At 35.5% G+C, this 72,089-nt stretch overlaps 4 protein-coding genes and 1 pseudogene across 4 annotated transcripts in view; 1 reads left to right on the plus strand and 4 right to left on the minus strand.

Annotated features, from left to right (window-relative positions):
* LOC143611801 (protein JINGUBANG-like) overlaps positions 1–1,023 on the plus strand; it is a 2,030-nt gene extending 1,007 nt beyond the window's left edge. The window contains exon 2 of the mRNA XM_077085939.1: positions 364–1,023. Within this exon, the coding sequence (XP_076942054.1) occupies positions 364–990 (627 nt within the window). The 3' untranslated portion in view covers positions 991–1,023. The remainder of the gene's footprint in view (positions 1–363) is intronic.
* Positions 1,024–25,675: 24,652 nt separating this feature from the next.
* LOC143611805 (chloroplast envelope quinone oxidoreductase homolog) lies at positions 25,676–29,076 on the minus strand. The gene is made up of 4 exons (XM_077085946.1): positions 28,964–29,076; positions 27,953–28,094; positions 26,650–26,732; positions 25,676–26,464 (listed from the first exon to the last, which is right to left on the minus strand). Exons 1-4 carry the CDS (start codon positions 29,027–29,029, stop codon positions 25,769–25,771), a joined length of 987 nt encoding a protein of 328 aa, XP_076942061.1. The 5' UTR covers positions 29,030–29,076; the 3' UTR covers positions 25,676–25,768.
* A 2,335-nt stretch (positions 29,077–31,411) lies between these two features.
* Positions 31,412–41,003, minus strand: LOC143611804 (chloroplast envelope quinone oxidoreductase homolog). The gene is made up of 5 exons (XM_077085945.1): positions 40,859–41,003; positions 40,026–40,167; positions 39,667–39,749; positions 38,877–39,590; positions 31,412–31,453 (listed from the first exon to the last, which is right to left on the minus strand). The coding sequence occupies exons 1-4, from the start codon at positions 40,922–40,924 to the stop codon at positions 38,895–38,897; spliced, it is 987 nt and encodes a 328-aa protein (XP_076942060.1). The 5' UTR covers positions 40,925–41,003; the 3' UTR covers positions 31,412–31,453; positions 38,877–38,894.
* Positions 31,517–35,505, minus strand: LOC143611806 (chloroplast envelope quinone oxidoreductase homolog; annotated as a pseudogene).
* Positions 41,004–52,746: 11,743 nt separating the features above from the next.
* Positions 52,747–55,192, minus strand: LOC143611800 (UV-B-induced protein At3g17800, chloroplastic-like). The gene is made up of 2 exons (XM_077085938.1): positions 54,867–55,192; positions 52,747–53,571 (listed from the first exon to the last, which is right to left on the minus strand). Exons 1-2 carry the CDS (start codon positions 55,190–55,192, stop codon positions 52,815–52,817), a joined length of 1,083 nt encoding a protein of 360 aa, XP_076942053.1. The 3' UTR covers positions 52,747–52,814.
* Positions 55,193–72,089: the final 16,897 nt, after the last annotated feature.

Genomic DNA, 72,089 nt, shown 5'->3' on the forward strand with positions numbered 1-72,089 from the left:
CGTTTATTAATTTCATAAAATTACATTATATCAGTTTTTCTGTTTCAGTTAAATTACAGTCGTCCAAATTGAACAAAAATTGTTCTTTTTTTTAACTTAAAAAAAGTGGTTGTGACGCAACTTGTTGTCCACTTACCTGCCACTTCATTGTAAATCGTTTGGTTTTTTTTTTATATTATGTAAGTAAACTTAAAACTAAATTGTGAGTTTTTTTACTGGGTTTGGTTACGTTGGTTATTCCGGTTAGGATTTGGTTAATTCAATTTTGTGCACACCTTTAAATTAAGCATATATACAATGTAAACCTAATTATAGTAAAAATAATTACAATAAACTCTAATTATGTTACTATATTATGTCCAGGTATGGAGGAGTTCTGATTTCAAGTGCTTAGAATCGGTTTCAAACGCACACGACGACGCCATTAACGCAATCATATTATCCGATGAAGGTTTCGTTTACACCAGCTCAGCAGACAGGAAAATCAAAGTGTGGAGATTCAATCAACAAGACCGAAAACATAATTTAATCAATTCACTAACACACCATAAATCCGCAGTAAATGCTTTGGCTTATGACAATAATCTTTCCGTGTTAATCTCTGGCGCCTGTTCGGGTGTGATGATAGCTTGTGAGAGGAACTTCTTCGATGACGGAGACGGCGGACATATGATGGTTTTTGCGGCGCTTTTGGGGCATAGAAAGGCGATTTTGTGTGTGAAAATTGTTAATGAGTTGGTATGTAGTGGTTCAGCTGATAAAACAGTGAGATTGTGGCGGAGATTCGCGGGGAAAAGTTATTCATGTGTTGGTGTTTTGGAGGGTCACGGTGGTCCGGTGAAGTGTTTGGCCGTGGCCGCAGAAAGCGACGATGACGGTGATGGTGATGGTGACGGTGAGGGGAGAAAGTATATGGTGTATAGTGGTAGTTTGGATGGTGATATTAAAGCATGGAAAGTATGGGTTCCTTTAGCAAATGTTGATGGTTGATTTTATTAATGTAGTTTCCATAATTAGTGTTTATAGTTACATATCATAGAATTGGATAAAATTCGGTTCTGGTATTGTATAATAGTTTGATTCGAGTAATATACAAGACTAGTTTATATGGGACTTCTTGATATTGCTTATTTTTGTTCTTAATTGAAGAAACACTAACCGGACCCCGGGCAGATTACTGGTAACCTGGGGGTTGGAGAGATGTTTCCCACGAGGGGTTAGACCCTTGGAAGATGGTTCTTCTGATAACCTGCAAAACAGACACCGTGAGCTCGTCACTGAGAAGGGGGGGTTCCTCCTTGTGACCACCCTCCGGCGTGAGAATCAGACTAGATTGCTCTTTAAATATAAAAGTATATTAAGAGATTGCTAGAGCAGATATCAGGTATAATATGATGATAATGTAGTAAGATATGTTGTGTTTAGATGATCATACCATTTGGGGTATTTATAGCCGGATGTAGGTTTCCAAGGAGGTATGGCCGGCTGCAACAGTGTTCCTGTTCATCAACAGTAGCCTACGCACGTGCCCTGCTGGTAGTTGGTGGGTAGGCAGCGGCTGATAGCGACCAGGCCTGCTGTATACTATTCCCTTTCCACCAACTGCCGGCTACGCACGTGGTATGACAGTAGTTGGTGAGTAGGCAGCGGCTTAATAGTGATACAGTACAGGAGCATGCTGCTCGCCATACTGTATCAGTGAGCTGTCGTATCCCTGATCAGATCTTTCGCCCATACCTCGTCAGGTACAGTAAAAGGTCCTTCAGTATACAGACTGGCTTATTTGGGCGGGAGTATTCCCCCTCCCGCCTCTGTGCGGGATTGCTCCCGGCTTTGCTCATTCCTTCAGGTGACACTGAATGATCGAGAGCTAAGTACCTAGTGCGTGTAGCCATGCTGCGCGGGTGGCCTTCCCTCATGGCTTGTATCCGAGGCTGCGGGAACAGGCGGAGTCCTTCACCATGGGAGGCATTTCCTGCGGGACCAGCTTGCATACTGCGCGTAAGGACGTCACGTCTCTGAGCATGGTTGGTCCTGCGGATCCAGTTGGTCTCTGCGCAGACGTCCCTGTTTAAGGTGAGTCTTGCGGGTCCAACTGGGCTCTGCTGGGACCTACCTCTTCAAGTCCCCCCAGTCCAATGTTCTTCTCATGCGTGTTTAATAAAGTGAGGTGAACTTTTGGACTTAAGCAAAGGGTTTTGAAAAGGGTTTTGTAAGGTTTTCCATGGGAAGTCCTTGTCACTTGCAGAAATGCCCGAGTTTCCTGCTTGGTCTTTGGGTATGATGCGGGTAGGTCTGTAACCTCCTCGCAAGTCAGGAGCATTGAGTCCTAGTTGTGTGGATTCTCCATGAGGTTTTGGTAGTTTTGAACATAGTGATCAATTATGTTAAAACCACCAATTCCATCCTGGAGCTTCAAACAACGTAGTTCTCAACGTTCCCGCTATGCGGGGATGTTATTTCCGTTTCCGCAAGCATTGCCCAGAAGATCCTTCCTGGTTTCAATTCCCAGCGGAGCGCTAGGTATGTAAAGGGTTTTGCCTTAACACTGTACCAGCGCTCGTCTTACGGTTACTTTACTTCCAAGGTATTCCTAGCGTCAATTCCCTGCAGGTGCTAGGTATGTGAAGGGTTTTGCCTTTACACTGTACCCGCACCTGTCTTATAGTTACTTGGTTGCCGAGGAATATTTGGCTTCAATTCCCTGCGGGTGCTAGGTATGTGAAGGGTTTTGCCTTTACACTGTACCCGCATCCGTCTAACGGTTACTTGTTCGCCAAGGTTTACTTGGCTTCAATTCCCTGCGGGTGCTAGGTATGTGAAGGATTTTGCCTTTACATTGTATCCGCATCCGTCTAACGGTTACTTGTTCGCCAAGGTTTACTTGGCTTCAATTTCCTGCGGGTGCTAGGTATGTGAAGGGTTTTGCCTTTACACTGTACCCGCATCCGTCTAACGGTTACTTGTTTGCCAAGGGGTAAGGGGTATTTTCCCGCTTACTTTTTAATATTTTTAAATTTTGAATTTTGAAATTCGAAGAGTTGGTGGAAAGATAAGAACAGTCCAAACCTCTGAAACGTCGTGCGACGGTTTCTTCTGACTGTGTCAGGACGTGCAGGAAGTTATGGTGACGTGACAGAACATGGTCATTCCAGACGCTTTTCCTGGCGCTGTGGGCACGATTTTTCGGGCGCGTGGCCGCGAAATTACTGGCACGCGTCCTGTCAACAGCTGTTGCCAGCCTGCTTTTTGCCACGTGTCATAGTTTCATTGCACCTTCGATTTCTCTCTCCTCCGCATTAAATTCACCGCATTAATTGCGATTAGTATATAAAGGGGGAGAGGCCCCTTTGTAATCCACACTTTCACCTCTCTTCTTCTTCTTCTTAGTGATTTCCGGCAAATACTCCCCTTTTTCAGGCAAGCATTTTCCCGAAATCACTCTTCTTTCTGCAAAAATGTCTTCTCATGATGCTGAAGCTGTAGCCGACGATAGGAGTACTGCTGGCGAGTGCCAGTGTGCTCTACCTCTCGATCAGTACCAGTACATAGTCAGGAAGTTCATGCTCGAGTCTCTCGAGCCTGAGTTTCCTGAATCCCACCAGACTGTGTACGATGCCCCCAGTGGCAAGATCGGGGTATATGCTGCATTCTTTGTTTATGGGAACCTTAGGTTTCCATTGACAAAGTTTATGTATCGTGTCCTGGAGAGGCACGGTGTGCACCTGACCGAGGTGCATCCGATGGCGATTGCCAAGGTCCGGCACTTCGAGTGGGTGTGCCGGATTCTGGGTATTGAGCCCTATGTGGACCGCCTGATGACCTTCTATACTTGGAGGTGCGTCCAGGGGTGGTACACCCTGACAACCCGTATTAAGGGTTTGAAGATCTGCGTGACCGAGCGCAGTCTCCGATCGTGGAAGCGGGAGTTCTTCTACATCTCTGCCCGCGCCATCCCCATTGCTATGAAGTTCAAGAAGGGTCAAGCGCTTCCGAGCCTCCATGCTTCCAGTTACCAGGAGGCGGAATGGTTCGCGAAGATATCCCGGGTCCAATCTCCGGTTTACCGGTTTGCGGAGTCCGGGATGGTGCTGCTGGGGATGAGCCGGGTATGGAAGGATGCGTCCCGGTTTCCTATCCTTCTCGAATACGGTTTGAACTCTATTCCTTATGGTATGTCTTGTCTTTCTTGCTGATATTAGTTTATTTTCTAACTGTTTCTTTTCTTTCAGAGGGGAATAATTTGGAGTCGCTCCTGTTCCCGCGGGAGGCTGACAGTCCCGTGCGGGTGGGCACTCGTGCTCTGGACGACAATGAGTTGCCCATCCTGGAGCAAACGGCGGATAGGTTTGTGGAGGTCTATCCGCCGGGCCAAGAGATCCTGAGCCACCGGCGGCCAGGTAAGGAGATATTCTATCCTGAACCCCTCAATGCTGTACCCGTTGCTGGAAATCCTTACATCCTGTCTTCTTCTGAGGAATCCGCAGATGGTCCTCCCCTTGTGTGGAAGAAGAAGGCTGCTGCCGGCGTGAAGGGGAAGGAGAAGGCCTCCACAGCTGATCCAGTGGTTCTCTCTGACTCGGAGTCAGATAGTGAAGAGGTGGCGGGGAAGCCCGGTGGTGAGAAGAGCACTGCTCCGGAGGCTACGACCGTTACCTCCGGAGAACCAATGAAGACGACGGTGACCGGTACCAAAAGGCCGGCTCCATCGGGTTCCTCCCCGCCCGTCCGTACGTTCAGGGTCAAGAAAACCCGTAAGTATAATCATAATGTCTGCAGATTTATCACTATAAATTTAACACTCTTTGTGCAGGCGTGGGTGTTGACGCATTCCGGGGTGAACCGCAGGGGAATACCTCCCCGCCAATGACGGTAGGCTCGGTCAGCCTTCCTGAGGCGTCGACCCAGGCGCCTGCGTCTGCATCCGCTGGTCCAGTTGCTCATTCCTTTGAGCCAGCTGTTCCGGTAGTGATGACGTCACCGCCGGCCGTGAGTGCGATTTTTACAGCATCCTTCACGGAACCGGCGGTTACTGCTGCTTTTAAGGAGGCGGCGACCGCGGCGGAGACAACGACGGCGACCACGGCGGCTGCCACCATGCCCGCGCCACCGGCACCGATGGCCGGACCATCAGGTACGCGCAGGGCTTCACGCCGATCTTTGCCACCTTCCCGTCTGCCTGACCTGTTGGATGGATTTCCTTTAGGTTCAGGTGATGGGTTTGGCGGCTATCGGCCTGTCATTGACCCTACAGGTGCGTAGGGTTCCTTTCTTTTTCCCTTATGTTTTTCATCATCTTTTCCTTACTGCTTTTGTTTCTTTTGCAGTGTCGGATTCCAATGAAGTGTATGTTCCTCGATGGAACATACGCCGAGGAACAACCCTTCGCACACCCGTGGAGTGCGTGGACTGGGCTCGCCACGCTGCTCCTCCGGGCGCGTTGGGGGAAGCCATGGTTAGCTACCAGGAGGGTAGGCTAACTAATGAGCTTCGGGTTCTCCAGGCCCGGATGCAGCCGCGCGTCGAGCTGCTTTGTCGTGAAAACGACAAGTTGAAAGCAGCTCACGCCAAGGACATATCTGAGGCGCGTGCTCTTCGGGAGGAGAACCAACAGCTGGCGGCAGCTGCCGCCGACAAGGAGAAGGCCTTCAAGGCCCTCGAGGTTGAAGTTCAGGCGCGACTCGAGGCCCGCTCCAAGGCTGCCCAAGCTGTGAATGAACAGCTTCGGCTGGCCAGGGAGACTGCGCGAAACGCAACCGAGAGGGCTGCCAAGGCTGAAGCCGTTGCTGAGCCTTTGCGTGTGGAGAATGAGGAGCTCAAGGCCAAATTAGAGGCTCTCAAACGCGCTCATGATGCCTTGGCAATGGAAGATGCCAAGAAACTCCAGGAAATCCTGGACCAAAGGGGGGTGCTTGACCAGACCCAGCGGAAGCTTAAGGGCGTCGAAGAGGCTGCCGCTAAGGAAGTTTTACTTGCCAACCTTAACAAGAGCGAAGCCGAACGCGCCCATACCGAAGCTCAAGCTGCCCTCCGATGGCTTCTTCGAGAAGCGTTGCCTCAGGTATGTTTAGATTTATCTTCACGCATTTCTTTTGTAAGAAAAGGTTCTAATACTTGTGTTTTCTTTGTAGGTTGTGTGTCGGGTCTTTTCAGAGACCTCTTACGATGATGCTATGACCGCAGCCCTCAACGCTTCTCATGATGATGGGGAAAAGGCCGGCTTCATGCTTGGTCTAGGGTTTGTTGAGAAAGGCGTCCCGCCTTCCAACTTCCCTTTGTTCAATGTGGATACTGAAGCCATTTATGACCAAGCATTGAACCAATACGCCGCCTTCCCGCATCCAGTGGTGGAGAAGGTGGACGAAGTAGCTGCTGCTGATGATGGGTTAGCTGTCCTCAAAGCGTTCCTCGAACCACCCCGTTCTTCTGACGGAGCGGGTCCAAGTGGAAGCGGCCCTGAGGCTTGATCCTGAAGATCCCTTCCCATTGCTAAGACTTGTATAGTTTTTTATTTTTTCTTTTAGGCGGGTAGTTACCCGGCCATTCTTGTAATATATTCTTGAAATATTAATCTTTTTGCGTATAAGATTGTTATTTCCTTCTTTGGGTTCCTTGCTTTATAAACTTATGACTTGCATACTTAGTTTAAATTAGCAATTTTCCAAGTGTTTAGAATAAGAACCTTTGAACGTGGTTGATAGTGGGTTAAAGTTTCGCTTCCTCCTTCGTGATTGTGCGGGTAGAACCGTCACTTGCACTTGGTAGGATGGCTAAACTTTAACTTTTATCTAACCTGCGTGTAGGTTTTTCTTACTTTTTGAGGATAAGTTAACCTTTGAACGTGGTTGATAATAGGTGTGAAGTTTTGCTTGCTCTTTCGTGATTGTGCGGGTAGAACCGTCACTTGCACTTAGTAGGATGGCAAAACTTTACCCTTATCTGACCTGCGTGTAGGTTTTTCTTGCCTTTTGAGGATAAGTTAACCTTTGAACGTGGTTGATAATAGGTGTGAAGTTTTGCTTCCTCTTTCGTGATTGTGCGGGTAGAACCGTCACTTGCACTTAGTAGGATGGCAAAACTTTACCCATACCTGACCTGCGTGTAGGTTTTTCTTACCTTTTGAGGATAAGTTAACCTTTGAACGTGGTTGATAATAGGTGTGAAGTTTTGCTTCCTCTTTCGTGATTGTGCGGGTAGAACCGTCACTTGCACTTAGTAGGATGGCAAAACTTTACCCATACCTGACCTGCGTGTAGGTTTTTCTTACCTTTTTAAGAATTTTGTTTTGAACCGTTCGACGCGCGGTTGTCGATAGGTTAGTGTTCATTTTCCTTTCATGATTCATGCGGATAGACCGGCACTTTCATTTAATGGAATAATTGAACTCTTCTCCTTCAACTGACCTGCGTGAAGGTTTGCCACGTTATTGGGTTCGTGCGGGTAAGACCGCCTTCCCACGCAACGACTTCACGTAATTATGCGGTGAAAACCGGCATATTAGTGTCCAGAAAAGTATTAAATGTAAAATCATCAGCTTCGATATTCTTAAGAGAATCATTTCCATTAGAAGTGGCTCTTGGCCTTTTCTTTACAAATTGGAATTGATTTACATGCAAACTGTGTAAATGAGCTCCCTTCCTTGTTGGGATGGGAGTGCCATCGAGCCGATACGCACCTGGTTCGGGATCTCGTTCTTTACGCAGCATGTAGTCTCGATTTTGAAGCTGGAATTGATTCGTGTTTTCCCCAGCTGGGGTTCTATACGCACCCGCCTGCTCAGCCTTTATTACGCCACGAGGTGCGCGAGCGTCCCATCTCTGACAAATGCTTCGACCATATCTTTTACATCTATGCATTCTTCAGTGTTGTGGCCCTTTGTCTTGTGAAAGTCACAGTATTTGCTCCGATCTGCATCGTGACGATGTCGGATTATTGGCGGTTTTGGCCATGGGAGCCCTTCAGTGGCGAATATCTCAGTGACGCTTTTGGTGAGTGGCGTCCATCTGGAGTTCCGGTGCGACTGTACATTATCCCTTCCGCCCAACCGATTTTGCAAGCCGGATGAGGTGTCAAAGTTTACCCTTGACTGCCAGATGCCTAGCTTTCGTTTTTTATTTAATCGGGCGGTGAGGACGTTGTCTTCTCTCGTCCTCTGGGTGTAGAGGTTTGTGCTCTGTGGGAGATCTCTACCCAGTTGTTTCTCTGTTTCCGCATAGCGTTTTGCTGCTGTCATGATGCCATCCCATGTGGATGGCATGCCATCTTTACCCGTTAGGGTGCGGATGAGCTCTGGGTCATGTGCGCCCTGGATGAAGGCAGCGCGAACAAGATCTTCACTGATATTGCCCAAACTTAGCTTCTTTGAGTTGAAGCGAGTGATGAAGTTTGGCAGAGATTCGTCTTCCTCTCGTATGCATTTGAGGATTGTCCATTGCTCCTCGGTATACTTCCGTTGCTGGCTGAAGTGTTGGCTAAACTTTTGTTGGAAGTCTGCCCAGTCGTAGATGTGGTTGACCGGTAGACGATCGAACCATGCTCTAGCAGCCCCAACCAGCGTCATTTGGAACATGTAACACCACGTGGGTTCCGTCCAATTGCTGACGGTTGCCCCTGCTATGAACCTGTTCAAATGATCGTCTGGATCAGATATACCGTCATATGTGCCTATGTTGGGCATTTGTTTGGCACTCTTTGGGGCGATTGCTTCAGCAATGTCCCTTGCAAATTTGGACGTTCCTGCATTTGCAACGTTTGGTCTGAACGTTTTAGAGAAGTCTCGTGGACTTCCACCTGTGCTTTTTGGTTTGAAGGCTTGTCCAAAATGCCTTTTCGGTTGGGATTCCGTTTCCTTATGCTTCCCTTTTGCCCTATGGCGAGGGTTCGCGTCGGAGTCGGATTCCTCCGAGTCATCCTCCCAGTATTCGAATTCGTCGGCCTGTTGCACGGAACGCAAGCGTTCGTCCAACTCAGCCTGGAATTCCTTTTGTCGTGCCTCCGCCCATGCCTTAACTTCATCGAGAGTTTGGCGGGGGAGTCTTCGTTTCTCAATCTGGGTATCAGTGGATCCCAGTAGGCGATCATTTACTGCACTTGCCCCTGCTTTGGTAAGTGGGGTAGTGTTCGTAAAATTTACTTCACTTGCCCCGGCTTCGGTAGCCGGGGTAGTGTTCGTAAAAACTGTGTTGCCGGTATTCCCCCTAGTAGCAGGGGTTATGGTTACCGGAATTTCTCTAACCATCTTTGTAGATGTTTGAAAAAACTGGAGAAAAATAAAGTTCTAGCTTTATGCACGGATGGCGCCAATGAAGAAACACTAACCGGACCCCGGGCAGATTACTGGTAACCTGGGGGTTGGAGAGATGTTTCCCACGAGGGGTTAGACCCTTGGAATATGGTTCTTCTGATAACCTGCAAAACAGACACCGTGAGCTCGTCACTAAGAAGGGGGGGGGTTCCTCCTTGTGACCACCCTCCGGCGTGAGAATCAGACTAGATTGCTCTTTAAATATAAAAGTATATTAAGAGATTGCTAGAGCAGATATCAGGTATAATATGATGATAATGTAGTAAGATATGTTGTGTTTAGATGATCATACCATTTGGGGTATTTATAGCCGGATGTAGGTTTCCAAGGAGGTATGGCCGGCTGCAACAGTGTTCCTGTTCATCAACAGTAGCCTACGCACGTGCCCTGCTGGTAGTTGGTGGGTAGGCAGCGGCTGATAGCGACCAGGCCTGCTGTATACTATTCCCTTTCCACCAACTGCCGGCTACGCACGTGGTATGACAGTAGTTGGTGAGTAGGCAGCGGCTTAATAGTGATACAGTACAGGAGCATGCTGCTCGCCATACTGTATCAGTGAGCTGTCGTATCCCTGATCAGATCTTTCGCCCATACCTCGTCAGGTACAGTAAAAGGTCCTTCAGTATACAGACTGGCTTATTTGGGCGGGAGTATTCCCCCTCCCGCCTCTGTGCGGGATTGCTCCCGGCTTTGCTCATTCCTTCAGGTGACACTGAATGATCGAGAGCTAAGTACCTAGTGCGTGTAGCCATGCTGCGCGGGTGGCCTTCCCTCATGGCTTGTATCCGAGGCTGCGGGAACAGGCGGAGTCCTTCACCATGGGAGGCATTTCCTGCGGGACCAGCTTGCATACTGCGCGTAAGGACGTCACGTCTCTGAGCATGGTTGGTCCTGCGGATCCAGTTGGTCTCTGCGCAGACGTCCCTGTTTAAGGTGAGTCTTGCGGGTCCAACTGGGCTCTGCTGGGACCCTCTTCTTCATATAAGTTTAGATTAAGTTTAGATTTGTTTTCCTTAAGAAACCATTATTTTTGGTTTGTAAACTTTCGGTCACAAGCTTCCAAATATCTTCTCTTTTTAGACCTAGACTTTTTGACGATGAAACCAAGGAAATTTTATATATTCACTTCTTTGAAACTAAGTCATGTTTTTTAACTTTTATAAGTAGAAAGTATGAGACTAATTTAAAGAATGTAATTCATTTGGCCATTTGAGTGGGGAAGAAAGGAGTGAGCCAGAAAGGGTATTTATGTAATTTGATTTTCTCTTATAACTACAAGTTTACAAATCGAACATTTTATTTTCTTAATAAATAGTAAAGGGTCTTTGGTTTGTTAAGGCGTTTGATAAAGATTTTCAGACTATGAAGGTCAACTGTCATAGTTTTTAAAACAAAGATATAATTTAGGAGTAGAACGTAGAAAGTGTGTGAAATTAAAATCTTTTTAATTAATTTTGAATTATTACATTTCATTAATAAAAAAATTGAAGTTAACTCAGTGACAGACCCAAGAGTTTTTTTCACAGGGGACGAAATTTTTAAAGGGTTAAATGTGAGGCTAAATATATATAGATTATAAAGATTTTGGATCTGGTTCGGATTGGGTCGGGTCGGGTCGGGTCATATAATCAAATAACTTTTTATTAACAATTTAACCTTATTACAGTTGAAATTCATGCTCATTGTTTTTTTTATTGGTGGTATTTAACAAATCTAATAAATGTGGACGTCTTATCTATTTTTTTTGTTCTTTTCATCAAATATCATTCAGAAAGACATTCTAAACAATTTTAACATTTTAAGAAATCGATAACCTAACAAAGTAATAAGTAAAAAGCAATAAGTCTAGTAGAATAAAAGGTGGTGTTTAAATTTTAAAAAAAAGTATTATGTTAATTCTAACTTTATCATTAAAAATATTTCACATTAATTAAATAATATTCAAGCTTTAATATTAACAAAAACGTTGTCAGAATTAGGGGTGCAAACAAACCGAACCGAGCCCGAGCTTGACTAGGCTCGAACTCGAGCTCTATTTTCAAACCTCGAGCTCGACTCGTGAGTAGATTTTCAAGCTTGAGCTCGGCTCGTTTACTATATATCAATTATTTTTTATATAATTATAATTATTTTTATATATTTTTTTCTATTATAATTTTATGTATAAAATAATATATATTATTTAGTTATTTTTAATTATTTTTTCATAACATTATATATATTAATTAATAATTATTAAATATATATTTTAAAAAATTATATAAATGGCAAGCTCATTTAGGCTCGTGAGCCGGCTCGATCTCGATAAATGAAACTCAGGCTCGTTTATTAAACGAGCTTACTTTTAGGCTCAAGCTCGGGCTCGATTAAGCTCGGCTCGATCGAGCTTTTTTAACGAGTCGATCTCGAATAGCTCGCGAGCAGCTCGGCTCGTTTGCACCCCTAGTCAGAATCTAATGTTTTATGCTTTGAAATAAGACTTTTTCACAACTATGCTTTATTACGAAATTACCCCGAGGGCCCTAGTCGTAAAATGTCAAAACCTAAGTCATCTTCTCCAAACACAATTTATCGGTCGAAAAGAATACAGGTAATTTCTGAGCACTATTTTCACTGTTTTTTCTCTGGCCATCTCTCTTCTTTTTTCAGCAATTCACAGGGTTCATGTCAAAATTTTACAGGGGTCGGTCGGAATTTTATTTTATATATAGCGCTAATTTTTTTTTTCACATGGGCCGACCGACTCCTATAGCCGAAGCGTAGGCCCACCTCTGAGTTCACTAACTGATTTTATACCATGCGAATTGCGTGATTAATAACATATATTGTAAGATAAATGATTTAATTGAAAATTTAACAAGTTATCATAGAAATAAAATTTTATTGATCAAATTGTGTGATTGGTTTCTTTTTTAAGAGATTTGATACGTTTCATGTACCTTTTGGCATGGCGTATTTACATACTAAACATTTACATCTTTTATCTGGGTAAAAACCTGAAAATTCTTTCAAAAGACAAGAATCTCTACTAACTGAGTTAATTTCGCATTGACTATACTTTAAGTATCGTGTCATGTCTTTAGAGAACTGCAAGTATAGCAAATTCTGCCCAATCTGTTCATTAAATAGTCTAGCAAACTCCATAATGCAAGTTATGTGGATCTAAAAGGCTCCATCAAGTGTTACTTCTTCACATGTGTCAAAACCATCTCAATCGATCTTCTCACCCTAATCGTATAAGATACACCAGTCACCTCCAATCTTTCCAATAAACCTCACTTTTAATTTGTGTCTAACCTTGTGTGCACACACATTTACCACTACATCCTAATCTCTCTTACATTTAGCTTACACGTATGTGTCTTTTTAATGGTCCAACAACCTTATATGTACAACCCTTTAAATTTCTCTAATTTAGTTAGGGACCTTTTATCGCATGGCACCTTGGAGGCTACTCTCTACCTACACCGACCTGCATGGACTACTGAAGAGGTAGGTCCCAGCAGAGCCCAGTTGGACCCGCAAGACTCACCTTGAACAGGGACGTCTGCGCAACGACCAACTGCTTCCGCAGGACCCACCATGCTTAGAGAAGACCTTACGCGCAGTACGCCAGCTGTACCCGCAGGGAAAGCATCCCAATGGTGAAGTACCCCGCTTGTTCCCGCAGTTGCGGATACAAGCCATCAGAGAAGGCTACCCGCACTGAAGCAAGGCTACACGCACAAGGCATTAACTCTTGCTACTTCAGTAGTCACCTGAAGAAATGAGCAAGGCGGGAATACTCCCGCCCAAATGAGCCAGTCCGTATGCTTCTGGAAGATCTTTTGTACTATACCTACCAAGGTATGGGCAAAACAGACGATCTGACCAGAGCAGCCCATGAACCAATCACAGGGTGACAGCTCACCGACAACAGTACGAGGAGGAGCACCCTCTAGTACTGTTTCACTATTAGCCGCTGCCTACTCACCAACCCTTACTATGGGACGTGCGCAGCCTACAGTTGGTGGAACAGTGCATAGCCGGCAGTAAAGGAACAGTATACAGCCGACCTTGTCACTGTCGGCCGCAGCCTATCCACCAACCAGCATGGCTTGTGCGTAGCCCACTGTTGGTAGAACAGGAATACTATTCAGCCGGCTGTACCTTCTAGGAAACCTACCTTCGGCTATAAATACTCCAACACCTTGGAATGGTAAGGACATCATCTGATATCTCATTATCTTATCTTCTCTAGCAATCTCTTAATATACACTTATATTCAGAGCAATCTAGTCTGATTCTCACGCCGGAGGGTGGTCACAAGGAGGAACCCCCCCTTCTCAGTGACGAGCTTACGGTGTTTGTTTTGCAGGTCACCTGAAGAACAACCTTCTTTGCTGGACCTCATCCTCGTGGGAAACATTACTTAACCCCCAGATTATCCGTAATCTGCCCCGGGTCACTTAGTGTTTCTTCAACTACATTATTATCCATGTTAGCATGTCCCTACCGTTTTTATACAAACGATTCTAAATAACTGAACTTGATTGGCTATGGAACAACATGGGCTTTGATGCGATCTGGATGTCTCCATTTTTGTCACATGCATCAATAAATTCATAGTAAATATACTCCATGTTAAGCGACCAATCATTAACCATTGCCCCCTTAAGTTGCTCGTCATTCCTCTAGCTTCACATTTAAGCTTTGTTTCCTTTTAGCGATCAACGTGTGTCTTCATCCTAAAGATGCATCACGTAATTGCCTCTTTGACAAGTCATCCATGATTTCATGCTTATTGTAAGAAAAAAAAACAAAAAATATTTATCAGAGATCCTTGGCTAAGGTCTACTTCCACAAGAAAGAAGTCCCCACAGGCGCATGAACGTAACGTTTGTTTCAGTCCAAGCATACATACAACCATTTAAACGTATATATTTTCAAATGATTCTTTTGACGTACGAACGTTTATTTCAGACTCTGTATATAATTAACGGTGCAAACAAAGCAATTAATTTTCTATAATATAAAAATAATTTCTAAAATTAATTATAACGTCAATTTGTTTTTACCTCTGTTCAATTTGGTTTGACTAATCCTAGTAGTCAATTAGTAGGTGGTCATTTCGGGGGGGGGGGGGGGGTAGAGCACTTATATGAGTTACAATTCTTTTATAATGGTTATTTAGATCACTAACTCACCTGATCATCTTCATTTCACTCTTAGAAAAGAACACATCATATGTAAGAAAACCTTATTGCCAAACCTAAAACCCTTTATATTTTTCTGTCACAAGTAAGACTTGAACCCAAAATCTCTTATTTTTTAAATTAAAATCTTTATGCACTACTTGAGCCAGAGGTTACTGGAAATTATACTAGTTAAATTGAAATGAAGACACATCATATGTAAGAAAACCTCATTGCTAAATCTAAAACCCTTTATATTTTTCTATCGCAAGCAAGACTTGAATCCAAAATTTTTTATTTCTAAATTGGAATCTTTATGCACTGCTTGAGCCAGAGGTTATTGGCAATTATACCAGTTACATCACAATCTTTTCTATCGACTTTTTTATTATTAAGGGTGAAATTAACTATTGATATTATTGACACGTAACCCTTTTGGATGAATTTCTTATTGTTTGGCGATTCATAAAGATCCTCAAAAACAAATAATATATTTAATAGCATTTATCATATCTTTATACAAAATGTACATAAATTAATGGCATTATTTTATGAACTACATTGAGTGGAACAGGTATAAGTAGGCAAAAAGCCATTTTAAATAATGATATTGTAAATTTGAAAAAGACTTGTCTAATTTTAAAAACAAACAAATTGATGATGCCCTAAAAGGTAGCATAGAAATTTTGTGAACATAATGCAATGTTTAATTGTAAATTTAAATATTTAATAGCTAATGAAAACGTTATAACAACTACAATAATTATTATCTTGGTTCATGTTGTTTGTCCATTTAACATTTTTAGCCTAGAAACATATCTTTTGACATTTCAACCTTGGCGTTTTGAGTTTTTTAGTCCTTTTGGCTCCTAACTGGCTAAGACTAACTCTGTTAAATTTTTTATTTGTGGTTACGTTTAGGGGTATTTAAGTCAAGTTACACATAACCATTTAGTAGTTTGGAGGTCTTGTTTGTCATTTTGTTTTAAATGATATAAAAAAAATAATAACAAAACTAAATTTCTATGAAGTTGTTAAAATACAATTAATTATAGAAAATAGTGTTTTTTAAGATGTATCGTAATTCTAAAGAAAAATACGTAACATTTTATTACAAACACCCATACATCTAAACACAAGGAAGAAAATATGCAAGTCTTCAACTAACACTCACACCGGTATAACCTTTCAATTTAATATTAGTTGAGGTGTTATTCTTCCGACATGATTTGTTAGTAATACTGGTCTGCTACAACAAATGTCACGTCTCGGCGATGCATTTGGAAATCAATGAAAGTTTTGTCCTTGTAGAAATGAGTGTTAAAAAACACCTAAGCATATATCAAAAAAGTAAAAATATATCATATCAGTCCGGCTTGGTTTTGAACAAATTTTACGTCGAAATAGAGGCCAACACAACTTTGAATTAAATTATACTAAACATAGATAAAAATATGCATGTCGCCTCACGTCAAAACGGGGACTAGCTCAGATTTAAACGAACTTTTTACCGAAACAAAGATAAAAATAAGTAGGGGCATTTACACATATCCCCTCCTTAACTTCCCTTATTACATTTTTCCCAATGCTAAATCTTAAATTACATATTTCCCCTCCTAAACCACATATATTAGAGCATTCTCATCCAACCCCTCATATTATGTGAGGGGTGTTTTTATAATTTAGAGAGTGATTCAGGGTGTTGTGAGTGAAGAGTTTTTATATTTTAGAAAAAGTAGTGATTTTTCTGTATATTTGAAAAGTTACTGTTCATCCCATATAATTTTTTAATATATTTTGAAAGTGGTTGTGAGTGAAGGAAAGAGAAAAGGTAATGATAAAAGGTATAAAAAGTATTATTTAATTGAAATGAAGAGAAAAAATAAAGTGAGTTTTAGTGTAATTTTTTGTTTAGAGATAAGAAGTGGGATGAGAATGCTCTTACATATCTCCCAATTTCATTTAAATTAACTAACTAAATGACCATTTTACCCTTAATGAATTAATTTACATATATCCCCTTCTTCATACTAATAATTACATATATCCCCAATTTAAACCCAAACCGAGTTGGTTTTAAGATGAACATATCGAAACTAATAAATTCAATTGGGATCAATTTTTTTAATCACTGGCAAATATAAAAACAAATTACATGGTTTATAGGTTCAACATTTCTAACATGAGAAATCAACAAATTATATCACATAATATTGTATAAAGGGATTTTTACACGTATCTCCTCCCTGAATTATATCAAATAATTACATAGTAGTTATTTATAAAATGAATTGATATGGTTATATAATATATAAAATTTCAACTGCTTTCTATATGTAGGTTACGAAATAAATTTATTTAAATTGATTTTATTAACTACAACAAAAAAAACATTTAAAAAAAGTACCAAAGTCAAAATGTCAAATTGCGTAAAGTTCACTTGAGCTCAAATGAATATAGGAGCATTTACATATAGTTGTAAAAGGGTAAAATGATAATTGAAGACTAGAAGAAGAAATATGTAATTTAAGGTTTACCATTGCGAAAATATGCAATAAAGGAAGCTAGCGAGGGGATTATATGTAAAAATCCTAAATAAGCACACCGTAAAAATATATTTAAAGTTAATTGTAAGTATCAAAACAATTATAAGAATTTGTATTTTACTTTGCTTGTTAGTCTAAAAGTTACAATTATGATTTATTTTTTTTTAAAGAAAAGTGTGTTATTATTTATTTAACGATATTCTGATTGCAATACTAAAAATGTATTTTATGTTATTATAGTTTTTATATCATTTTAAGTAAATGACGTGTATGTCCCCTAAACTGTTAAATGATGTTACTAATTCACACAAATAGTTATTACGTGTAAAATGACATAAATACTACTAGACTTGACAGAAAATATCAACAAAGTTAGTGTCAGGGGCTAAAATAGTTAGAAAGTTCAAATGTTAGGGGTTGAATTGTCAAAATATTACATTTTTAAATTGAAAGGGTTAATTTAGCCAAATCACAGTAGCCAAAATAGTATTTTGTTAAAATTTTAGTGAATGAAAGTATTTATTTGGTTATCATTTTTATCTTTTCAATTTATTTCAATAACACGTTATATAATCTCAATAATAATTCAACTTATGCCGAAACGCAGAAGAAAGAAAGTGGATTTGACGAAGGTTAAAGTCATAGCTACTTCTGACCTAATTCATTTATTATTATCATTATTTGTTTAAGATACCTACGGGCCTCAAATCCTTAAAAGATATAAACAGTTAGAAGAGTGGAAATTTACCCATTTTCGACTTAAAATTTGAGCCCCTCACCTCCCTTGTTTATAATTTTTTGAAAAATACATAAAAAAGGGCAAATTGAAAATAATCCCAACTTTTGTGTATTGGCCGGTAATAATCTTAACTTTAAAAATTATTATCAGTGGTCCAAACTTTCAACTATTTTAGTCTCAAAGGTCCTCTGCTAAAAAACATTTAATGTCGTTATGTTTTTTTCCGAGTTTCACATCGATGTTTCAGGGCTTTTGATCGAAAGAACGATACGAGTCGACCAATTTAAAACTTATCTTGAAACGGTGATCCAAGCGACGAAACAATGTTTCAATTCGGGTGTTTGAATTTTCAATTAACAAAAATCAAGTCATTTGAATCACCATTTTGAGATAAGTTTTACATCAATCGAGTTGTATCGTTCTTCCGATCAAAAGCCCTAAAACATCAGTTTGAAACTCAGAAAAAAAAACTTAACGGCGTTAAGTGTTTTTTAACGGATGTCCACTGAGACAAAAATAGTTGAAAGTTGGGACCGCTGGTAGTGATTTGTAAAACCGGAGGATTATTATCGACCAATACACAAAAGTTGGAATCGTTTATTTCTAATTTTCCTAAAAAAAAAAAAGCATCTTACCACTCAGGGTTGTATAACTTGCTTTCCCGATTGGGTTTATCTTAGGCAATCGTAATTAGGGATTCGGTAATCAAGGAGATCTTTAGGTGACATTAATACCTTGAAAGTGTTTGGTATGGTAATTTAATTTAAGAATGGAGAATAGATGTATTCGGTCAGAGTTGCAGGACCTATTATCGGCTCTTATTCAAATGCCTTATATTTATAGTTTTAGTTGGAACATTAATGGTGAGTAATATAGCAATACTAGCATCAATTTTACTTAAGCAAATTGAAAATAAATAATCTCATGTTTAGTGGTCTCAACATTCAACTATTTTTGTCTCATTGGTCCTTCGTTAAAAAATACTTAACGCCGTTACGTTTTTTCCCGAGTTTCAAACCGATGTTTTAAGGTTTTTGATCTGAAGAACGATACGATTCGACTGATGTAAAACTTATCTCGAAACGATGATTCAAATGACTTGATTTTTGTTAATTGGAAATTCAAACACCCGAATTGAAACATTGTTTCGTCGCTTGGATCAGCGTTTCGAGATAAGTTTTACATCAGTCGACTCGTATCGTTCTTTTGATCAAAAGCCCTAAGACATCGGTTGAAACTCGGGAAAAAACGTAATGGCATTAAGTGTTTTTTAACGGGGGAACATTGAGACACTAATAGTTGAAAGTTGGGACCGCTGGTAGTGATTTTTAAAGTTGGAATTATTATCGGCCAATACACAAAAGTTTGGATTATTTATTTCCAATTTTCCATTTTACTTAGCATGTGGTTATTAAGGAAACTCATGTAACAAGTATTAATTAAAGGGAAACTTATCAAAATAGGCCAAAAGTAGAGAGAGAAGATCAAAATAGTTCAAAAGTTTTTCAAATTCCAAATGTAGTCCATTGAAAATCATCGGCGCCCGATGCATTTAGATTCTCGTCGATGGTTTTTATCTACCAATAAGAGAGAGACACGTGTAAATCATCTTACCTAACCTGATAGTTTTGTTATCAAATCTATCTGTCCTGATTCTTTTAGATTAAAAATCATCTCCACAAAAACCATGGTTTTCCAATAAAATCTATTTGGCTTGTGAGTTTTCAAAAAACATTGAATTTCATGTTTTTTTAAATTCATCTTCTCATATGAATTTCAAGTGAATTTAGTCTTTTGACATAAAACTCGTAACAACCTTCATCTTCATCTTCTTTATCTTCCGGCCATGAACATAAAGCCCACTTTCCAGCCACCGGCACCACCACCGCCACTCCATCGCCGGCAAAAACCCACCTCAATAACCCACCACCACTCCACCCGTCGGCAAAAACCCACCACCACCACTTCCATTTCACCCGTCGGCAAAAACCCACCACCACCACTCCACAATTCAATCCGATCACCTTTTTTAAATTTCATTCTTCTAGTTGAGGGTAACCAACCCAAATTCTTGTTAACTTATGAGAAATGCAAGTAATCAAGAGGATTGTCAATAGAAGAGAGAAATAAGTTAAATAATAGATGCTTTTTGAAATTCATCTGATAAGATGAATTTCAAAAAAATGCGGAATTCAATGCTTTTTGATAACTCACGAATCAGATAGATTTCAATGGAAAACCATGGTTTTCGTGGAGATGACTTTCAGTCCAAAAGAGTCGAGCAAGATAGATTTGAGAACAAAACAATCAGGTTATGTAAGATGTTTTACACTTGGCTTTCTCTTATTGGTAGATGAAAACCATCGGCGGGAATCCAAATGCATCGGCGCCGATGGTTTTCGATGGACTATATTTGTAATTTCAACAACTTTTGGGACTAATTTGGTAATCTGTCTTTTCTTTTTGCCTATTTTAAGAATTTTTCCTTAATCAAACCGTTGTCCTTTCTATAGGGTGTGGATGTGCCATTTACTATTTACGTCTGTATAACGCAAAACCTTTTTGTACTTGATCTGGACTAGCATTGTCTGAATGATACAATATATAATCATTAGGCCACACTATGGTGTATATGTTTTATCTAGATCATGACCTGGCTAGTAGGTTTTGGGTCCGTCCACACAATTGTTGGTCCATAAGGTAAGGGGAGTTAAGTTTGTGCTAATGTAGGTTTATACTTAATATGATAATAGGTTCGATTTATCCAGATTATACTACGTATATTCTCGTAATAGCATAAACAAGTGAAATAAAGAAAGCAATTCTATCAATAAAAAATATGCAATTAATAGTTTCAAAATAATTTAATGAGTAAAGTGTCATTTTTGTTCTTGTGGTTTGGTAAATAATGCGAATTTAGTTCAAAAAGTTTATTTTTTGCATATAGACCCTCCACGTTTCCCAATTATTGCCAATTACATCCAAATCACTAACTTTGTTAAATTGAATCGTTAACTCAGGGGTAGACATGTCTTTTCACTCTTTCTTTATTTCATTAGTACAATGCCAAAATCGTCCTTGAAGTTTGGTCACATTTGCTAATTTTGTCCAAAAATATTTTTTTTCGCAATTAGACCCTCGATGTTTCCCAATTGCTGCCAATTTCGTCCAATTTGTTAACTCAGCCTAAATTTAACGTTAACTCAGGGGTGCTACTGTCATTTTACATATTTTTTTTACATTGTTATTATTATTAAGCTGAGCTAAACCCCTTATATTGAATCACTAACTTCGTTAAATTGAATCGTTAACTTAGGGATAGACATGTCTTTTCACTGTTTCTTTATTACATTAGTACAATGCCAAAATCGTCCCTGAAGTTTGGTCACATTTGCTAATTTTGTCCAAAAATATTTTTTTTCGCAATTAGACCCTCGATGTTTAGTTTGGTCACATTTGCTAATTTTGTCCAAAAATATTTTTTTTCGCAATTAGACCCTCGATGTTTCCCAACTGCTGCCAATTTCGTCCAATTTGTTAACTCAGCCTAAATTTAACGTTAACTTAGGGGTGCTACTGTCATTTTACATATTTTTTTTACATTGTTATTATTATTACGCTGAGCTAAACCCCTTATATGACTAAAAATAAAGAAGAATAAACAAACGGATAATATATTGGATTCAAACATAGGAATCGTGAAATGTTATATATGTTAAGGATGAGCAAAATCGGTACCGGTAACGAAATCGGTACCGATTTGGTACCCTTTGTACCGAATCGGTACCAAGGTTTTGAGTTTTCAGGACCGGTATTTCCCGAATTTTACCTCAAATACTGGTACCGTCCCGGTACCGAGACTGTAACGGTACCGAACCGAACATTTCAGTACCGGTATCGGTACCAAACATTTGCGATTTTCGGGATCGGGATTTTCGGTACCGGTACGGTACCGAGCTCATCCCTAATATATGTCATCAAACAAACACATAATAACAATAATGTAAACAAACATGTAAAAGGACAGTAACACCCATAAGTTAACGTTGAATTTAGACCGATTTAATAATTTGGATGAAATTGGCAACGGTTGGGAAAATCGAGGGTCTACTTACGAAAAAAATATTTTTGGACGAAATTCGCAAATATGACCAAACCTCAGGGACGATTTTGGCACTTTACTCATATAATAAAGAAATAGTGAAAAAACATGTCTACCCCTAACTTAACGATTAAATTTAACGAAGTTAGTGATTTGGATGTAATTGGCAAGAATTGAGAAGGTGGAGGGTCCATATGCAAAAAATAAACTTTTTAGACTAAATTCGCATTATTTGTCAACCCACAAGGACGAAAATGGCACTTTACTCTAATTTAATTGCATTAAAAAAATACGTTAGGATTAAAACGTAGAAAAATAATAGACAATTTTAATACTAACATGTAATTTTGAAGAATGTAAGTATATTTGAGAAATGACAATTGGAACTTGGTTGTGATACCGAAATACGACTGATATGATAACAATCAACAAGTGATACAACCTGTATGGAAATAATGCGTTTCGTACTACCTGCTACTGGTATCTGATATTGTCAATGACAATTAGTGATATGGGTCGTATGACTATCCTCATACGAGCTATATCAACATTTTTTTTATTCTTTTTAATTTACCTTTTTAATTATATTTTTAATAAAATTATAAACTTTTAACAGATTTTAAAAACTATAATTTTGCGATTTCCTTTTTAAAATTATTAATTTTTTTAAATAAAACTAGCTTTTTTTATTTTGTTTTTAATAACAACTATAATATTTTTAATCAGTTTTTCAATATTAATTAAAACTCTTTAATTAAATTACTTTTAATATACCTATTTAAATATTAAAAGAAATGGATAAAACTTTTTATCAGTATTAACATATACACATATATTTTCTATAATCACGCTAATACTCATTAACAATCCGATAATTCGATAATCACGCTAATACTCATTAACAATCTCATCATTCGGATAGATGATATCCAACTACCAATATTTAATTTAATGTCTCTTTAAGAGTGTGTGATAAGTGTTAAACTTGTACCAGCTAGAGCATACATAAATAGTGGCTCCAGTTTGAAGGAACCATTCACAAACAACAACTCCTCGAGTGATCTGAGACAACCTCAAAAGCGTATCCTAATGGTATCTTTTTGATGACATGCTAAGCATCGGCGGATCTTGAACGTAATATATGGGTGGCCTGGAGCAATAATTTGGATGTGTCGAAGTTAATACAAATAAATTTCTTTTTTTAACTTTTACAGAAAAATACACCACATAATGAAAAAACAGGGTGGGCCGTGGCCCAACCTGGCCCACACAAAGATAAAAGATCCGCCCATGAAGTTAAGATAAGATGAGAGAACGGATGAAAAACCCTTACAAAGTTTATAGTTTATATGGTATATTTTGACGAAATCATGTATTGTGTCAAATAATTCGATACAAATAAGGAGAAATCTTATACTGTGTAGTATGGGTCTTATTACACATATACGAACCATATGAAAGAAAAAAAAACATACGGTTGTATGAATAGTCAATTTTATTATGTTCGTACGAGCCGTAAATATAGCCCGTCTGAATTTACAACGAATCTGATCTCTTGTGATATCACTAAATTAATATCACCCGGCTAAATTCAAACCTACTTTTCAGCCAACCTTTTTTCGGTTTTTTTTAAGATAATGGCATATCCTTAAAGCTCGAAATAATTAAAAGATAAGAAAGGGAATGTAAGAGTGTTGGGTGTTCTTTTTGGAACATACAAAATTACAAAGGAAAAATTCCTAAAATAGCCCCTTTTAAAGAGAGAAGTCCCAAAATAGCCCTTTTTTTTCTCAAAATAATTTATAATTTGGACTGTCAAGATGCATTGGGAAAAGATAAAAATAAAGACGAGGTTTCGAAAGAAAGTCGGGTAAAAGACGAGATTTGGGGAAATAATGTCGGTAAAGTATAAATTATTTGTAATTTTGGAGAAAAAGTTCAAATTTTTCAAAAACTTTTTTATTCAAAAAACCCGTCTTGAGAGACTGTTTTTTTATGTTTCCTACCTTTCCCGTCCATATTTTCAAATTCTTGAAAAAATATGCTTTTTACAATTATACCCCAGAATCACTACCACCACCTTGAACCACCACCACCATCACTACCCCCGTCACCACCACTGCATTCGTACACTGCATTCGAACTCGGCTGTGCACTTTTACTGAACATGAACCGTGAAGCAAGCTCAACACGTCGATCTGCATCCGTTACACCAAAGATCCAAATATTCCAAGAAAGTCCACTTCCAAATTTCAAGAAAAATGAACAGCCTTCATCAGTAAACATCATTGCAGATGATTCATCCAACACTTTGCTCTATAAACCTCACGGGTATAAATCGTGTGATGAGACTGGTGCTTCAAACAACCGAGATAGTCAAAACGATCCAAGAATCTCACGCGGAATTACTTCAGTGTGTTTGATTTAACATCTCCAGTTATCCGAGAAACGAATCATGATGAGGGTTTGACCAGAAAGTCAGCATCTTTGACTCCAGATTGCATATATGGCCCGACAGAGGGGTCACCTTTTCTTCCAAGATTCCGGTAAACGGGCAGTTGGTGGTGATGGGGGTCGTGACGGTGGTGGTGGTTCAAGGTGGTGGTGTGGTTCAGGGGTATAATTGTAAAAAACATATTTTTCAAAGAATTTGAAAATATGGACGGGAAAGATAGGAAACATAAAAAAAAGTCTCTCAAGACGATTTTGTGAAAAAAAAAATGTTTTGAAAAAATTTGAACTTTTGCTCCAAGATTACAAAAAATTTGGACTTTACCTTCATTATTTTTCGAAATCTCGTCTTCTACCTGACTTTCTTTCAAAATTTGGCCTGCTACCCCTATATTATTATCTTTTCCCAAAGCGTCTTGGCAGTCCAAATTCTAAAAAATTTTGAGAAAAAACGACTATTTTGAGAATTCTCTCTCTAAAAAGGGCTATTTTGGGAATTTTCCCAATTACAAACTATTAAATAACAGTTTCAATTCATTTCTAAACTTATCCGTTTTCATTTTACGTAATTGATTTATATTTTAGTAATATCACAAGAGATAAACCGAGCATCTCTGGTAGTTTGTTTCTGGCGTTTTTTAGTAGAGAGAATGTGACGTGAAAGAGAAAAGAGAGTCGGTTTATGAAGAATGCCCGCAAAAGAATTTATATGGGCAAAGGAAAGGAAAAGTGAGAGAATAGTGGTGTGAGAATGTTTTAGGGTGCGAGTGATTGATCTAACTTTTTTTAAACTTCATATTTTAGCCAATGTCTCAAGTAAGACTAGAACCCATAATGTGTACGTGTTTTTTAGTCTCACTATTTGACGAACTCTAACTCAAATTCTACCTAACTTAACAAGATATGTCGAAAATGTCCCATCTTGTGTGAGTATTTACTTTTCTTTTAAAAAAAATCAACCGACATGGATGCGTCATATTCAACTTTAAATACATAACCAAGAAAAACACACAAGTCAACTTTAAATGCATAACTAAGAAAAGCACATAATATTGTGTGTAAATAGTGCTTGATAGATACAATGAGAGCAAGGGAAGGTGAGTGAAAGTAGTGATATATTATCATCTTTATATACATTTATCAACATTTTATCACTAAAACTGTTTATACTCTTATTTGCATATTTATTAAAGTTGTCTTGTACAATATAATGTAACCTTAGATATTCACTTGGTTAAATATGCCACAATGATTAAAGGGCAGACATCCCATATGCAAATAGAATCCCATCACCCTTTGTACCTTTCTTTTCCTGATCAGTCCATTTCAAACAGTTTATATATTTTCACAAACTTTTATAAACTTGATTCCTTCAACAGTACACCAACAAGATAACAACCCGAATTATAAAATCGACATCAACATAACGTTGTTCGGTCTTATTAGCATATCTCACGGCTCAATAACCACCTTCCCGGTAGCATGGCCCGCAATGCTCTTGGCCCAGCCCTCTTCGGCCTGACTTAGTGGGTAACTCGAGTCAATAACGGTTTTCAATTTCCCTTCTTTAACCAACTTCAAAAGATAATCAATCTGTACAGCTTTTGGAGTCACAAGTAGCGGGTAAATTTGTTTTTTCGAAAACGTTAATTTATTAACCGCGTAAGTCCAAAACGTATTACCACTCGGGGTTATATCAACTACCTTCCCGGTTGGGCTCAGGTTGGGCTCAAAGGTTGACCATGGGATACCCGTGGTGCAGTTGAGCACAATGTCGTATTTCTGGCCCGATGGGCTTTTGACAGCGGCTCCTTCGGGGGTCTTGTAGTCAAGAACCTCGTCGGCTCCTAAATCTTGAACGAATTTGATGTTGCGGGCCCCACATGTTGCAGTTACATGGGTGTTACCTAGTTTTGCCAGCTGGACCGCGTAGTGGCCCACGCCGCCTGAAGCGGCTGTTATTAGGACGTTGGTTCGTGGTTCGGTTTTTTCAAGTTTTAGACCGCAGGTTGTGGTAAGGGAGTGGAGAGCAGTGCAGCCTGCAATAACGAGACTCGCACCCTCTGCAGCTGATACTTCGGGTGGTCTTTGAACCGTTGAGCTTTCTTTAGCCACCGCGTACTCTGCGAACCCTCCACCCGCACCCCCCTGTTACCCAAGCAAACAGGTTCATGCATACAACTTTCTAAAATCGTTTTGTTATGTTATTTTGTGTAATCATATTTAATGCTTTAAATGTTTTAACTTCTTTGAACGACTAACTGTAGATGAGCAGACCCGACCCGCCCAGTTTGTCACATCTAATAAGAACCATTAAGAAAGATGAAACTCACAAGAGTTGAGACAATTTTGTCGCCAACTTTAAAATTCGTTACTTCAGGTCCGACTTCCACAACTTCTCCTGCCACGTCACCAACTGATGCAAACAACAATGGTTATGATTAATCTTTAAAATGCTTGAAAAGAAAATATCAATGTGCAAACATCATATATCATTATTTATTGGTTCATTAAGTAAATACAAAAAAAGGCACACCGAATTCATTAATCTCTGTAAACAAGCCGAGTTAGAGCTAAGGTAAGCTCGCTCGTTAGGCACGTTTAAGTTAAGCCTGAAATATAATGCTTATAAGTTATAACTCAATTTCATTTAGAAATAAGCCCACATAATATGGATTAAACCAACTTTAATATTATTTTTCACTTAAAATACTTCATTTTAATTTAAACAAGTTGGCTCTAGCTTTTTGCCAACTGAGCTCGAGCTCAAAATTTCAGCTCGTTAAGATAACCGAGTCGAACCAAGTTGGCTCAACTCGACTTGTTTACAAGAACTGTAAATGAATCGAACGACCCTTGTTCGTGTTCGTCCGTTAAGTTTTTGTCGAACAAACGAACGATTCATGAACACTATACTGAACAAAACTTTGTGTCCATGTTAGTTCGTTAAGGAATTGAGTTTGTTCGTGTTTGTCCATATCTGTTCACTAATTTTGTAAACGGGCACTAACGGAACAAACGGAGGTAACCGGCACAAAAAGACACTATCAGACACAAATGAACATACACGAACGCAAACGAACATATATTAATTTGAGATAAGAATCACTAAATCAACATAAAATCACCCAGAAATCCTGAAGTACACCACATAGTATATAAAAAAAAGATTAACATAGTAATCAGAAACCTAATTATATCAAAATAGGAATAGTAATAAATACTTAAATTAATAAATATATAGAAAGAAGTAATAGTAAAATTCTAATAAACGAACATATGTGTGCACACGAACGTAACCTGATGGACATAACCGAATTTTAATAAAGCACCACGAGAACTGCCATTTGTGTAATTTATCAGTTTTAAGTAGCTTTTTGAAATGGAAGAACATTTAAAATGCTTAAATAGTTTTTTTTAATTATCAGTTTACCCTTACACGTACATATACAAGAGATGGTCGTTCTAAACAGATTCAATTTTAAGTAGAGCACCACGAGAACTGCCATTTGTGGAATTTACTCATAATCTTCATGCACATAAATGAACAAAAAAACAACAAACAAGTATAAAACAACAATAGAAAAACTATAGGCTAAACGATGAATGTCATCGAATATCAACAATCAAACTAACCTGGTATAAAAGGAAACTTTTTGGGCAAAATAGGGCGTACAAAGCCGTTCTGAATCTTCCAGTCAATTGGATTTATGCTTGCTGCTTCTATTTTCACCAGAATCTCATCATTGGCAGGAGTAGGGATAGGGATTTCAACATGCTGCAAAACATATAAATAACACTACTAGACTCGTGTATATCATGTATCCATTAGAAAAGCAGTCCATAAAAATACCAAATTTAATCAACTGAATAGGCCCCTAAAACGAACTAACGAACATGAACTAACCGAAAACGAACACGAGCACGGACGTATAATCGAACAAATTATTTTTGTTCATGTTCGTTCATTAATAAAATGGGCACGTTTGAGTTTGCTCATTTAAAAGTTAAAGGAACAGTTCGTGAATGTAAACGAACACAAGCGAACATAATAAACAAAGTTAAATGAACACTAATAAACATAACTGGCCAAACATAAAACGAACAGAAACGAACAAAATTTAGCATTAATGTACACAAATGAACAAGTCTAATGCATCACAACTCATCCAAAATTACATCTAAATTAGTGGTTTAAATTTACATGACTCGTTCAAAATATCCATCAAGATTAGTAGTTTAAATGAGCCACTTTTATGTTCAGATTTATATAAATATAACTAATTATGCATTTATTAAAACTTAAATGAACAAACATATTCGAAAGTAAATAAACAAACATAAACAAACTTTCACCGGATAGCGTTCACGAACAATTCATGAACGTTCGGTCCGTTTACATGCCTACAACCGAATGATGTTTCCATTTCCAAATTGATGTGAAATTTAAAGGTATAAATGAGAAATCTATAGTTGTTTAATTACAAATCCATAAAAAAAAACAACATATTTTCTGAATTTTCCCATAAAAGTCACTCGGCAATCGATAAAATGAAACTAAAACTTAGGTCTAATAATGATAACAATTAAATAGCATAATAATTTGCACGCATGAAATAAAATGATAACGAGTATTGAATCAATCACCTTTAAGCCGGCAGGACCTCCGCCGTAACGAGTGTACCAAACCGCCTGCATCACTTTTCCGGCCATATTATTATTATTATTATTATTCAGTCACCGATCCAAGCAGTCCGCCTCGAAATTAGTGGTACAAGTGAGTGAGAATGTGACAGCATTTATAATTCATTTTATAAGCCATTCCTTTTGGACTGTATTGCTGGGTTCACGCATTTTGACTCCTTTACTTTTTATGTGTTTCAACGACTGGGTTTTTGTATTATGTATGTGCAAATGATTAAATACTGGTCATGAAAATAACATTTTACTGTGTGTTATGAAACTATAAGGTGGTGTTTGGTCACACTACTATCAATCGTTCATTCCCTTTCATCATTATACAAATAAAGTGACCAAGACGTGAGCAAAGATACGTGACTCTGGTCACATGGCTATGGAGCATTAGAAATAAAATAATGAACCATTGCAAATTAAACTAGGGTAGGGGTGCTTTCTAATTAAAATAATTAGTCTATAAATACTAAATTATTTATAAAGTTTTTACCCACATAAAAATTTCAAACTTTGATTCGTAAAACCCTTTTTTCATGCTACACAATCCAAACAACCCGTATTAATTTTTATTTCTTTGAATACGCTAGTTATATATTTAATTTATAAATTTTTCTTTAATTAGATTTTTTTTTATTTAACTTATGAATTTGTCTTTAATTAATTTTCTTTGAAATGAGAATAGTTAAATTACGTTAAAACATTATACATGAAAACATAAAAATCAAAAGTAATTGTGGTTAAGTCTCTTTGCTAAGTGTTGGTTACACATATCTAAGTGAATTGTTGGTGATGAGAATGACGGTCTACGTGTTATTGTAATCGAGCCTTTTCTAAGTTAGTTGTTGTAATAACAATATCAAGCATATGCCCGTCATTCAAGCCAGGTTCATGCATCCGTTTTTTCTTCTATATTTAAACAAGAGAAGACCACATTTTATTTTTTTTATGATGTACAATTTTAATAGTGTGACACGTGAAATGATTCATTACATCTTATCTTATCTTATTTTATAATACTAATAAAAGAAAATGCTAAAGTTTAGGTGTCAAGCCCACATTTCATCAAATTCGTAATCTTTTATCTCATTCATTATAGTTATTCATGGGTTAAAACCATTTTGTCAAATAGGTTATAACATAATGTGGATTATATTCATTATTGAATCAAGTGTCATTTTCATACCTAAGGTGTGACCAACTATACCAACTTTAGTACCCTTTTTTAAATTTCTTGCAAATCAACATCTGATATTTCTAAAATCATGCTATTTTAGTACTTTTCATTAACCCTGTTTGGTTTTTTCATTAAGTCAACATTAAATAAATTCACAAGTAGTTTGAGAATCACAACTGAAATAACAGACCTTATTTATCTTAATCATTTGACAAAACCCGTGTAATACACGGATTTAAAAGTTAGTTTTTAATATCTTTAAATAATAGTTACCTAGTTACTAGTGAATGTATGGTAGCCACTAACTTTACTACCCAAGTTAATTATTGGGAGTTCTATTGATTTATTGTTTTTTTAAGATTAAGATAATAAGGGGATGTTTGGGTGAGCTTTTCAAATTTACTTATTTGCTTATTTGATTTTTGAAAAACAAAATCACTTTTGAAAGTTACATTTTGAAGCTTTTGAAGGGTTTTGTTAAACAACTTTATAAACAAAATATAAAAGCTCACCCAAACACCCCCTAACAGTTAAAAGAAAAATAAAAAAATGAAAACCTTGGAGAACTCGTATGACTCGACCGGTGTGTAATGGAGAGGGTATGGGGGTGTCAAGGGTCCTAAGGGCGCATCAAATCTACTATGCAAGCACCAAGGAGGGGGCGTCATAGCTGCATTCGTCAAGGCGAAGTGGGAGAGAAGGAAATCAATGAGCCAATGAGGTGGGGTCACTTGCAAGCCAACTAATCAAATATTTTCTTTTCTTTTATTTAATGTTTAGTTAAAACCACTATACCATTGTTAACTGGTGAATGTGTTAAAGTCTCACTTTCTGCGTGACAATGACATGACACTTTAACTTTATCACAACAAAGTCTCCTAAAGCTATTGCTAGATATAAATTAGGAGTATTATTATTCACCGTTGTATTAAATTGTTTAACCATGTGCATCGGATAGTATACGAAAATTTAAATAGGCATGTATTTCATACCTTCTAACTCAGAAACTCATATTAATATTTCTTTTATTCTCTTTTAGTCTAAAATAAATCCAATTATAATATTAAAATCATCACCACCTAATATTAGAATAAAAGTAAATATATTATAGAGAGAGAATACACTAAGAATAGTTAATATATATATATATATATTGTTTAATCTTTTAGTACAACTTCTATAAACCAAGACCCAAGCCTTAGACACACATACTTATACTTTCACGATTCACAATTGTACATAGGTAAAACATAAAAGACACTAAAACACTATGAAACTTAAGTTTTCACCATATTATGTATAAGAGACTAGAACACACAAAAGATACAACTCTATGTCAAACACTCCACAACCACCTTCCCAGTAGCAAGACCCTCAATACTCTTGGCCCATCCCTCTTCAGCTCGGCTCAGCGGGTATGTCGAGTCGATCACACTTTTAATCTTCCCTTCTTTCACCAAATTCGCAAGAAACTCGATCTCTTTCGCCTTAGGTACCGCAATTAACGGCACAATTTGCTTATTCGAGAACATAACTTTATTAACCGCATAGTTCCAAAACGTCCCACTACTCGGCGTCAAATGAATCACTTTCCCGGTTGGTGTCAAGTTAGCCTTGAAGGTTGACCACGGGATCCCAACCGTGCAATGGATCACGAGATCGTACTTCTGGCTCGATGGGCTTTTGAGGCTAACCCCTTCCGGGGTCTTGTAGTCTAGAACCTCATCGGCTCCTAAACTTTTGACAAACTCAATGTTGCGGGCCCCACATGTTGCGGTTATGTGGGTGTTTCCTAGTTTTGCAAGTTGGACCACATAGTGACCAACCCCGCCTGAACCGTTGGTTACTAGGACGTTTGTGAGTGGTCCAGTTTTGTCTAGCTTTAGCCTACCGGTTACAGTGAGAGCACAAAGAGCGGTGCATCCTGCGATGACTAGACTTGCAGCGTCCGCAGCTGAGACTTCGGGTGGTCTTTGAACCGTCGAGGTCTCTTTAGCCACCACATACTCGGCTAGTCCTCCACCCCCACCTCCCTATTATCCAATTAAGAAAATAAATCACATTAAGGTTAGAAAGTTTAGTAATTATAATTAGCAATAAATAGAATCAAAGTTACAAGGATGAAACTTACAAGGACAGCAACAACTTTGTCACCAACTTAAATTTCTCAACTCCAGATCCAACCTCAACCACCTCTCCCGCCACATCGGTAACACTAAACAACAAACAAACATGGATGTGAGGCTCGGTGCTTGGATGCGTTGTCTCACTTTCCATGTCCTACACTTGTCTGCCTGAGTTGAAGACTTGTACCGTACAATATAGTGTGCAGTACCTACTATATTGTACGGTACAAGTGAAGTCAACCAGACAAGTGTACAACTAAAAATAAATTAAACAGCAAATCTTAGCTCGGTTTTGAAACTAACCTGGTATATGGGGAAATTTTTTAGGGAGAACAGGACGGGCGATTCCTTTCTGAATTTTCCAATCGAATGGATTAATGCTTGATGCTTCAATTTTAAGCAGAATTTCACCCTTGCTAGGAGTAGGAAAGGTATTTCAACATGCTGCAGAAGATATAGATTCAGCATCACTAACTCATAAATGATTTGGAACAGGTATTACTAATAACATTAGTAATATTGATTATGCAGCTTAAGTGTTATGAAGTGAAACTGTCTATCTAACAAAACTAGGGGCTAAACGAGCTCGACTAAGCTCACAGCTCGTTTAAGTTATTGAGAGCTCGAGCTCGGCTTCGTAAGTAATTTTTCAAGCTCAGCTCGTTTATTATTTATTAATTAATTTATATATATTTATAACTTTTTTTATATAATTTTATATACATAATAATATAATGTATAGTATTTAGTTGTTTTATCGTAATTTTATATATATATTAATAACTAGCTTGAGACCCACGTACTACACGTACAATTAATTTCATCATCATCATCATCATCATCATCATCATCATCTCAAATTCATCTTCAAATCTCACTTTAACGGATTTCAGTTAACAACTAATAAAAAATTCACCAGAAACCTGATCTGAAATCGGAACAATAATTTGACGGATAGATCTGATCCGACGAATGGCAGGGGCGGCCTCTGCGCTGTTCCTTCTGGATATCAAAGGCCGTGTTCTCGTATGGCGTGATTACCGTGGCGATGTTTCTGCTGTTCAGGCTGAACGATTCTTCACTAAGCTCATAGAGAAAGAGGTTATTATTATTATTATTATTATGTTGATTTCATTTTTATGATTTGATTTGATAGATTAAGCTTCTAGTTTGTATAATAGCTCTGCTTAGAGTAAGGTGTTAGCATTGTTGATTTCAATTAGGTTTAGGAATTAGATCGAAAACATTTGTTAAGCTGATTTCTCTGTTTTCATTTCATAGATTTCAAATTTGTGTATTATGATTAGTTTTACGTCTTAATTCGTGTATTAGGTTTGCTAGAGTAAGCTGTTAGCATTGCTGATTTCAGTTAGGATTATATAGTAGGTGTAGGCTTAGGAACCAGATCTAAAACATCGCTTTGATTTGATAGATTTGTAATTTGTGTATTGTGATTAGTGTTTTAGGTCCTAATTTTGTGTATCAGGTGTGATAAAGTTAGGTTTAAGGCATTGTTGATTTGAATTAGGTTTATACTTTATATAGTAGGTGTAGGTTTTGGAATTAGATCCAAAACAATTGTTTAATTATGTGCTTCACTAAATTTATATAGAAATAGGTTGTTTTATTATGTTGTTTATTTGATTTTGATGGATTGAAATTTATTTATTATGATTCTATGATAAGTGTTTTAGGTTCTAATCTTGTGTAATAGGTTAGCTAGAGTAACCTGTTAGCATTGTTGATTTGAATTAGGTTTATATATTAGATAAATGATTCTTCACTAAACTCGTAGAGAAAGAGGTTTGTTCTATTGTTGATTTGATAGATTTGAAACTCGTTTATTATTATAAGTGTTTTAGTTTCTAATTTGTATAACAGCTTGATTTGAGTTATTTTTATTGAGTAGGTTTTGGAATTAGGTCGGTGCGCGTATATAATGTATATATGTGTGAACCCTCGGGTGGGCAAAAGTAAAATTGCACTAATTTTGACGTTATTTTACCAATTTTGTGAAAATAACGTTAAAAGTGATGGAAGGTTAATCAGGCATCATGTGGTGGCGTTGATAGCCGAAAGACAAAGGTACATACACCAATCAGCCGGCGTCCCGATGATTGAGTGCTATGTGCCTTATGTAATATGTCCAAGGCTTGATGCAAAACTACTATCGAACCGGGGGTCTCACCGGAAACAGCCTCTCTATCCCCATGGGGTAGAGGTAAGGCTGTCTACATCTTACCCTCCTCAGACCCTACCATAGCTTTGCTATTGGTGGGATATACTGAGTACGATGATGATGATGATGATGATCATCATCATCATCATCGTACTCAGTAAATCCCACCAATAGCAAAGCTATGGTAGGGTCTGAGGAGGGTAAGATGTAGACAGCCTTACCTCTACCCCGAAGGAATAGAGAGGCTGCTTCCGGTGAGACCCCCTGCTCGATAGTAGTTTTGCATCAAGCCTTGGACATAAGCCACATAACACTCAACCACCGGGACATCGGCCGATTGGTGCGTGTACCCTTGTCTTTCGGCTATCAGCGCCACCACATGATGCCTGATTAACCTTCCGCCACTTTTAACGTTATTTTCACGAGATTAGTAAAATAACGTCAAAATTAGTGCAATTTCACTTTTGCCCACCCGATGGTTCACACATATATACACAATATATGTGTATACATATATACACATATATACGTACAATTAATTTAAATAAACTATTTAACAAATAATCAAAATACACTTTAACAATATAGTTATTTGTAAATACAAAGCCATTGTATAGTACAATTTACAACAAACTAAAAATAATCAATTAGTTGATTACCCGACATTATTTGTTGTTGTGTTTCTTTGAGACTACATGAGTTTTATAAAAACACGTAACATATAAAAAAAATCGTTTTATATAATGTAAATAGCACTAATCTTGTAAAAATTTAAAGATATAAGGAAACCAAAATCGTTAAGATTTTTTAACTTTGCATACTCTGAATATTTTATATAAAAAAATTATACATATAATAGGCTCCTTGAGCACGATAAGCACAATAAGTGAAGCTCGGCTCATTCTCGTTTAAAGCTAAAAATTACTTATCGAGTTAATTGTATTATTACCTTTAAACCGGCAGAGCCTCCGCCGTAAGAATCATACCAGACCGCCTGCATTAGTTTTCCGGCCATTTATTATTATTATTATTATTATTATTATGTCACGAGCACTTTCAGTCACTGGTTTTGTGTTGAAGGATGGATAATATGTGAGAAATGTGACAAGAGTTTATTGATTTTATACACAAATGTAGAACTTTAGGTTAAGTACAGTAGTAGAATAGTCTTTAGTCTTCATATTAAGGCTCGCCAGGATAGTTCTTCAAGTGTGTTATTTGAAGTTTGAACACCGCGCCGCACTTTTCCTTTCACGTATGAGGGGACCAGAATGAGAGTCAGGGCCGGCCAACGATTTTGGTGGCCCAAAACGAATTCTAAAGCGAGGCCTTTTCGTGAAAAATAATTAATAATTTTGCTAAAAATCTAACAAGTTGAAACATGGATCAATATTGGACAATGACATGGGTTTGAGAGGGGAGGTCTTGGTTCAAGTCCCACAGACGATCGACAAGACTTAAAAAGAAATTCGTGTTTAAAAAAATAATAATAAAATCCACAAAATATGGTCCTATTTTTCACTAAACAAAACATGAATTTTATTAGCATTCTAAATGATCAACGTGGAATGTTGATAAATATTCCTTTACCATAAAAACTATAAATAAATATGTAAAAGAACCCAGTAAAAAGACTATGAACAATGATGTTGATCTTTAAAGCTTAAAAAGTTATTAATGATGAATTATGAAAAACATCATGTAACGTATATGCACTACTCATATCAATACTAGGCAAGGACTGAAGAAAAAAAGAGATGAATACTTATAGTTTGAGGCCCTAAAAAAGTGGTGGCCACAAGCTAGTGTTTGGGTTGGTAAAACATAAGGGCCGGCATTGAAATGTGATCCATTAGGTTGAATGGGCTGTAACAAAATATATATAATGGGTCAAATTAAAAAATGAAAAAGATTGAAACGGGTCAAAACAGGTTGACATCTCTTGAGTTTTTTGTTAATGGAACGAGAAAACCGGATAAAACTTTTTAGTTTTTTTACTCTTTTAGTTTTGGGTTTATATTTCGAGTTATGATTTTTTAATTAATTTTTTTTTAATTTTTTAATAAGGGATTTCTGAAATCTTAACCCATTTTGACCAATTTCAAAAATCCCTCATTAAAGAATTAAAAAATTATAACTCGAAATATAAATCAAAAGCTAAAAAGTAAAAAAAAAAAAAAAAAAAAAAAGCTACCAAGTTTCCTCCGTTTTTCTCGTTCCATTAAAAGAAAAACTTAATAAATGTCAACTCGTTTTGACTCGTTTCAATCCTTTTCTTTTTTTAGTTTGACCTATTCTGACTCATTATATACATTTTATTACAACTCATTCAAAATGGGTCACATTTGTCACCCCTAATTGTCACCTACATCAACCATCCCTTTTACTTAAAACAAACATTTGTGTTCATGTCTGTTCGTTTTAAAAAAACAGCATGATCGTGTTCGTTTATGCTCATAAGTTAAAAATCTAAAAAACCTACATATCTCAATTGAAAGAGTCTAAACGTTAAAAAAAATAATGACGTAACAAACTAATATATACATATAAATCAAAACAAAACTACGTTAAAAAATAAAACAATCATTACAAAATATAAAATAGCAAAATGATTAAAAACAAAACCTAAATAAACTTACGTAACACAGGGACTTAAACTAGTGTATAATATTATCATCTAAGATTGGAAATTGAGTTTTATTTGAAGAAGATCAATATAATATCTTTTTATTTCTTATTTGGTTTCTTTGTTGAACTATGAATTTCACCTATAAGTTGATATAAGGTTTATCATTTAGTAGCTTTATTTGTAGTTTTATTACTGTAAATAACATTTTTAGGTTTATTTGAACCATTTGATTAGTTGATGGCTTTCATACACACATAATTAAATTTGATGAAATGTCTATGTTATTGGGTATATTATAAATTCCAAACTCACGAAAAAATTAGAAGGTAGTCCCAAACATTTCAGATATTTCTATCAAGTTCGTGTTCATTTCATTGCCATCCCTAGTTGCATAATGCATCGGTTTGAAGACATATATAAAATTAAATAGAAACAAATTAACTATATATCCTTTTAAAACAAACATAATAGTTTGTTTACTTTTGAATGGAAATTTCAAATTTGAGTCAAAAACCATGGCTATGACCCAAATAAAAGTCATACTCAGATACATGGCTGCAAATATTTGGACTTCTTCTTTAAAACATTTCTTGAACATAATTTAATGCTTTCATATATATTGTTTCACCCTTAGATTCGAACTAGTTGCTTCACGAGATGCGACGAGAATTTTGTACAACTTATTACTATATTTTTACGTGTTTGGTGTTAGTCTTTAGGCTCCAACATCATGTCATAGTAAACGTGTTCTTCTAACAAATGGCTAAATACTCGAATCCAGCTTTGTTACTCAAGAATAGACGATAAAAGTTATGAACAACTTTAACTCGTGATATTAAACTAAAATTTGAAACCAAAACTTCTTTATAATCAAAAAACAAAATAAGTATTTAACTGTTTGGGTTGCTTAAAAATCGGAGAACCAATTTGCATAAAAGAACCACCCAATCCAAGAATATTGGTTTTAACCCCTTGAACCGTTATGTCAATTACATTCATTGGTGTGGAATAAGATTTAAAATGATCAAACATGTATTTATTCTATTCTCTTTTAGTCTAAAATAAATCTAATTATAATATTAAAATCATCAACACCTAATATTCGAATAACAGTATTTAGTTTTCAAGTAAATCCAATTATAATATTAAATTCATCAACGCCTAATATAAGAATAAAAGTAAATACACGACTATCACATAGATACAATACACTAAAAAGTCAAAAACACTTAATTTTCAAACAAAGTTCTTTTAAAATAGAGATTCGCAATAAATTTATACCATTGGAGTATTGTATGCATCGAGTTTACAATGGCTTAAAAGGTTAAATTCACTCTCATCGTCATCCTAATCAACAATAATATAAGTACTTTCATTTCCTAAAATAATAAATAAGAAGTTTTAGTTATATAATTATAATATACAAAAATTACAGGAAATAAGTAAAATATATAAAAAAAAGGGTGGTCTGAAACAAAAAAAAAATCTTGTAGGCTTTTAAACTAGTTTACCGGTATAAACCAGTTTTCTATAAAAACCGGCCGGTTTGATGTTCCATAAAACCGCTCAAATGTACTGGGTTGCTCACCGAAATCCGATTCAACGGGTTGAACCGGCCGGTTTAAACCGGTTTTTAAAACACTGCTAAAAATAGTTATGCGCATATTTCCTTTGTTTAATTTATTATTACAACTTCTATAAACCAAGACCCAAGCCTCACACATATACTTATACTTTCACGATTGTATATAACACACATAAGATACATCTCCATGTCAACACTCCACAACCACCTTCCCAGTAGCATGACCCTCAATACTCTTGGCCCATCCCTCTTCAACTCGGCTCAACGGGTATGTCGAGTCGATGACACTTTTAATCTTCCCTTCTTTCACCAAATTCGCAAGAAACTCGATCTCTTCATCCTTCGGTACCGCAATTAAAGGCACAATTTGCTGCTTCGAGAACGTAAGTTTATTAACCGCATAGTTCCAAAATGTCCCACCGCTCGGCGTCAAATCAATCACTTTCCCTGTCGGAGTCAAGTTAGCCTTGAAGGTTGACCACGGGATCCCAACCGTGCAATGTATCACGAGATCGTACTTCTGGCCCGATGGGCTTTTGAGGCTCGCTCCTTCCGGGGTCTTGTAGTCTAGAACCTCATCGGCTCCTAAACTTTTGACAAACTCGATGTTGCGGGCCCCACATGTTGCGGTGACATGGGTGTTTCCGAGTTTTGCGAGTTGGACCGCATAGTGACCGACCCCGCCTGAACCGTTGGTTACAAGGGCATTTGTGAGTGGTCCGGTTTTGTCTAGCTTTAGCCCGCCGGTTACAGTGAGGGAACGAAGAGCGGTGCACCCTGCGACAACTAGACTTGCAGCGTCTGCAGCTGAGACCTCGGGTGGTCTTTGAACCGTTGAGCTCTCTTTAGCCACCGCATACTCGGCTAGTCCTCCACCACCACCGCCCTATTATCCAATCAGGAAAGTAAATTACATTGTAATTACCAATAAATAAAAACAAAGCTACAAAAATGAAACTTACAAGGTAAGTAACAACTTTGTCACCAGCTTTAAATTTCTCTACTCCAGATCCAACCTCCACCACCTCTCCGGCCACATCAGTAACTACATCCAACAAACAAGTATTATGTAAGGCCCGGTGCTCGGATATGTCGTCTCACTTTCCAAGTCGTACACTTGTCTGCCAGAGTGGAAGACTTGTATCGTCCAGTATAATGTGCGTACACTATATCGCACGGTACAAGTGAAGTCAACCAGACAAGTGTACAACTAAAAATAAATTAAACAACAAATCTTATACGGTACAAGTGAAGTCAACCAGACAAGTGTACAACTAAAAGTAAATTAAACAACAAATCTTAGCTCGGTTTTGAAACTAACCTGGTATATAGGGAAACTTTTTGGGGAAAACGGGTCGAGCAATTCCTTTTTGAATCTTCCAATCGATTGGATTAATGCTTGATGCTTCGATTTTAAGCAGAATTTCACCATTACTAGGAGCAGGAACAGGTATTTCAACATGCTGCAGAAGATATAGATTCAGCATCACTAACATTCAATTTGAATCCACAATATGCAAGTTATATAGTCCCTATCTTAAATCTATCTAATATTCTTCCAATTCCCAAAATAGACGTTTAAGTTCAACAACAATGATTATGGAGCTTAGTGTTATGAAGTGAGATTGTCGATATAACAAAACTAGGCGTGCAGACGAGCCAAGCAGAGCCCGAGCTCGACTAGGCTCGCGGGCTCATTTAACTTACAGGACTTCCAGCTCGGCTTGTTTAAAGCTCTACTTCTAAAGCTCGAGCTCGATTAATGAGTAGTTTTTCTAGCTCGAGCTTGTCTTAGGCAAGGTTCGTTTATTATTAACTAATTAATTTATATAATATAACATAATATTCATTAGTTAATTATTTTTATCATAAATTCATAAATTAAATAAATATATACTAAATATTTTAAATAAGGTATTAAATATTTAATAGGCTAGGCTAATAAGCGAAGCTCGGGTTTGTTTATAGAGAAAGCTTATTTTCAAGCTTGAGCTAGTTCGATTCAAGCTTTTTGCAAGCCGATCACGAGTCAGAAAACTAAAAATCTTCGAATTGAAGGTGATTTGAATTTGTACCAGTTTAAGTGTGGGATCGGACTTAGGGTTTATGAGAGTGCAACTTAATTAGAAGCTAAATGAAGACAAAAAAAGATACCTTTAAACCAGCGGAGCCTCCGCCGTAAGAATCGTACGACACCGCCTGCATTAGTTTTCCGGCCATATTTGTCCACGTCACCAGCAGTTTCAGCCACAGCGTATTTATGTGTTCTGGAAAGTGATGGATAAGGTGTGAGAGAGGTTACGTGAGCTTATTGATTTATCCATAACATAATAAATACAAGTTTAGGTTCAAAACGTGTTAGTACGGTGGCCCTTGCTTTGCTTCAAACCCGACAACTGGCTTTGTTTATTTTTTCAGTTGTAGTATTCATATGAAAAATAGCTATATTTGTAGTAGGAATAAAAAAAAGAAAATATTAGTACTTTATAATGCATAATATTATCATCAAATGAGTAATGACTTATAGTATATTAGTTATCACGAATGTGATAAGTCACATGGTTTTCGGGAAATGAAAACTAATTTTTTAATGGCAAGTGATGTAGGAGCATCAACTTCTAACTTGATTTGAACCGGTGTCAAACTCATAACTTTTGAGTTAGTTGAAAATTGAGTTTTATTTAATATCTTTTTATTTCTTATTTGATTTCTTTGAACTATGAATCTCATCTATAAGTTTAGATCTAAGTTTATTATTTAGTAGTTTTGATTATTGTAAAGAACACCTTTGAGATTTATTTGAATCATTTGGTTCGTCAAAAGGTTTTTGTTATAATCACCGTTATTGAGCCATTAGATGGAGACAGTTTTACTATATATTAACAAATAAAAATAATAGTGTGTTCATTTGTGAGTGGAAGTTTTAAGTCAAAAAGGCATGGCTTTTGACAAAAGTAAGGTGCAACTGAAAAAAGACGTTTGATACATGGTTCTAAATCTTTGGACTTTTCTTTAAAGCATTTCTTTGAACTTAATTTTATGCTTTCATATTTATGGTGTCACACTTAGAAATGAACCAGTTGAACTTGCATTGTGAAATGCGACGGTATTTTTTACAACTTATTAATATATTTTTACCTGCTCAATGTTAATCCTTAGGCTCCTACGTTATGCAGCAGTAAGCACGTTCTACTAACAAACGGTTAAATACCCAAATCCAGCTTTGTTAAAATACTCAAAAATAAACGATAAAAGTTATGAACAAACTATAACTTGTCATATAAAACGAATATATGAGACCAAACTTCTTTATAATTAAGACAAAATAAGTATTGAGTAATCATTGGAAGTAAATCATTGGGGTTGCTTAAAAACTCGGTCAACCAATTTGCAACAAAGAATCATCCTATACAAGAACTATTCGTTTCACTTCAAAAGTGTGGATTCTGCACCAAGTTTAAAAGGTGAATTGCTATCATAGCATGCTGATAATTATGTGTCGCTTAATTTTTTCAAGCATAAGAGTTTGTAAGTATGAAGAATTATACAAAAAATCATCTTCAACGGGTTGTTCTTGTCTATAGATATAGATCTATTCTTTCAAGAGTGTTTATAAGTTGAACAAATAAATTGTTCTCGGTAAATGTTGAGATCTTCCGGTATACCCTTAAAAACATACCTCTTTTTAACGAGTCCACTTTATTTCTACATCAAATTCAATTCTACAACACAACTCATTCCTACACCTAAGATACAAAACTTAAAACGGTTGAATTATTAAACTCAATTTTTATGTTTGAATTGATATGTTTTAACAAGCTTCCACCGGTTGCCCGATTTTAAATATATGGAAGGTCACTTGTCTAGTTGTGTTTATCTGATTCAATTGGTTAACAAGATATTTATGAGATTTCATAAGTTTGCAGGCAACAGGCTCACACGACAAAGAAATATTATCAAGATCGTAAATTATGTAAATAGGTGGCGATGGTGTTATCATATGGGCTCAAAACTTGTCATGGAGTGCCCGTCCTCTCTAATGTATTGAAAATTTTATATTGTTTATTCAAAATCAGTGATCACACATGATATTTTCAAGACTTTGATTTCATTTTGATTTTACTTAAAGATGTAGTTGTGTACAATTTTACTTGATGTATTTCGTTTGAAAGAAAAGGTTTTGGGTGTAATTGTTTGAAAAAAACATGTCGCACAAAATACATTTAGTGTTTGGTCTTCCGGATTTAGTTGTAGCTCCGAACTATAGTTGGTCCAGCCGTATTGTTGACGATTGAGCCACAACTTTCAGTTTCAAACCCAATGTTACAGAACTCTGATTATGGTTAAGTTTAAAATCTTAGAATAAGTAATGTTAGATCTCACCATCGGTTTGTTAAAAATGTTTTTCAGTAAGTCAATTTAGTATCAAATTACTCAGAAATCGGCTGGAAGAAACCAAACCAAATAAAGCCATAGGATTTTGTTGTACTACTTAGCAGAATAGATAGATATTTATTTGTAGATATTTCCTATATTAACCTGTGGCCGGATTCGATCGCATAATCTACCGTATTTATTTGCAGTAGAATAGTTATTTAATTTGTAGAATAATCGCATAGAAGAAAAATTGAGTCTGACCTCTGGAAAGTAGCGCTTTAAACGAACTGAACGAACACTTACCGAACGAGATTTTATGTTCGTGTTCGTTCATTAAGAAAATGAATGTGTTCACGAACACAAAGAAAATTGGTAGAGCCTACAGATTAAGACCGATGTATTTATCAATATGAATAATAAAAGCCTATAAACGGATCAAACGAACACGAACATTTAATCAAATAAAGATGTATATTCATGTTCATTTATTTAAAAAAAGAGCATTCGTGTTCGTTTATGTTTTTTTGAAATCTAAACGAAACATAACTGAACAAAGATAAATGAACATATGTGAACAAATGTAAATGAACAGAAACAAACATGAACGAACATAAATGAAACACTTAAATGAACACAAATTAACAAATATAAATCTTTAAGTAAATGATTTATCCAGGTAATATTTAATTATTTTCTAGTAATACATAAATAAACAGATATAACAAACATAAATAAACGAACATAAACGAACGTTCATGAACATAAATGAACGAACGAAACCTGTGCTAATGTTTGTTTGTTTAATTAAACGAACACAAATTTTTTATTCATGTTCGTTCGTTTATTAAATAAACGAACTTCCCGCCGAACAATTCACCGAATGTTCGGTTCGTTGACAGGCCTACTTGAAAGCGAGCAATGAATCAATGAATTAATAAATAAAATCAGGGATCTTGATGGCAAGAGATGCAAGTGGCTAGGGAGATCTGGGCTTGTTGGCACTGAGATCGCTTGAGGGCGGTTCCTTGATTGGCACAGAGGCTCTTAACGGCGGCTGATTCCTCAGGGCAGATGAATCCAATCATGCACTCACCAAGTGATCGGTTCAGCAGGCGGCACCCGGCCTCACGAGACGGACCGCTAGGGAGTCTCTTGTGGCACTGCACCAGTGCCTGGTAAAACCGATCGCACTCCGCCGGCACCGAACCTGACATGCTATCTTTCTTGTTTCTTCTTTTTTTTTCTTTCAAGATGCATCTGATTTTAATATAAATTATTTAACAGTGGTGTTACTTTTAACGAAAACCCGAAACTAACCTGACCTGAGAAACCTGAACCCAAGAAATGGCTCTGAATCGAAGTAAGTCGGGCTGGTTCTTGGGTCAACCCGAATAAACTTTTAGTTTTAAAACCATATATATTTTTAGGCCTTATAGACTAAGTTTTAGCCATTGACGTTATCAGAGTTTAGTCTAAATCGACTGTTTCCATTCTATCTATTATGAATCGATTGTTTATTGTTTATTAATGTTTCAATTTATGACTAGAAACAACTACATCACCCTAATCATGATATACTAAAGACGATTATGTCGGTCTTATTTCGTGTGGGTGAACTTTGTTAAATTTTACTCTTTTTATAATGTTTAATCGTTTATTTTTTTTAGGAGTAAAGAAAAATATGCTACATTAAAATTTAGCAATGTATTTTTTTTCCTAAGATACTCGAAACCCGATTAACCCAATCCGAGAAAACCTGAACCCGAATTACCTGAACCTAAAGAAACCGTAAGAGATTTGGGTTAGATTTCGGGTCTGGATAAACCGTAACAGAAAAACTAACCCGAAAAATACACCTAGAAACTAAGTTTTGTTATTCAAATAAGGGTCAAAAATGTTTGGTGTTTGTTGTTCGATTTTGTTTTTTTCAATTAAAACCAATAATTTGATAAATATGTTTCGTCATCGTTTCTTGTTATTCGTTATCGGTTTAGGGCATAAGTTACAAAATATTTGTTACTTACCTAGTGGTTTACCGGGTGCATAGCGCAGGAGCATGTCGGTAAATACAGGCGGTGATAAATCCAAAAGTTGAGACTGTAAATTGACACGAATACAGCCGGTTCGATTATGTACGTTATGATTCTAAAACTAAAAACCAAAAAATAAAAATATATATATAAATTGAGTTGGACAAATGCGGTAGCGTCGGTCGGAAAAACTTGGACGTTGGGAAGACTCAAGTCTTGTCGATCTCGGGCGTTGAAACGATGAGTCTACGCAAATTCGGTCATTTGCGTCATGTTTGTTATGGTATAGGAACTAAAAAAAATAATATGCATTCGTGTTACGTTTGCGACGGTACCGGAATTAAAACAAAATGCGATGAGTTTACGTGAATTTGGTCGGTTTTCGTCACCATACCGGAACCAAAAAACAAAAACAAAATTGGCATCTAGTAAGTTTTCTTTATGGTATCAGAAAAAAAAACGAAAACACCATGGACCAATATAGTGTCGCTAAGTGACCCAATGGGGGCTTAGCGACACCAATTTATTATGTTTGTTACGGTACCATAACTAAACTAAAAAAAATAAATTAAAATAAACCCAAAAAAATGATGCACTATACCAGTATGGTACCGCCAAATAATCTAGAGCATGACTCCTTTTAACACCTATATGTACATGTATAAGTCAGGGTCACTCAAACTTGTATTTAATGTACAAACCTTATTGAACTTTAAAATTTTACAAATATTGAAAAACTAAAGCTATACACATGACACATTTTTATCTTTTAAAGTGAAATCTCATACATCACATAAATAAAAATGGATGGATGAAATCTGTGAAATCATCTTCATAGTTATAAATAGGGATGGAGCGTTTTTGGTACGGGTACCGATTGGTACCGGTACCGCCGATTTGGTACCGTCGGTACCGAATCAGCACCAAGTTTTGAGTTTTTGGTATCGGTACGGTACCGGTACCGGTATTTCCCTATTTTTTCACGAAATACTGGTACCATACCGCTACCGAACTGATACTGGTACCGACCGAACATTTCGGTACCAGTAGCGGTACAAACTATTTTCGAATTTTGGGATCGAGATTTTCGGAATCGGTATCGGTCGGTACCGGTACCATCCCCAGCTCATCCCTAGTTATAAAACAAAAATACTAGTGTAAGTCACATCACAAAACACTAGCATATAAGTATACATCATAAATAAACATCTAACTGTATATTAAAGCAACATGATTTTTTCATATGACATCATTCTAGGGCTTATACATAGGATGCCACATAGATGCCATGTGAGCAGTTTCCTATTTTATCATCTCTTCTTTCAAACACAATTTGAAGCATGAACCCGTTTAGTTATATTATAACCCATGGCCCGGTTTCTCTTTAAATACAACCATCTTCATATGAAGATAATATTTTGTAAAATTTTTAAAAATAAATTATTGTGTGATACAAGTCTCAAATCCATGACCTCATGTTTCAAACTAAAGATGCTTACAAACTCCACTTAAGTAGCTATTGTGTTGAATTTCTTAACTTCTAAATAATATATTGTTAATTCACTTATAATTAATGTATTACAAATAACAATTTTTTATTTTTATTATATTTTTCATTCGTATGAAACACGTGATCTAACCTAGTAATTATAATATGATATAATAGGAAAAATTCATATACAAAATAATCTTAATATGATAATGTATGATACAATACCAATATACCAAAAATAAAATCGTAGAAAACAATACAAACTACAATACCAATACACATAAACAATGTTTTATAATAACATAGAAAAAAAATCTAATAATAATAACAAAAGAATAAAAATTAGCAATAAAATAATAACAGCAAACACTTATTGCATAAGAAAAAAAAACTTAATAATAGCAACAAAATGTAAATCAACAAATACTTATAACGTCTCATAATCGGAAATCAGCAAATATGAAAAAAAAAATAACAGCAAACACTTATAAAAACAAACATAATAATAACAGCAAATTGATTCTTACTGTTTTCATGTTTATAATGATTTATATTTCATCCTGAAACTATAATTTATTAATGAAACTATCACTAATGTACATGATACGGTTAAATTTATTTTTGAAAGGCGGAAATCGGTATCCAAAGACATGATACGTGATATGGTCTAAAATATACATATTATTATACATTTCCTACATGTTTAAGTACTTTTGAGCCAGATTTTATTAAATTTTATTTTTAATTAGTTCATATGTGTTTTATTAAGGTTTTAAAAGACAACGAGCTAAAATATAGTATTTTACTAAACTTAAGACTAACGAGTGAAACGTAAAATAAATTTTGTATAATGCTTGTTATTATTATTATTATTATTATTATTATATAATTAAAAAAGAAAGAAAGTCACGTGAAAGTAAAACAAAGTAAATGAAATTTCATAAAGTGGTTTAACTTATCTTGTTTCATAACATATTGAAATCGTTTACTATATCAGGTGGGCCCCATTATGCAAAAAGGAAATAAGGGAACAATGATATTGTGGTGAGGAAGCCCACATGTGATTCGGTCCAACAAGTAAAAGGAATCAGGTCAACAATCTTAAGGTCGGCAATAAATTGAGAGATATAAAATAGACTTCAAGGACTCATTAAAATAAGGCCCCCTGTTCGGATTGGAAATAGACGATCAAAAGGTTTAGGAGGGTTTTCTACTCAGAACACGAAAAAGGAGCTGACACATAATTATTAAGAGGCAGGCGCAAAGAGACAGAAAGCAAGAGAAGAGCACGTTGGTTCAAGTAAAGAGTGTTTGGGTTCGCCTACTCATCCAAACATCATTATTATTCGGTTTGATTTTATTGTTTTCTTTATGAATTCAGCCTTTGAACCTTATTTATTTGGTTTGTTCTTGAGTATGGTTGTTGGCTAAAACACTAGACTACCTAGGTTTATGATGAACTTTTGTTGATTTTGGATTTTAGTTTGGACTTTGCTTTTGTTATGGTTTATGATTAAGTAAGAGGTTTCTTGTTATCTATTCGATGCATATGTGTGCTTAGGATTGTTTGACGAGTTTTATTGTTTCACAGTTTCCTTGGTGATTGTCTATCATATAATAGGATTCTGTTAGGTCATCTACTGTGTGTTTTTTACTAGTTTATGATTGATTTGCAATAAAACCATAGGAACAATATTAATAAATCAAATAGACCTAAGTGTGCTACTAATCTATATAGCTGTAAGGTGATAGATTATTGATAAGTCTTGGTTGATTAAGATTGCTAGATTTAGTTCTTCGTAAGGAGTCCGTCTAGGTTTGATTTTTCAGCTTTGTTTATCTAGTCGAGTGAACACTTTAAACTACATTTGATTTCCGCGCTGTAAGGTAGGATTTCTTATAGAGGTACTTGTCATAAAATAAATTAGCGACCGTAAGCGAGACTAATTAAACTGGTGTTTTTAAGAACTTAATAGAAATCCATAGGTGTCTTCTTGAGAAGGGTCAAGGGTCCTGTTTGGGTTTTCTTTTAACCATCTATTTTACGATCCCAGTTCCATAACATGCATTTTCTAACTATTTGACAGTTGATACATTAGGGATTCTAGCCTAGGTGGTTGCTTGTCATCATTTGAATTAAGTCTAGGTTTAAGTCGTCTTTAAGCTTTAGTGATTAATTTAATATTCGTTTAATATTAGTTTTTAGTAAACCCCCCCAATAATATAAATAAATGGTCGTATATGCAGTTGAGTCTAATTTAGCTAGTTTACATAATTTAAAAAGTCTCGTGGGTTCGATATCCGGACTTACTTAGCTGTACTAGAGTCGACCGGTTCACTTGCCGGTTAGTAGTTTTAGTTAAGTTAAGAGTCTAGAATTATTACTTAGTGTCTAGATTAGCGTTTATTTAGTTAATAAATTAATAACTATTTTTAGCACATCAATACGGTTAAATAGTAACGCTAAAGTTACAAATGATGTTGCAGAAGATCTAATAACATATATTTAAGGGGCATTTACGTACATATATCTCCTTCTAAGATATAAATTACATATTTCTCCAAGCTAAACAAATCAAATTATATATTTTTCCCTTCCTAAAACATATATATCACATAGTTACCTATTTTATTAAAGTTAACTTATTGAATGGCTATTTTATGCTTATCTTTATTAAGAGATTTCTATATCTTAAATATATATATATATAAACAAAACATTTAAAAGCTCTTTGGTTGAGTTACAAGATTGCTTTATTTGTATAAATTGAGATTTCTCATAAGTTTGATCCGAATTCACAGATATGAGTCTCACCAAACCTAGATAACCCTTTAACGGGTTATAACATCTCATTAAACTAAGAATTAATCACACCAAACCCACCATAAAGCTTTTACGCTAACATATATTTTGTAAAGAATATGCCACAAATATAATAAACTAGTTTATGTACCCGGCGCATTGCGTCAGGCCAGGTCGGAGCTGTTTATGAACCAGTTGCGTTACGATAGTGAGTCGACGCGAATTCAGTCAATATCAGTTACATTCGTTATATGCAATGTTGGTAAAACCTAAGCATTGAAACCTAAGAAAAAAGTTATTTAAATTAATAAACAAATAAAATATTTAAAACGACGTTTATTTGGCCAGTAAAACCCATACGTTGGTAAAATCCAATTATTGTCAATGTCGGACGTTGGGATGGTGAATCGATAAAACCCATACGTTGGTAAAACCCGAGCATTATTTATTGTGTTGGGCCGTTATCGGAACTAAAACAAACATGCTGGTAAAACCCGGTTGTTAGTAAAACCGGAGCTTTGTCACTCCAGGTTTTGCTGTGGTGAGTCGGTAAAACCCGAGCATTGTCGGTCTCAAATGGCGAGAGGACGTGAATAAACGTTTAATTATCAATATAAAAAAAAAGAAAAAACAATAAAAATTATGAACCAAAACACTGACCAATCATTGTTTAACGTCACCAAACTTATTATTTATAATAATAAGAGTAGTAGTAGTATGTACATACTTATTGTGGGATCATTGTGAATCAACTTTCCCATATACAATGGGATCATTATCATTAATCAACTAACAATTATAAATAAAAGAAAAATTTTCAAAATAGTTTATTTGATAAGAAATTTTCAAAATAGTTCTTTTATAATCCTGATTTGTTGATAAGTCCTAAAAAGTTCATACAATATCCGTCTGAGGCGACGCATTTGTAAATGAGCCGACATATTTCAGCAACCAATGAAAAGATGTCAACTAAATTTAATAATGAGGTCCCAAACCATTTTGAACCAATATTTGGGGTTGTCGATGAAACTTCTCCAAACTAACTTATTTGTGTTTTTAATATTTTATTATTATAATTAATTTTGCTCATATTTAGTTTTTCTTTTACAACTTTTAAAATATAAAGTTTTATAAAATTTTGAATATACCATTGAGATATGCATATTTTTATCTACGTATCGACATAAATTTTATTCAAAACCAAGTCGGGTCAAGTTTTTATTTAACGTTTCGACATAAATTTGACCAGGACCGTCTCCGAGGATTTAAATACCTCGGCCAAACCCGAAAAAAAGGCCCATAGCCTTAACGAGTAACGAAATACATACGCTAATTTTTTTAAACGAGGCTTAATGTTATAACAATAAACATAGAAAAATATATTATTAAAATCAAGTACCGTAATAATTAACGAATTAACTAATATTTCGTGAAACTCTCCTAAGTCTTAACATTGGAAAAAAATAGCTTGGTCCTTGGTGGCTAGCTTGGTAAACCATGGAGGAGCCTGGTGGTTAACAACGAACCAACAATGGTGGTCGGTTGGGTTGGTAGTTGTTCAACATTCGTAAAGAAGGAAGGAACCAAAGAGAAATTTCAATCAACTGCTATTTCTTTTATTTTGCATCGGGCTTTTATTTATTTTTTTAGTTTTTATTTTTAGTTTGGGCCCAATAATTTAAACTTAATTAAATGGATTATGGATAAAAAAATAATTTCGGGCCTAATAATTATAAGATGGTAAAGATCAATTCATATTTTATAAGTTTTATATTTTTAAATTTATATATAAAAAAATATATACAAAAAATTTTGGCCCCTAAAAATTATATGCCCTGGCCGGCGGTCCAACCGGCGCCACCCCCCAGCCAGCCTTGAATTTGACTCGACTCGGCTTAAGTAAAATTTATATCGGCATGTAGACAAAAATAAGCTCGTCTCAACGGTGTATTCAAAATTTTATAAAATTTATATTTTATATTTTAAAAGTTATAAAAGAAAAACTAAATATAAGTAAATTTAATTATAATTATAAAATATTAAAAGATAAAACAAATTTTCAATGTTGTCGGATTTCAAGAAAACACGTTTTTCAAAACCATAAATTTGTTTCAAAAATTATTGGAGCATGTGGATTTGGTCAAAAAGTTACCTGAGTGAATGAGTTTGGTTTAAAAATTGTTTGAAGACGCATTTGGTTCAAAATTCATCGGCTAAGATGGATTTCATTTAAAAATTGTCTCCGTCAATGGTTTTGAATGGATATTTTTAAAATCTACAAAAAAGTAGGACTATTTTGAGAATCTCACTTATCAAATAGACTATTTTGAAAATTTTTCTTATTAAATAGACTATTTTGAAAATTTTCCCATAAATAAATACCCTAATACCTGTTCGTTTTAAGGATTTGAAATGAATTCTAAGGAATGAGATTTTAAATCCCATGAATTGATACGTTCCTTTCATTAAATGAAAGAATGAGAATGGAAACTAAATCCCATCAAATCTCACATTAAAATCTCACCTATTTTAAAGGATTGTTAAGGATTTTCTTATTAACAATAAAAACCCCTCCAAAAAAATTTCAAAAAAATTAATAAAAAAATCATAACTCAAAATATAAATAAAAATCGAAAAATGTAAAAAATTAAAACGTTTCCGCCTTTGCCCTCGTTCTTAAAAAAAAAACCAAAAATGAACCGAAACCGAAAGTAGACCAAAACAAAACACAAACCAAAACTGAACCGAATTGATGGAAACCGAAAAAATCGATCAAAACGAAACAAAAAAACTAAAACCGAACAGAAATGAAACTGAAAAAACGACCACAACGAAGCAAAAAAACTGAAACCGAACAGAAATAAAACTGAAAAAACCGACTACAACGAAACAAAAGGCCAAAAACGAATCCGTAACCGACCAAAAACAAACAAAAGAAACCGAAACCCGTCCAGTGCTCCGAAACTGACCAAAAAGAAACAAAGGAAACCGAAACCCGACCCGTCCAGTGCAAAAACTCTTGTCAGCTCGAAACCAATTCCAGTTCCAATTCCAATACATATTAACCAACCAAACACATGATAGAGATTCTTAAACATTCCATTACAATTCCAATTCCAATTCCATATCCTTTAAAAAAAGTCCGTGAAACGAACGTGCCCTAAAGCTTTTTATAATCACGACCCAAACCGGCTCACCTGGTTGACTAACCGCTAACAAAAACAACAGATTAAACCATGATTTTCAACTAATCGCAAACCAAAATGATTATAATACCCAAAAACCCTGACTTTGTACATATATGTACCATAAGTTAAAGCTCATATTTACACAAAAAGATCAACATATATACATTATCATAAAACTTACTATACCAAAAGTTCTCTACAATTTCTGGCTTCTTGAAAATCAGTTAATCTCCTCAAGAGTATATACCGTCTTCACATACTCTTCTGTATCCCAAAGAAACGAACCAAAAGCAATCGCCTCCAAAACCAATCTTTTCAAAGTAGCAAACGACGTAGATATCACATTCTCAGATTCAACATCACCAAAAAGTGCAAAAGTATGTTTTGTTATCAAATTCAAAGCCTCTTTTGAATTCGGTTGAGCACATTCTGCTAGTGAATCAGGCGTGAATCCATTCAAATATGAAAGCAAATTCTCTCTTTCTTTCGTACCATCAAATGGGGATGCTGGTACCTTCATCTTGTTGTGTGTGTAACCGAATACCAGATTCTTTGTTCTGCATATGTACGAGTTCATTATCATGTCATCAACAGGGTCAACAAGCATGAGCTCTAGCTGATGCCTAATGCTGGTTGATTTGAGAAAGTAACCGAACAGGATGGACGCTGTGTAGATTTGACAAAGATTGGAGTGTTTGATTTTGGTTGTGGCCCAAGTTTCGGTTACGTTAAAGTCGGATCTCCATCCGATAACAAATGTTAGGTATTCTCTTATCATCTCCAAGATCTCAAAGGTGTGAATGGATTCGAGTTCCCAGTCTTTTGAAGGCAGGATTTCTAGCCTGTTGTTATATATACACTTTGAAAGAGGTGGAATAAGATGAACTCTGAGTTCTGAGAACTTGTAAAAGATTAGCATGTACATCACATCTTCTACAGAGGTTTTGCATTCCTGTGCTTTTAGGTCAGCAATCCTCCTGTTATTACATAATTGGACACATAAATTAGAGGACAAAATTATTATCAATAGATGAAGCAGATGGATACAGAAAGTGGAACTAACAATTCTGACTTAACCGGCCATAATTTGATTAACAAACTAACGGACCTAACTTAACAATTTAGAGGACTAACTGGATTAACTTGGTCACAATTATGAACAGATCAAGGAGATAAACACTGAAACTGAAACTAACTCTGATTTAAGCCTGGGTTTCCAAAATCGACTGTACAAACTCAGAACACAATTAGATTAACAAATTAGAGGACTAAACTGGATTCAATTACTCGTAATTATGAACAGATCTCGTAATTATGAACAGATCAAGTAGGTAAACACTAAAATTCGAGCTAACAGTTTGATTTAAACCTAGATTTCCTATATCAAATTCTTACAAACACTTGACATAATTGGATTAACAAACTACAAGACTAGGACCGGCTGTAAATGAACCAGTGAACTGCTCGTGAACTATTCGGCAAGAAGTTCATCTATGTTCGTTCGTTTAGTAAATGAATGGACATGAACAAGGAATTTCATTCGATTAACTAAATGAACGAACACGAACAGAGGCCATGTTCGTTCAATTGTGTTCGTGAATGTTCGATAATGTGCTCCTTATGTCAGTTTATGTTTGTTTACGTTTAATTGAGTTTTCCAATCTTAGCATACAGATTTAAGTAAAATTATTAACTATTAAACTATATGTAAATTAACTTATGCGTATTAGGTGATTAACTTATATGTAAATTAGCAGATGAATATGAATTTTAAAACAACATCAACATAAACTTTGTAGCTAGTTTATGTAGCCAGATCGAACCGTTTTAACATTCACCATTCTGAGATAGCCAAATCAAATAAAACATTGTTTGTGCTCATTTCGTGAACCGCTCACGAACATGTTCATTTCCTTAATAACAAGGCCTTGTTCAGTTTGTTTGAATCCTTATACAGGACTAAACCGGATTCAATTGCGTATAATTATCAATATATCAAGCAGATGAACACTGAAATTTAAACTAACAATTCTGAGTTAAACCTAAGTTACTTTTCTATATCAGATTCCAAAATTTCTTCATAATTTTGCGTGTTTTTATCTGTTATAAGTTAATTGTAACTGCTAATGACCTAATAAGGATACAGATAGTGCAGATTTCAACAATTAGACACCGAATGATATCGATCAACACACGAATCGATATTAACACATATCAAATTGAACAAAAAACAGAGAAGAAGAAGAAGAATAAGATAGATTAGATTGACTACCTATGAAGCACACCTTCACTGGAACCAGCAGTTAACACTCTACGCTTACACGCTTCATCCACGTCAGCAACTAACTTCTCCAACGTCTCAGCCACGGCGTCATGAAACGCCGTCCGTTCGTTCATCAACACACTCGACAAAAACCGGCCGGCCGGAGTCACCGGTTCAACCGGCGTATTCAAACTATAGCCACTCGCACCAGCAACCACAACTCTCAAACGACAACGTTTTGTTAACGGCAAACTACGGCGGTGAGTGTGAGGTTTGGGCGGAGAAGGTGAAGAGTAGAAGTTGACGGTTACCAGACGGTTGACGGAATATTCCATCCAGTAATGTAATAATTGAGAGTTGGAAGTATGAATGGTAGGGTTTTGATGGAGATATTATTATATAGATATAAAGTTTGTATATATATAGATATTTTAAAGAAGTAGAAGTTGTAGAGGATAAGGATTTTGGTTATGGGGAATTATCTGGTGTGGTGGCACTGTGAGGTGATAATGTGGGGGTACACGATAAGAACAACGACTTATCTTATCAGCTTTCTGGCCTTTTAACTTTAACCTTTCCTTGCTTTCTCATATGTTATTTTCTTTACAGCCATTTGGCATCTGACAGATCAATGACTTATTCGGTCATTTTCATTCTCCGAGTATCTCATAGATCACATTATTCACTATACGTGAAAAAACTCGTTAATTCTATCCCAAACTCTCATATTTTTGTTATATGTATTCTCATATGCTATTTTTAAACTTGATTGGATATATTTGGTAGAATATATTTTGGGTTTGTTATAGTGCCTTTTTGTTTTGATTATAATTTATAAGATATGAATAGATTAAGTTTCCTTGATAAATTAACTGTGTTTTAATTTAGTTTTTTTTTTACATGCTTTATTTTGTTTTTACTGAGAAAATAAAAATGTGTGGTTTACTTGATGAGGTTTTCGTTGTCATGTTTAAGTTAATTTGTTAAATTCTTATGACGTGATATATCTATGACTCTATGAGTTTTGTTGAATCTAGAATACGCACAACACAAGAAGAAATGCATAATCGCAAAGGAGGTTTACTCAAAAGGAGATGATAAAATGTTAGGGTTTTTGAGATATATGGAAAGGTACGTTAGATTGCAGTTGAGAACATTGAACCATATGCGTTGGTGGTGTTTCAAATTGCAACTATAAGGAGCTTTAACCTCATAACTAGGGATGTCAGTAAGGAAACAAGGGAGGTCAAGAAGATGACTGAGTCAAAGAGAAATAAAGACGGCGTTTGTTTACTAAGATTCATGGCGGGTGTGGTACACCATATGGGGCTTGTTGATTTTGCAACTCGTGGTGGTAAGGTGAAGGTAGAGTGAAGAGAATAATGAAACGAAAACAAAGTGAAAGTTGTTGAGATGTTTTGATAAGAGAAGCAAGGTATGTGAAATTACATATGAAAAAAAAATGTGCTAACCCGTTACTTTTTAGAAAAGGAGAATAAAAACTTTTTTTTTAACTATAACATTTGTTTTTTTAAACAAACACCTTTAGACTAAAAGCATTTTACTAAAATTGAAAATGAAAGAGATTGCACCTTTAATTATAAAAGAAAACACCAACTAGACAAAGCCAAAAGGCACCATATTATATTGTTAAGCATGATCCCACCATATGTGCCTTTACAAGTTTTATTACAACACTTAAAACCGTAGGTGCAAGTGGTGACCAAAGAGCTTGCCCAAAAGAAGCGTGACATATCCAAATCCTAAATGATTACATTTGTAACTAGATAAATAATCATGTTTTATATAAATTTTATATATTATATAAATGTGAATATATATTGTTTAGATATATATAAAATGACATCTTTACGTTATTTCCATATATGTATTTAGATATAAAAAACATGTCATTTAGATATACGTATTTTTGTATGTTTATATATTAGAATAGAACCAATACAAAACTTATATATTTTATTTAGAGACATTAAATAAATATTATATTGTATGTACTATACTAGCTTTAACCCCGTGTAATACAAGAGATTTATCAACGTTTAAATTAATAAAATGAATTGTTTGAAAAAACATTAAAGGTAAAAAAATAAGAACACAAATACAAATATACTTAAATATTTATTGAGATATTTTCCACGTGAGATGTATATTTCATGGAACCAAATCAATTATTAATTTTCAAATATTATTTCTAGTTTCTTTTTTTAAATACAGAAAGTTGTTTCTTTTCTCCTCAATCAATGGATTATGATAATAACTGTTTTGGTTAAAAATTATCGAATTAATAATTGAACAAATTCGTTAAATGAAGTAGAGTGTTCTTCAAGTATTCAACAAGCTAAAATGTGGTAAAAATAAAGGTGAACACATTAATATAGTGAGGAAAAGCCTAAGATCCTGGTAAAGATCTTCGAAAAAAACCTCGGGAGGGGAAAATTATCTCCTACCTCAATTTATAAATAAGGTAAAATATGTTACAACTTGAGAGCTGATTGAGAACAAGTGCTAAGTACAATGGTGCGAGTATTGAATCAGAGAGTTGTGTTCTAAAAAGGTTCTCATCAGCCCCATTATATAGGAAAAATAAATAACAAACTAAGCTATAAATTCGGAGAACCTAGCTATGTGACTGTCGCATGACTTATTTTTCAACTCCACGTGCGATTCAACTGAGCTTCCGAATTATTAGCAAGACCAAGTCTACTAGTCGTTCCAGGTTGTTAGCCAAAGAATAACTTGCAAGGACATTAGTTAGTTCAAATAAAACAAGGCTCGGGATTACGAACCTGCTAAGGATCCCGGTTGTCAGGATGTCACACAAGATACCAGTCAGGATCCCAATCGAGAAATTGACCCACAACAATAACTAATATAAATAAAATCCTAGAATCAAATCTCCGGTTAGTTTTAATGGGTCATATCAACTAAACCCATTACTCATGGATTAATGAGAATGAATATTAGAAATAAAAATTGGCACGCCCCGATTCAGGCCCAGGAGTGTGACACCCAGTTGGTACATGTTTTGAAAATATATCAGAGTTGCGGGTTTATTTTAGCGGAAGACTTTTATAAAATATTAATTTACATTGAAAACTTAATCGGGAATTAAATACCCGAGTATTCAACTACAAAATATTGTTTTTATATTATTATCAGGATTATATTCAAAATTGAGCTATCTTGTGTCGCGATCGTTCATCACCATGACTCTAATCCGTGCCTATAGCTACCTGCATCTATACACCTGCATTAGTTTCCATATATGTTACTTCATGTAGATACAACGAGATTTTCGAAACAAACAAACAAACCCCCTCTTGCTAATTCAAAATGAATATAAAGTTGCGAACCTTTATTAAATAGAAGTATTTTATTAATTATTTATTATTTATTATTGATTGCACTTTCTTACACAGTCTGTCTCAGACAGACAGACTAATGCTAGTTGAAGTAGTAATTTCAATGCTTTGATCAATATAAACTATCTATGCACCTAACCTAGCATAACCTAATAATAATAATAATAATAATAAAAACAACGTGGTTGAAGTAGTAATTTCAATGCTTTGTACAATCGTGCCACGTACTGACACGTGGTTGGACACGTGTATCCGGTTACTTAACGTGGTTTCGCGTAGCACGAAAGATTACTTCACGTCGCGCAAACCTTCATTACCTCGGTTTCAGTTATCTGTTGCTTCATGTAGCGCGACGTAAATCTCAAAAATACTTCGCGTAGCGCGAAGAATTTTCATTTTTATCTCCTCAAACTTTCAGAATTTTCATTTTTAGCCCAAAATCAAATATGGTATTTTCAAGATGTTACAAAAATGATTATGGTTATTACACATCATCTCTAGTATTTTTGTTTATTTGTTAAGTTGAGGAGAGAAGTCAAGTTATTGTGAGAAGTGTGAAAAATCAATGCATCCAATCAGATTTTTTTTTTTCTTTTTCTCTTTTAAAATTAAATACAAGGGTAGAATGGTAAAACTTTCTAGCTAGTTTATATGGAAACTATTGATGTTATTTTTGGACATTTTAATATGTGCAAACAAATATTTTATTATACCTGTTTATTAGAATTCGTTTATAATTTCAAACCCAAATATAGGGGTAGAATTCATTTTATTAAACCTGTTTAAACAAATATTGGTTTATAATTTGATGAATTTTAATTCAAACCCAGACACCTTCTTCCTACATTTATATACATAAAGCAAAGATCAAGATTAATCCTTTATACTCAAGTCAATCATATATTCCACGTATCTTGATTCATCAAAATTAATCATCAAAGATTTGTCGTTTATATTCATGTTATAATTCAACTCTTTTAATAATTTATTTTTATTATTTATTTCTTTAATGACACTAAAATAATAATTGTATATGTTTATGCTTTGGTTTTTACTATTTTTTACTAATATTTTGCATTCATTTATTTTCTTACAATTTAATTATTTTAATTATAAACTTTTATTATTTATTCTTTAATTACATTAATATAATTATAGACATTTTTTGTGGTTTTTACAGCTTAATTAGTTTTTACTTATTTTTTTTACTTTTTTTTACCGAGTCTTTTAGATTCGTTTATTTAAACATGTTTACTTCATAACCTATGAAAAAAATACTATGCCTGTCATTTTCAGAAAATATCCATGTAACATAGACTGTCATTCAATAATTGAAAACTGAACCCTTCGCATTAAACAAAAAACTTCCAAATCAAAACCAAGGTTCCATAATATTGGTCTCTAGACCAATTAAATTAAGTTAGATCAAAATATTAAGTCAAGAAAATACACTTTAAACCAACCACAAAAACATGACCAACTATTATCCTTGTAGTTCAATATCGTGGGTGAATCAAACTTTCATTCAGATTCTAAGACCTCCAACTTTTAATGTTCCCATCTGAAAGCAGATTCTTGGCGGTAAATTTAATCCTTATAACTAGCAACCCATCCATCAGATACTTAGCAAAATAACGCTTCTACACAAGGAAAGTTACAAATATTGTAACATATACTATCAAACAGTAAAATATTACATAGCACACAGTAAAATGAACAACCTTTACAAAATATTAGCAACCTACACAGTAACATGAAGAATCTACACTAACCCTACACAGTAACATGAACAACCTACACATAACATTGATAACCTACACAATAACATTAGCAACTGACGTGTGTGAATATATATATAAATTTGGATAAAAGTGTAACACCCCGACCAAAGGCGGATTATACATCGGGGCGCCACATATTGTTTCATTACTCGTGACACTATTGGGTGTCAATATTTAATAAATACATTCATTCGCGCACGCGCAAAGTAGACATAAGATAACATAATTTATCATAAATCAATATATTATAAATCATAATAATCGAACAGCAATAACTTGTCTTGATACATTTTAATCTAGGTCCAAAAATAAAGAAAACTTCCTACGTGTCCACAATCTCCAAAACAGCTACTGCAAACCTGAACATGTGTTAAAATAAACGTCAAACACTTGCGTGTTGGTGAGAAATCAAGTTTAATACAATACATAGATAACAATAAATCTGCGCGCAGCATGTGTATGTCTGGTTTTCAACAAGGGTGTAATCCGATCGGGACCAACTCTAAGATTCATAGACTGCCAGTGCTCACAATTGAGCTCACAAACAAGAAAGACTGTGCAAGTGTAAACAAAAGAGAAAATCATAAACGATAGTTCTCCCGTGTTCATCTAATGGTACCATGAGAACTGCAGAATAGACCGACAAGACGGTTAATGATCCACACATACAAATAAACAGCCAAGTCTACGTCCTCAACACATGGGATACTGCGCGACTAAAGTTCATAAATAAGTTTAAGACTCTAAGTTTGTATGAACACATGAACATCCCAAAACATTAAAAATAAAAGGGATTAGGTACGAGATTACTCACTTGATAAACGATGCGGTGTAAGATAAAGCAAGAACAAACTTTAAACAAGCACAAGTTAACCTATAAATAAGATTATTGTTTTAATGATTGGTTTTAAGTTTTGATTATAAGTTAGCATAATTAATAAGTAAATTATTATATATAATATATATTACCGGAAAAGCAGGGCAGAACAGGGAGGAAGACGGAGGCAGAGAGAGCAAGGAGGAGGTTAAATTAAGTGTTTGTGTGTGATGTGTTAGGAAAAATAAGATTATTATTTATAGGGAAACCCTAGGGAACACAATCCCTAGAAAAGAGGAAAAGATCTCAAAAAGCAAAAGATTCCAAAAGCAAAAGATATCAAAAGATATGGCAGCTGTAGGGGACAAGGAAAAGCTGTCAGGTAACAGTAAACAGGCATGGGCGGGTCAGATAAAGGTACTGGTCAAGCATGGGAAAAGCAGATCTCAAAAGATTATGTCAGTCACTTTTCCTGCCAACCAATGGGGTTGGTGCGCATGCTGCGCCGAAAGTGGCTTTTCAGACATAAGATAGGTCAGGTCAACAGCACAAAAGATAAGACAACACAAAAGCAAACAGGCTGGATAAAACAGAAGAAAAGATAAGTCTAGCGCGAGAAAGCTGCGCGCGAGAAGGCTAAGGCGCGCCGCGGGAAGAATCACATTTCTTAGCACGCCGCGGGAGGAACTACAATTCCTAGCGCGCCGCGGGAAGAACTATAATTCTTCGCGCGTCGTGGGATGAACTACGATTCTTAGCGCGCTGCGAGAAGAACTACAAATCCTTAGCGCGTCGCGGGAAGAACTACCGTTCTTAGCGCGCTGCGAGAAGAATTACAATTCTTAGCGCGCTGCGAAGAGAGTTCGTCTCGCATATCGCTGGAACAGCTGGTCATCACGCAGGCTTCCTTGTAAGGAGTCTGGCGCGTGGAGCTGCGCAGACAACCTTAGGCGGGAAGAAACAAAGGACAAGGAGAGTTAGGAGAAAAAGAGGGAAACAAGGCTGAGGGGTTAAACAGGAGGGCGGGACGGCGACAAGAGAAAAGGAAGGCGGAAAGAAAGAGAGAGAAAGAGGCGGGAAGGAAAATATATTATTATTATTAAAAGTAAAATATAAGTATAAATAAATATTAAATCATAAAAGAAAGAGATCGGATAAGGGAAACGGGTACCTGGGTCGGGTCGGATCGGGGCAGATGTCACAAAAAGTTCCACACAAATCGGGTTTTAAAAATAGGTTTTCATTTACAACTAAACCACACACGAAAAGCAAGTGTACCTATCGTTTGTAATAAAGTGTCAGCAAGAACCGAGTGTCAATCCATGGATACGGTAATTTTCTAGTACTAAATCTTTGTAAATGACTAACCGAACAAAGAAATCTTAATTTGAGTTTTTAACTAACTAAACTAGCATACAATGAAAACAAAGCAAGTAAAAATACAAGAAACAATCAATCCAACAAGACTACCTAGACACGCATCCACTCTACTAATGTGATAAAATAGTAATGATATGGTAAACATCATGAATCTAAACATAAATACTAGATTACAATCAAGCAACATAATACTAACAAATAATCATCATGATGGGCTTCCAATCAAGAATTAAACATAGACCAACTTGTTTGTCAAAACAACAAAGTCTCATAATCAAAGAAAAGATAGCATGAACAACATTCTAACCACCTAAGATTACACTAAATTAGCTAAACTCATGAATTAAACATCAACTTATGAAACTTTAACTAGCAAGTCATCACCAAGTCAAGAATCATAACAACACTCATCAATTTTCCAATATCAAGTGTAGGGTTTCATGCTCATCAATAATATTATAACCAAACTAATATTTACTAGTCATTCCTAACTTAGCAATGTAAACAAAGAAAACATGAACATTCAAAGTTTACAAACAAACATCTAGAACATAATTTTCCAACATGAATGCCTAAACATTTGTAAGACTAACAAGGTATGCAATTCTAACAAGCATGAACACCATCAATATCAACTCATAACTTCAACATTTCCTTGAAAGAAAACCAAATTACCATAACCATACATAGATAAAAATCACAATAGTAAAAGCTTCAACAATGTCTAGATAGTAAAGGTCTTAGCCCATAAGGCTTAATACAACTACAATCAATCTAAAAATAAGCTTACAAAACATGCTCTTAAACATAGAAATGCAAACCAAAATCAAGAAATGATTGAAGGATGGAATGATGAATCTTATGTTGGTGGAAGCCTCCAAGAATCCCCTAAAATTGCTGCACTTGATTGAGAGAAAATCCCCAAGACTCCACACACAAAAATGAGGATAATGGATGTGTATATATGTTATCTGAACGTCTGGCACGGGCACTTGCACGGGCTTGCACGACCGTGCCTATTTGTGGAAAGTCAACCATTGGCTTTAATCTGATCAAAATGTCAGATTTCTCTGTTCTCGCACGGTCATCGGCACGGGCCCGCACGGCCGTGCAGGTCATGCACGGGCATCCGCACGACCATGCACGGTCGTGCACTTTTGAATTCTTGCGGCACTGGCTCCGGCACTGGCAAGCATGGTCACGCGGGGTCAGCACTGGCAAGCATGGTCATGCGGGGTCGGCACTCGCAAGCATGGTCGTGCAGGTCTGGTAGAATGCATATTTTGTCCCCGAAACGCCCCCTTTTCATGTTTTCTTGGTCAGGCGGGCGCCCGGACCTGCAAATTCACAAATAACTCAAATAAGTACCTAAAACAATGAATTTGCATGAAGTTCGGGATAAATATGAAAGTAATTTGATACAATAAGATGTACACTTTGTGTTTCAACAGCAACCGACACAGTAACTTGAAGAACCTACACTAACCCTACTCAGTAATATGACATGCTAAACAGTAACATGAACAATCTACACCAACCCTACACAGTAATACACAAACAAAGAGTATAATATAGCATACTAAATAGCAACATAGAAACCTACACAGTAAATACTACCCCTTCATAGTGGTAAACTTAAACAAAAAAAAGTTAAATATAACACCTCAAAAATAATTGCTACACATTTATAGCATCATTATTAACTTTACCTACAAAAACCTATTGATACTACACAGTACTGTATGTTCATAACCTACATTGATCCATATGATTCACTGCACACATAAAACCTGAAATTGGATGACAAAACATTAACCCTAACATTTTCTTACCACTGATTAATAACACATCCAGATAAATCAACAATTTCCCACACTGATTGGAACATAAAAAAAGAAAAAAAAATAGATAAAGAACATTAGTCTATTTTACCACCAATTATGGTCACAATAACATAAATCCATGATTTCCTACATTGATTAGAAGTTAAAATATAAGAAATTGGATTTAGAATACTCATCTAACCTTCATAATTGGAAAATCCTACACCGTCGGTTGTTAGGCTTCTGGACAAATTTTGATGCTTTTTAAAAACCCTATCAATTTTATCAACAACATGTCCTCTTTTATAGAAAATGGATGAACAATTGTCAGCAAATGAAGAAAGATACTGAGAATCGCTTGATTATTTGTGATATTGAGTCACTTTGTGTTAATTTTGGGAAGAAGTAATCACCAATGAGTGTGACGCTATATTTGGGATTTCTAGTTATCTGCCACCAATTTCAACAAATCTATCTACAAAATTACTACACTGCCATTTTTTTGTCACTATACCATTAAATTGATGACCCATCAATTACAAATATGCCATAACTAATATAGGCCATTGATCTATTTTGATCAATGGCTATAAATAACTTCTCGCACTTCTCACAATAAAATGATTTCTCTCATGAACAATCTCCTATAGAAGTCAAGTTATTGTGAGAAGTGTGAGAAATCAATGCACCCAATCAGATTTTTTCTTTTCTTTTTCTTTTTTAATTAAATACAATATATATATATATATATATATATATATATATCATAAGTCATAAATTTTTACAAATGATTCACAACATGCAAATAAGCATACGATTCCTCTATGCTTGGGTATGCTTGGCAAAGAGTTTTAAGGAGCTTTTAGCTACAAGCTCTAAAGAAAAAGCTCATATTTAATAAAAAAAATTGTTTGTTTAGAATAGCTTGAAGCTTTTAGTTTAGAAGAAAAAGCTTGAAGCTAAAAGTTCAAACTAGTAGAGTGTGAGAAAAAACTTGTAGCTTTTATATTTAAAATTTTACAAGTTTGGTACTTGAACTTTCAACAACTTTTGTAAATTTATATAATAGTTACACATTTAACCCATATTCAAAACCAACTACTCCACGATTTTTTAAGATGCCATAATTATTTCACACGTTAATATTTTTTTTTAAAAAGTACATCATAAAATGAGCATTTTATTCTCTTTGATTTGAGGACGATATTGCTATACGTCTTTAACTATAAAAAATTAACATATTATGTGATTACTGGTTGGGATCGGCAACAAGTCAAGTCAGGCGAGCTCGGGTCATGTGTAAGACTAAATTAGGGTCGGAACTAGTCGATGCAAAAAGGGCTAATTTAGTTCGGTTCGTGTTGGTACGGGTTTGAGTCTAAAAGGGTTAGGTCAGAATAGGTTTCAAATTAGAACAGCGCACCGTGCGGGCACTCAGCTAGTTTTATTAAAAGCTTCAGCTACTTTGCCAAATACCTAAATATTTATAAAAAAACCTACAGCTAACAGCTACCAGCTTTCAGCCATTAGCCAGTAGCTTCCAGCTAACAACCACCAACTAGTTTTGCCAAACATACCCTGTATTTGCAACTAAACATACGGTTCATTACATATATCCCCTCCCTAATTTCATTTATTACATATTTCTCCAAATACTTCCCATCCTTAGAGCATTCACAACCTATCCCACATCCTCATTTATATAATTACACTAAAAAACACTACATTTCTCTCTTATTTTTAATTAAATAATAATTTTTTATACTTTTATCATTACAGTTTTATCTCTCGTTTACTCACAACCAATTCAACAAATATTAAAAAATAAATCTAGACAAACAAAGTTTCCCCAAATTTACAAAAAATCAGTACCTTTTCTCTCTACACTCTATAATTTACACTCACAATCATTTAAAACCCCACCCTATAATTTACAAATTCCACTTACAAAAATTTAGGGAACCGGATGAGAATGCTCACTCACAATCACTTAGAGCATTCTCATCCGGTTCCCTAAATTTTTGTGAGTGGAGTTTGTAAATTATAGGTTGAGGTTTTAAGTGATTGTGAGTGTAAATTATAGGGTGGAGAGAGAAAAGGTAATGATTGTTTGTAAATTTGGAGAAAGGGTAGTGATTTTTTGTAAATTATAGGGTGAAGAGAGAAAACTGTAATGATTAAAGTACAAAAAAATACAAAAAAATATATTATTTAATTAAACAGAAAAGAGAAATGTAATGTTTTTAGTGTAATTATATAGATAGTGATAGAGAACCGGACCCTATAATTTGCAAACACCTCTCACATTATTTTAGGGGATAGGATTAGAATGCTCTTAAACTATATATATTACATTTCTTTCAATTTCATTGAAATTAACTAACTGAATGACCATTTTACTCTTAATGAAACTAGTTTACATATGTCCCCTTCTTAATTGTAACAATTACATGTATCCCCAATTAAAACTCAAACCGAGTCGGTTTTAAGACGAACATATCGAAACCAATAAATTTAATTGATTCGGTTTTTTTAATCGTTACCAAAAATAAAATATTTTTATGGATCATTTTTTTTCATTTAGCACAAAACCATAATTGCTTGTATAATTGTTCATTTTTTATCGTTATTCGTTTTCGTTTTCAAGCCTATTAAAACTTTCAATACCTGTTATATTTACTTTTGAAAAATGTAGAGAAAATAAAATAAAGAGAAATGTAAAAAGACTAGTTCAAATACAAATCTCTTAATTAATTTCACTGTCCGAGAACCAAATTAAATATTTTATACTATTATTTTCATTTACTAGCCTCGTGGATAGAGGTGCACAAATCGGTTTTTTTGAAAAAACCGGTTCGGTTATTAACCGGACCGGTTTTTTTTATCCAGAAAAAAACCGGTTCGGTTAATAACCGGACCGGTTATTAACCGGTTTTTATCAATGAAAACTCAAACCGGCCAAACCGGTTTGGACCGGTTTAGAAACCGGTTAGAACCGGTTATTAAACCGGTTTTTTTATAACCGGTTTTTAATAACCGGTCTAACCGGTTAACCGGTTTTTTTTTTTTTTTTTTTTTTTTTTTTTTTTGCTTTAGGGTTTAGGGTTTAGGGTTTCGTTGTTAGCATTCTTTGCTTGGAAGATTAAAAACACATAACTTTCATTTATAGCTTTTACATTAAAAATACAAACATTAAATCGTTATCGCATATTCGTAACTCAAAAATACAAACATTAAAGAATGCTTAGACACGATTACATTAACAAGTTGATGTTTGTTACTCATTTTCTTCGCTACCCGATCCCGAGCTATTCCTTAGGTAATCGTCGTACGCGGCTTCTTCATCGGTCATTGGTTGAGTGTGTCCTTGATTGACCTCGTCTTCATACAAGGCCGCCTCATACTCCATTTCCCCCTCGAGTGAGCGTTGATGTTGTGCCCTATCTAAAGAGTCCAAGTAATCCTTGTAGCAAATCGACATCTCTACAGCTGGTGGAGTGAGTCGAGTCCTCCTAATCGATATAACCCTGCCAGAAACAGAAAAAGCAGACTCCGAAGCTACCGTGGAAGCTTGGACCGTTAGTAAATCTTTGGCCATGGCGGCGAGGATCGGAAACTCATCCTCCTTACCTCTCCACCAAGCCAGCAAATCAAGACTTCTAAATTCATCCGGAGTCATGTGTTTCACAAAGTTGGTACCACCATACCTTCCAAGTTCACTGCTTGGGGTGTTTACCCTTTGACGTTTACCGGCGTCTTCCCAAATCATGTAGTACATCCCCATTTCAAGGTCGGTTTGGGATTGGGATTGGGCAACAGCTCTTAACGAGTCATGAATTTGGGAAGACGACCCGTGTTTTGTAAGGTAAACATCATACATGTTTGCCAAGGTGGTGTTGAAAGCATTCTTTAAAGTTTGGTTATAATGGGGGTTTTGATCGTCGTTTAACTCTAGCTCATCACAAATTTTTTCTATTAAAGCTTCAACACCACCAACATTGATGCAAGGGTTTAACGCAGCCGCACAGGTCAAAACAGCGGGTAGTTGTTGAAAATATTTTCTAAATTTTTCTTTCATTTTTGCACCCATATCAAAATAAGGTGCACCCCTACAATGAATTTCAGTCAACTTTGTGCACATGACAGCAATTTTTGGTAAAGCAATGGGGCTTGTTGGATAGTAAACCCCGGATAAACTAGTTGTGCAAGATTTAAAAATTTGAAGAACCTCCGTAACGATCTCAATCAATAACCAGTTTCTAGGATCGTACGGTGCACATTTACCCCTATTTGACAAAATTTGATGAAACGCAATTAACGATTGTTTTTGTTGGATGGCTTTCTCAAACATTTCACAAGTCGAGTTCCATCTTGTTGGACAATCCCAATTAGGCCCCAACCATTGACAGTTAGCTTCTTCACAAAATTTTTTGTATCTTGAAAATGTTGAATTGTTGCTAAAAACATCTCGTAACATTCTTTTAAAATTGTTTCTTTGCGTTTCGATCACGTTTAACCCATCTTGCACGGCCAAGTTGATAATATGTGCAATGCATCGGCTATGAAAAAACGCTCCATCACAGATAGGTTTATACTTTAATTTTAAATGGCCAACCGCGGCCGTATTGTTGGACGCGTTATCAAACGATATTGAAAAGATTTTATCTTCAATCTTGTATTGTCGAATGACTTTATCCAAGAGTTTAAAAATATTTCTACCCGTGTGCGGGTAATCAAACAATTGAAACGCAACGGTTCGTTTCATCATTTGCCACGACCGGGGGTCAACCCAATGAGCCGTCACACAAATGTATGAGTCGGGCGAACCATTAGGTACCGACCACACATCCGTTGTTAAGTTCACACCAGTTTGTAAGTTTGAAAAGTATGAAATTAGTTCGGACTTAGCGTTTTTCCATGCTTTAAGACAATCTCTTCTAAGGGTCGAACGACTTACGTGTTGGTAGCGTGGTTGAACATACTTTTGCATCATCTCCGTGAATTGAGGGTTGTCGAAGTGGTTGAAAGGAAGTGATTGTTGAATCACAAAGTTGCCAAACTGTTGACGTACCGCTTCAAGGTCGTACGTAAACACCGTTCCTTGATTCGTCATCTCCGGCTGCGAACTACTTCCGGATTCGTCCTTCAAGACCTTGCAAGAGGGCTTTTCTACATGAGCTCTTAAACTGGAGTTTGCTTCTTTGTTATAAAACTTCAAACAATGTTTGCATCTAGCTTTTTGGGTTCCGTTAGACATTTCGCATAGGTCGAAATGTTGCCAAATATCTTGGTTTCGTTTCGTGGGGATGACCCGAACGACGGTTTCTCCCGTGTTCGAGGCACCCATGTTGACCGATGAAGCAGCACTTTGGGAGGCCATGATAATCGACTACGAATTAAGAGTGGTATACTCGAGTATGAAATAAACGACTACGAAAGAAGAGCGTTTGGAGTTGTATAATCGCGTATGAAATAAACGTTTAGAGCGTTTGGAGTTGTATAATCAAGTGTGATCTAACCAATACCCAACCTAAACTATATATAGATGTTTGTGGGGGTAAAATGGTAAAAAAACAAAAAAAAAACGGCTAAAAAACGGTCAAAAAAAAAAAAAAACGGCTATAAAGCCGTTTGGTAACGTTCGAAAACCGGTTTAACCGGTTAACCGGTTATTAAAAAACCGGTTAACCGGTTTTTTTTATAACGGTAATAAACCGGTTATTTTAAAAACCGGTTAACCGGTTTTTTAATAACCGGTTATTTAAAAAAACCGGTTTTTTTTATAACCGGTTATAAAACCGGTTTTGGCTCCAAAACGTATAACCGATACGTAAACCGGTTACGTAAACCGGTCAAACCGGTTTTTAAAAAAACCGGTTTTTAAAAAACCGGTTTCCGGTTGAACCGGCCAAACCGGTTCCGTAACCGGTTTTTTTGAACACCTCTACTCGTGGAGCGAATTTAAGAAAAATAGTTTTGTAAGTCAAATATCTCACCATTTTGTGATGGAAACGAAGGTTGGTTTTTTAACTAGGGTATTGTAAGTTGAAAAATGGTAAAATGGTAATTGGGAAATTTGTAATTAAATGTTTAGTATTGGAGAAAATATGTAATAAGAGAAATTAAGAAAGGAATGAGATGAATATTTTGAGAACTTGTTTGAGTTTTAAGAACTTTAGAAACTCAATTCACACATTTAATTAAATTATTGGTTTTTGTGGTTGTAATTAATTTAAAATTTAATATTAATAGATAGAGAGAATGATATATTTAATGATGAAAGGGTACCAACGTAAAAACACTACAACAAAATGATAAAATATCTATCATCATTTTTTAATTTCATATTTTATTTATATTCTAACCAGATTTTTAAATAATAAAACCCATAATCTGATCTAAATTACATAAATTAATTTTATTATAAAAACGGCACAAATTACATCAAGTACACAAAGTTACCCAAAATTACTACACAATACGCAAATACCGTATATTACCCAAATTATATCTAAACCAATTACACAAATTACTCAAATTGTATATACACCAATTACGCTACTTATCCAAACTATATTAATTATCCAACCACAAAATACATCAAATTACATAGATTAGCAATTGCATATACTACACGAGGTACATAAAATTCAAAAATTACACAACAAAAACACGTATTAGATAGATTACACAAAATACACCTCCTCCTCCGTAGTCTACTTTCAAACTTTGGCATGTTTTTGGACAAAACGATACCACCGCAAAAAAAATATGAATTAAGAAAAAATTGAAATAATCATAATAATATGAGAATCTCGAAGCTTCAATCAAATTAGAATAAAAGAAATAAAGAAAACTAAATTGAACTAGAATTTAAAGGACCCGGTTTTCAAATGAGATTAAATTATTATTTCTATTAAAAAAAATTACAATTTGAAAGAGTAAATTATTAACCTCATTTTGAATAAAATTTGACATTTGTTTTGCTAGTCTCCTTTAGAATAAAATTTACAGTCGCTAAAAAAAATTAATCTCGTATTCGACCGTTTTATATTGTGTAAGATCATAATGAACTTTATAATTTGATATCCATATTTTAAACCCAAAAAATATTGTAGTCTTATGTTGAAAACAATAAATACATAGAACATCAATAATTATCTATTTTTTTTTTTGGAACAGTTAGTTTTTTTTTTCACTATAGGATTTAAACCCATGACCTCCCACTATAGAAACCATAAAAGTTAACTACTTGTTTTATAACAAATCTATTTATTGAATCACAAGTTTGAAGTATTGTGTTGGTTTTAACTAATTTACAACATTAAAAAAAGAAAAAAGAAATAAAGTGTGAATATTTTTCAAAAACTTACAAATTCCACTTCTTTAATTTGTGGTTCCATGTTTGAAATTAAAACCCAATAATTTTTTAGCCTGTGGGTTCATAGGACGAATTAAATAAAAAGCAGAAAACAAAAAAGGAAAACATAAAACAACTAGTTTTATACCCGTCCGGTGGACGGGCATTTTATTGTCACAATGGCATAAGTATCTTTTTTTCTTTTCATTCTAAGAAATAATATTTTTTCCAAATGAAGATGTGTGAGAATGCTTCATCAAAAGGTTCATATAAAAGGGTTAATTATTTATTTATTTTTTTGGTATAGTGGAACAGTGCCATGGTAAATTTATTAAGTTACAGTTACATATTTACCTACAAAGAAGTCAGAGAAAAAAATGGCCTTTGCAACAATTCTTGAAACAATTCCCCATATCCCAAGCAATTGTAAAGCATAAAACCTATATTTGAAACACACGAATGTACCGGCCCAAAAATTCAACTAAAAACTTTTATTTTTACACAACTGGATTTATAGAACACAAAAGGATTTATAGAATACAAAACCCACAAGTCATAATCAACATTCATGATACAAACAACAAATCTATACTTGCCCCAGGTTCATCTAATGGTGCAGTCCTCATTCTAAACAAAATTATAAACACCATCTAATGGTGTAATCCATTGAAAGTCAAAATAAATGAAA

This window comes from Bidens hawaiensis, unplaced genomic scaffold (genome assembly GCF_021521415.1).
Source record: "Bidens hawaiensis isolate Kalapana, Puna unplaced genomic scaffold, B.hawaiensis_p1.1 tig00032390_1, whole genome shotgun sequence".
In the NCBI taxonomy this organism is placed as follows: domain Eukaryota; kingdom Viridiplantae; phylum Streptophyta; class Magnoliopsida; order Asterales; family Asteraceae; genus Bidens; species Bidens hawaiensis.

Bases quoted from the DNA above. Each gene is read 5' to 3' on its own strand.
- LOC143611805 (XM_077085946.1), bottom strand. From the start codon at position 29,029: ATGGCCGGAAAAGTGATGCAGGCGGTTTGGTACACTCGTTACGGCGGA. The intron at 28,095-28,963 runs GTGATTGATTCA...TATGTTTTGCAG, and splicing joins GAGGTCCTGCCGGCTTAAAG to CATGTTGAAATCCCTATCCC. The intron at 26,733-27,952 runs GTTAGTTTGATT...TGTTTGCATCAG, and splicing joins AAAGTTTCCTTTTATACCAG to TTGGTGACGTGGCAGGAGAA.
- LOC143611804 (XM_077085945.1), bottom strand. From the start codon at position 40,924: ATGGCCGGAAAACTAATGCAGGCGGTGTCGTACGATTCTTACGGCGGA. The intron at 39,750-40,025 runs GTTAGTTTCAAA...TGTTGGATGTAG, and splicing joins AAAGTTTCCCTATATACCAG to TTACTGATGTGGCCGGAGAG. The intron at 39,591-39,666 runs GTAAGTTTCATT...ATTGGATAATAG, and splicing joins ACAAAGTTGTTACTTACCTT to GGCGGTGGTGGTGGAGGACT.
- LOC143611800 (XM_077085938.1), bottom strand. From the start codon at position 55,192: ATGGAATATTCCGTCAACCGTCTGGTAACCGTCAACTTCTACTCTTCA. The intron at 53,572-54,866 runs GTAGTCAATCTA...ATGTAATAACAG, and splicing joins AGTGAAGGTGTGCTTCATAG to GAGGATTGCTGACCTAAAAG.